The 53,291-nt window shown below is 41.5% G+C and overlaps 1 protein-coding gene across 1 annotated transcript; it reads left to right on the top strand.

The window, feature by feature from the left end:
* The first annotated feature begins 6,584 nt into the window (after positions 1–6,584).
* Positions 6,585–51,544, top strand: PACRGL (parkin coregulated like). The gene is made up of 8 exons (XM_078593225.1): positions 6,585–6,729; positions 14,863–15,018; positions 17,330–17,397; positions 18,267–18,357; positions 21,086–21,220; positions 28,959–29,066; positions 29,999–30,079; positions 51,048–51,544. Exons 2-8 carry the CDS (start codon positions 14,878–14,880, stop codon positions 51,102–51,104), a joined length of 681 nt encoding a protein of 226 aa, XP_078449351.1. The 5' UTR covers positions 6,585–6,729; positions 14,863–14,877; the 3' UTR covers positions 51,105–51,544.
* Positions 51,545–53,291: the final 1,747 nt, after the last annotated feature.

Here is a 53,291-nt window from a genome sequence, read left to right on the forward strand (position 1 = left end):
ACCTCAGCTGGCAGGAAGTAAACACCAGGAACGTAGCAGAAGAGTGGCATCCGTGTCGTGGGCAGCATCAGTGCCGCACGTGTCAGGCACCCTCTGACCTGCTTGCCCGACTTGTTGCCCTGCTCCTTTGTCTCTCCGAACTTCCTCCACGTTGGGTGTTGTTGCAGATGATGGTGGTGGTGGTCCTCGTGCGCCTTCCATTGTGCCAAAAAAGGCGATTAACCACGATTTTGCCCGAATGAAAAATGCTGGAAAACCGAGATTTCCAAGTTGTGGTCGATCAACATGCGCAGTTAGCCTCCCAGTGCCAACACATAGTCAGGTTGGTGTGTGATTGGGTGGAGGGCCAATTTGTGTTAGCTGGCTGTTGTAGATTACGAATTTGAATTCGGTGGTTTGCAGCAGCTGGTAAACATGGTCGGGACATCTTATTTTTTGGTGTCTTGTTTTGCCAGGGATGCGAATCTGCCCCAAATCATCTTTCTGCCTAGCACAGAGCTCGCTAGGCAGTAACACCAGCAACGATCTAGTATGCTCAGAAGAATGTGCACATCTTCATTTTAATGCGATACGTAGGCTTTCGCGACCAATGTGTCGTTCACGACACGTTTATACTTTCGCGATCTAACCCAAACCATAATTATGAATCTTCATTTCACGTAAAAAAAAAATCACCATTCGCTATTCCTGTCTACCCTTTTAAATTAGACATTGCATCTTAATTAAGACTCCTCTCTTTCTGACGTTCAATCGCTTAAAGTTGAATCCGCTTTCAAACAGCTTCTCTGTGATTACCAGGGTGCTAAGGCAGCCTTCAACTGGCATTTTAGCTGTCCCCAATATTCTCATCTTGAGTTACACCAGCTGCGAGGGAGTTTGTTCTCGGGCTGTATACATTACAATTAGCTACGTTTGCATTCATGTGTTGAAACGTGTGTACATTTCTGTGTAGTGTAATATATAAATGAATGAACCCATTATGGGCAATGTGCTTTGATGTATCAGAGCACTAGATGTTCGCCATTTGTTTGGAATTTACAGTTAGAAAGCGTTTATTGTGATTGTTGTACATTTTAGATTATGTAAAATAAACGCATTTGTCATTTCTGATTTTATGATTGTGCTTGTTTTTGCTTCGTATTTTAATCTCCCCAGTATTTTCTCTTGAACAAAAAAAAAGCTTTGGCTTAACGAGCTCCTGGTTAAAAACCTTTATGTGTGTAAGAAGGAACACAATGTTGTAATATATAAGATACATTGTCTAATGCTAAAGATATATACATGTAAATTGGTATCCTTCGAAAATGTATTGCTAGATGTATAGAGTATTGCTGCATGTGTATTGGCTGACCTTTAGTCGTGTATCATAACAAGTGAAAACGAGAATGAGCATAATTTTTTGTTAGGAACTTGCTTTTGTTATTAGAACATAATTAACTTCCTGTATAAGCAACATGGGCCATGTGGATTAAGTTTGACTTCAAGGTGGAATGCACTCAAATCTCATTTAGAAAAGAGAGGAGGATGAAACTGAATAGTTCTAATTCTAGATTTGAAGCTTTCGTGACTGCAAGGATTCATATTCTTAGGTTTTTTCGGTAAAGTCACGTAGGTAAAACATTAAAATTAATGAAAGTAAACTAAAATAAAAATCACGACGTTTCGGAGGCAACACAAGTCTCCGTCATCAGGTGGGACCGTCACAGCCAGATTTGCTGCATCAAGTGAGGCAATGATTCAAGATGTAATCCCTTAAAAGCAAGTTGAGGGGGGAGGAGAGGGGGGCGGAGCTCATCAGAATGTGGTAGCCAATGAATGGAACGTATCGGGAGGGAGGGGGGCGGGGCTCAAAGACGGCACGACGTGTCACGTAGAACGCCTCGGGAGGGGGAGCGGGCCAAAAGAATGCACGACGTGGTACACGTCGACGGCGTGGACGTGGTTGTGCGCAAGCAACTACTGCTGCACACGCCAACGCATTGGACAGAGAGGGGGGAGGGGAGGCCAAACGAGAGTGTGGTGCAAGTGTACGTGGACATGTGTGTGTACAAGCACCTGTTGAATAGTCTACTCCGATGGTTTGGACATATTTCATGCACATTGAATTCTTTAGTGTCAGCCCAGCTGTCAATAGACATTGGATAGATTAGCTAATGCCATCATGAAAGTATACATTTTTTTCTATTAGATTTATCTCAGGTCAGGTACACGTAAATAAATAACGAATACAATTGACAGCCCTTGTCAGTCCACTGCTGGATAATACATTATATATTCTGTGTCAATTATAGGGCTTGTTTGATCATATTTCACCACATTGGTCAGAGCGGGTGGATAGGTATTCGACTCGGCTCACCGGGTTTCTAGACCAATGCGCGAACCACTGCAATACCTCTTCCCCATTGCATGTATATAGGCCAGAAAAAAATTGGTAGTTTATTTCGAGTGATTTTATGAAAATTGTTTAACCCATCATTATTTTAAATGTACCACTTGAGAACCCTTTGCTCTGCAACAGAAAACAACAGCAAGCTGCCATTTTCATGCTCATCTCACAATCCTGTACTGGGAGCACTACAAGTAATCTGCTTTTTTCATGAAGTAGAATGCCACGATAATATTCTCTGGGATTTAAATAATTTTTCTGGGTGAAACAAAAACATAAATGGGAGACAAATTCAACAGTTAGAGCAATTTTATATTAACCGTGTCAGTGTTTTGTATTTGTTACTTCCACCTCTTTGGAGTCGAAATCTATTGTCTCCCGAATGTCTTCCGCCGGTCCAAGTTAATGTTGAATGGTTATGCAGAAATGTTGCGGTTCATCCAGTTACCAAGGTACTTTTGGTGGCAACCGCCTGCATACACTAACAAAAGACTTATTGTTGGGGTGGTGAGCAGCCCATCCAGCTGCCAGTCAGGAAACTTGAGGCATATATAATTTTTTATAGTATTGTTTTAAGCACAGAAATACAACATTCGGACAATTAGCTTTCCATTGTAATTTTACAAGCATCTAACAAGGCTGTCACAGAATATGGGGAGGGTGGCATGGCCAGGATTACGTACGTCACAACCATTTACGGCCTTCGGCCAGGAAAGTCACAAAAAATTGCACACGAACGACGCATTCACAAGCACCCTATGCTCCGTTTTGAAGTTTAAAAATTAAACATCTTTGAATTGTATTATGTTGTGAATTAGATAATTTTATTTCCAGATATTGTATCGAATTCAAATTTATTTCAACCCCAGCGAATGAAAGCAGAAGAAAATAAAGTATCAGAGCAGTGATTTAGAACTAATTGAAGGTGAGTTAAATAGTGCTACAGTTACATGAAGTGAGGTGTTTTATAACATAGTTTTGTGCAAGATTCACTGCCATTAAATTTACACAAGATACAATAATACTCTGGTCAATTTTTCGTTACTTGAATGGTTATGTTTGGTCTTTTTTAATTTGAAATCTTCTGACAGTATCAGCAGTCTACTTTTATTCACTCTTCCCTATCAATCGTCCATCGGGGAAGAAACATTTGTGATTTCAAAGCTTCAGGTGAGTTCAAAGCAGTGCTAAAGTTACGTGAAGTGTTTATTCAAATTATTTTGAGACAGATATTGTTTGCCTTTTAAAATTGCACAAGATACACAAGAGTCCGTGCTCAAATTATTACAGCTATGACTCCATCGTGTCGGAAGATCCTGCGGACCCATTGAATTACCCTCCAGAATTTCTTCACGATCAAACGCCTTCAGGAATGCCACCACACACATTGGAAATCTGAACCCGAAGAACGGTCTTTGCAATGGAATGCGTTTGATGGTCAAATCATTACAAAATAACTTCATCACCGCAGATATTGTATCGGAATGCAACCGAGGCAAGATCGTTTTCATCCCGAAAATCGACCTCGCTGCAAGTGACGTCACTCTTCCTTTCATACTGAAACGACGACAAATTCCGATAATTCCTGCGTATGCGATGACGATCAACAAGTGCGAGGGTCAGATTTTTGAAAATATGGGTATTTATCTCAATGGACACGTAATTTCCCATGGACAGTTGTACGTGGCTCTGTCTAGATCAAAAAATCCTCAGCGGATCAAAGTGTTCATTAAGGATAGTCAACTGCAGGGACACATTTTGAACAGTGATAAGAGATTAACACAAAATACCGATAAATCTTCTAAAATCCTTAATTAAATGTTTTAAGTTCAGAAAAATGTATGTGCAACAATTCCTAAAAAAAGTTACAATCACGCAAGAACACGTAAATGTACATCTTTAATATTGCATCTTCCATCCTAGGACGGGCAAAAGGCTAGTGTAACAATATTGTTGTGGTTTATGAAGATCATTATCCAACATTTGAATGCACTACAGTAGTTTAATTTGTTTCCCTGTTTGGCATGAAACTAAATTATTAACCGTGTCCATTTTTATTGTATCTCAATTGTCCTATATGTATGCATGCATGCAAAAGATTAGCTTATTCCCGTAGATTTTATAATGGAGCAGATCTGGTAATTTCTGCCATATAGTGCCATATCTTGTGCTGACAGTTGCAGAATTTTATCAGAGATATTTCAACTGAAGATTACGAGATTGACAATGAGTCGTAAATGAAAATGTAAATTCCACCTTCATGGTGTCATACTGCATTGTAACGTAACTGCATTGGACTCTGTATTGATCAGTAGATAAAAGTGATATATTGCTGTGAGCTGTCTTTTATGAAATTCGAGACGTGATTGACTTTGGACTGTATTGCCCCCCCTGCCCCTGCATTGAAAATGCTAATTAATTACAGAGAACAGTAAAACATGTATTATATCAAGAGGTCATAATGGGTAGTGACATATTTATCACTTTTGAGTGACCCAAAAATACAATAGCTCTATTACTTTTTGTGCTGACCTGACATATTGACGTTGTGACGTTAACATGAGGTGTGCGCATTCTCATACGGTACTCTATTAAACACTGGCCTGATTGAGACTATCCAGTTCTTATATAAGATGGCTTTTGCCGTGGGGGGCTTTCATGAAATATTAGGGTCAATTATTTATGTAATTTCGATTTAAAGCTTTCGTGACTGCAGGGATTCATCTTCTTGGTTCTTTCGGTAAAGTCACGTAGAAGGGAAGTAATAAAATAATAAAAAATTATTATTTTATTACTTCCCTTCTACGTGACTTTACCGAAAGAACCAAGAAGATATTTATGTAATTTATATATTTGGTAGCGATTGTCACCTGCTGAAAAGCGAATGCCAACAGTCTATAATTTCTTGGCCAGGGCCTGACCAACATTACTATGGCATGTTTATTTTTTAAAATTAATATAAAGGTTGAAATATTTTAGGAAACTGTCGGGAACACGACAATATTTTTTCTTTCAAATGTTGCATCAACTGTATGTCTTAAAATATTTGATTGTTATACTCTGAAAATGTATGTTTTTATTCAGCGATATTTTTCACGATAAAACTTTTAATAACTATTCAAGACCAAAGTACAATTACCTGTACACAACTGCAAACGCAGCGAATGTATAATAAATGTAATTAATTCAGTGAGCAACTTTTATTATCTTGGTTCTTACAAAAATGTAAGTTCTTTATAAATCACGAGGACAGTATGTGCAGTCAAGTTTGTCAAATAAAAAAAATACTTTTGCAGCTGAATACACAGTACGTTTATGTTCTATATTGACTTAATGCAGGGGTAGGCAACAAAAATAACAATAAAAGCCGTTTTTTCAAATTCAGTAAAAACGCAACGTTTAATAGCTGTAATACATGTAAATACGAGACGGTTCTAAATAAATAACGTCACGAAACCATCCTTAAAAAGCCGCATGCTGCTGCAGAGACGAATGTTGCCGACTCCTGCTTATGGTAAACTTGACTCCCATGGTAACCCGGACTCCATATGGTAAACTGAACTCCCATGGTAAAATGGAATCCCATGGGAAACCGGACTCCATATGGTAAACTGGACTCCCATGGAAAACTGGACTCCCATGGCAAAATGGAATCCCATCGTAAACCGAACTCCCATGGTAAACTGGACTCCCATTGTAAACTGGACTCCCATGGTCAGCGGTTGGCAAAGAAAATAACAAGAAGAGACATTTTTTTGGTTCGAATTCGGTAAACACAAACACAACTCCCCCTCCTCCTCTCTCCCCCTTCAATATTTCAAGAACCGCAAGTTGCTGAACCATCTGTGAGAGAGAACCCCCCCCCCCCCCCAAAAGCCACTTTACAGCTCATCGGATTACTCCAGTTGAGTTGAGTTTAGAATTTCAGAATCCAGATTCGGAAAACCCGGCGAGTTTGTAGAATTATAAAAAAATAAAAATAATAGAAATAATAATTATTAAAATAATAGAAATAATAATAATTATTACTATTATAATAATTATTACTATTATTTTTATTTTGTATTTTTATTTATACCTACGTGACTTTACCGAAAAAATCTAAGAGTATATGAATCCTTGCAGTCACGAAAGCTTCAAATCTAGAATTGTACCGAGTCCCTTTACGGCGCCCGTTGCCCAGCAACCGGTGGGGGTCAGAGAGGGGGAGGGGGTCAACAAACCCCGCCACCGACAACAACGTTAAGGCCTCCTCCTCCTCCTCACACTCGCATCGTTTATTTTCTCTCTCCCTCTCCACCACCCTACCGCATTCAATTAATTTTCAAGTCTAATGACACACGGTGAGTTTGTGTGCTTGTGGATTGTGTCAGCTTGTGTAGAGTGTTTTAGAATTAAATGCGTGCGGGTGTTGGGGGGGGGTGGAATGGGTCAGCGCGCCGCGTTACGAGCCCGGGCTACGTCCGAGTTGGATTCTCGCTCGCGGCCACCCAAACATCGGACATCGGTGACGGATCATCTGAACCGGTCCCTGGGCCTCCCCCTAGGTCGACTCAGCATCAAAGCGAGTAGCTGGGCGCCGTGTGTAGTAAACATTGCCGCTGGGGAGACAAAGGCGGTCGGGCGTGGTGGTGGCGGCCACACCACCCTCTCTCGTGCGCTGTGCCGGCCTTCATAGACTCTCTCACAGCGCCTGACCCCACAGTCTTGTTAAGGGGCCGTCCATAAATGACGTCACGCACCTAGGGGGGGGGGGGTCAGATATTTGTGACGATGTGTGACGAGGGGGTGTGAGAAATGTGACGTCACATCAAAATGCGCAACTTTAAATATAGACAACACGTTCTACTTAATTAAATAGACTTTTTTAATAAATGTTTTCTCCTACAACATCAGAGTGCAGCGCCACATTAAATACGCACGACAATGACAATATTTTAAAACGATTTGAAGCAAGTTTTATTTTGGGGGGGGGGGGGGCAGAGCATTGTGACGTCATATTTGAGGGGGGGGGGGGTCTGACTTTGTGACGCCGTGTGACGGGGTAAAAAAATCGTCCAAAATCGAGTGACGTCATTTATGGACGGCCCCTAAGGCTACATGGGGGGGGGGATATTTGTCTTTGTGGTGTTGTTTGCACTCTCTCTGCACACTAGGCCTAAGCTTGTTTGCTACTTTTTGTTATCGTTGCATAATTCATGTTGTGTCGCAACAACAAAATAACCCCAACTAGGTTAATATGCAAATGTAGAGCAGCGTGATGTCACCACATGGTTCCCCCATGACTGTACGGTAGTCTGTGTACAGTGTTAAAGGTGATGCCGGAAAAATGTTACCTTTTTAGCAGTATCAAAGAATGAAAAAATAACAATGGGTTTTTACCCTTTCTGCCAATAAAACAAGAAGTGTTGAGATGTTCAAACACCAAAATAGAAACCTTCCGCAAGGAATCAAGTGCTGCATTAACCACGCGTACAAACTGCACTGTGGAAGACATTTTTTGTTTGTTCCTGGGTAGTGTTATTTCCTAATTGCTTATGCAATTAGGAAATAAGTACAGAAAATGGCTATTGTTCTCCACAAACTTTGCTTTTGTGATCAGGACAGTGCTATTTTGAAATGTACCTATTTTCAATGAGAAAGCGTGTGCATTTGTGTCTTTCGTTCACATTAAGTCTTGAGTTTGTGGGGAATAATAGCCATATTATATATTTTTAGGCATAAGCAATAAAAAAATAACATTTAGTACCCAGGGACAAAAATTGTGTCCCATAGCGTAATGTATGGCATTGTATTTTAAACTGATTGCCCTACACCAGAGACAGCAGCCTTCTTTAGGGCCTCGTCTCACCAGTGTCGGCAGCTTTCAGCGCTCTGAGAACGATCGTTCAAGGGCACTTTTTAAATTTAAATGATTATAATCATTGACGTGTTGTAGCGGCCGCCACAACCGAGGTTGCGTAGCCAACGTAACGCCCGGCCAGGAAACTGAATTTGTAATCCGCATTTGTTTGAATTAAGATCATCACCACCATCATCACCATGACGATACATGCAGCAGATAAGCCCCTAAGGTGTCCATTGCACATTGCGTCATTTATTTCCACTTTTTCCCCTGTCTTGTAGTGTCAATATGCTCAAGTAGTGGCCACATCTTTCTGGCACAGATCTATTGTGATGTCGTCGTCAATACATTCTCTTTTAGGTCTTCCTCACTGTCCCCTTCCATTTGACCGAAAAACGCACTTTAATGTTTTTGTTGTCCATCCTACATGTGCCAAAATACTGTAGTGCCAGTTTCCTTCTCACCACGGCCTGCATCAGGTATTCTTCAATGTGCAACCTTTTTCTTATTTCTCGGATTATAATATGCTAACGAGAGGGTCCTTGCCTATAAGCGTCTCGTAGTTCACCAGCGTTGATTCAAGCAAATATGGCTTTGCAGATGCAGATACTGTGTCAAAACCGGTCCAGAGTTAACTTCTCTTGATTCATTGCTGCTAAAATGATGCACCCCACCAGAAGGCCATATGCTGCGGTTGATGGGTTGTGTTAAATGATATTTGTACTCATGTGGAGATGGATATTTTAAGGAGATATCTGCTAATTTGTTATTTATATTCTCCATGACGACGCCAATGATTATGTAGAGTCAAGTACAGTTTTCATTTTGAGTGCTGGGCAGAGCATTCCTTCCTAAAGGCCTTGTCTTTTGCAAAAAAAAGAATCAGCTCATATCCTGGCTGATGTGGGGATGAACATTAGATCATATTGCTGTAAAAACTTATTTTTAAGGCAGTGTTATTGACGAGTATGTAGAGTTATTTTCTCCTAGCTGCGATGTTATTTGCAAATTTACTCCCTTTATCTGTGAAAATTAATCAAGTAAAATAAAAGTCATGTTTCCCAGTCATCAATACATAAAGTGAAAAAAGGGCCGGCCCACACTCTTTGGATCACAAACAGTTAATAGAATTAGTTGGTACCACGACTCCTTTTTTCTGCAAACGAATAATGGGAAGCCCTTCCGCAATGCGGGATGAGGAAAACGAGGATAATTGTGGCTAATGGGAATAATAGGGGCACAGATAATGAGTTTTTTTGCAGACCCGATAGATACCGCAGATAGTAGTAATCGTGGGTAACAGAGTCACAGAAAAGAGTACTTCTGTACAATGCAATTGCAGAATACAATGTATTGTATAGGTCAATAACACTGCCTTATCAGAATCAGAATATTTATACTGGAGGAATACGTTGAGTTATAAAGCTCTTTTTCACAGATGTCCAGTTGGGACAGGTCAATAGACATGATAGGAGTGCAAAGTATAGGAAAGGTATACAAATCACTTTAAAACAGTATATAATAACTAGCGGGAAGTACCCGGCGTTGCCTGGGGGAAAAAGACAGACACATACATCGACTTACACACACATATGGACTCACATACACAGATATCGACTTTAGATACACACACATGGAGTTACACACACATATCGACGTACAACAACAACCGCCATTCACCACTAAGTGGCGGTGACGTCACCACGACGCTTGTGCCAGGCCATGTGCACCTTGAGGCCACGTGAAGTGTCGAACGCCCGCTGGCAGGAGGTCACGGGGCAGACCCAGATGCCACAGATCGACTGACTGAGACAACTGGCTGATGCACCACCTGTGCCCCCTAATGTGCCAACTTGCTGTGCTTTAGCCACCCGGCGCTCCGCTCGTTTTGAGCGTCGCTCCTCCGCTCTCCATTGTTGTTGGAGGGTGACTGCCTCCAACTGCCCAGTAGCGTCTTTCACGAGCCTCCTCCAAAGAGGCCGGTCTTGACACCTCTGGTACCATTCATCGGCAAGTCCACTCCATCTCTTCTGGAGCCCGTGCTGCGCCCGTTTAGCCCCCTCGATCCGGCCAAACAAAAGCAGTTTAGGCATGCGGTGGCTGGGCATGCGTGCTACATGACCCAGCCAACGCAGCCTTGCTTGCCGGAGGCGCTCACCGATGGGACTTTGTCCACATCTTTCAAGGATTTGTGAGCTCATCACACAATCCAGCCTGGTTAAACCCAGGATGGATCGTAGGCAGGCCAGCCTAAATGTTTATAACCGGCGAAGATGTTCCATTACGGGGGTTCACGTTTCGCAAGCGTAGAGAAGGGAGGGAATGACTGTGGCCGAGAAGACCTGAAGCTTCGTACGGAGTGATAGACCAGGTAGCTTCCACACAGCGTTACGCAACCGATGAAAAGATAATGCCGCTCGACTGATTCGGAGTGAGACCTCTGCTGTTAAACCGGAGCCGGTCATGAGCACACTGCCAAGGTATTGGAAATTATCCACTATCTCCACATCTGCCCTATCACCAATTGCGAGTTGTGGGGGTGCAGTGTCCGATGGTACAAAATACCCAGGCAGGTGCTTAGTTTTGGTGGGGCTGACGGTAAGGCCTTACCTCTTGGTGGCAAGCTCCAGGTTCAGCAGCAGCGCCTCCAACTCCTCCTCTGAGTGAGCAGCAATTACCAGATCATCGGCATACATAACGTGGTTGAGCGATAGGGAGCCATCCCTTGACTGCATCGATCAGCCTCCCATTATATCTGTACCAAATGAAAATTCTTACGGTACAGATATTGAAGGCTTCACGAGCTACGTGGTCAAAATAGATGTTAAATAATGTGGGAGCCAGAGGACATCCCTGTCGCACCCCAAGGTGTACAGGATATGGCTCTGACTCCCAGCCACGCAGTTTTACCCGGGCCCGCTCACCATCATGAAGGTCCTTAATGAGCGTGAGCAGATGGTCAGGGACTCCGAAAGCACGAAGAACAACCCAGAGCCCAGGCCTACTGATGGTATTATAGGCCTTGACCAGGTTAATAAAGCAGAGATGTCGGTCTTGTTGGAATTCCCTACACCTCTGCTGTAGCAGACAGACAAAAAATATGGCATCTGTGCAGGACCGCCCTTTCCTGAAACCGCATTGGGGCTCTGCAAGCCTCTCCTCAGTGTGCCTAGCAAGGCGATGTTGAATAATCCTTGCCAGGACCTTTTCCGGCACACTGAGGAGTGAGATGCCCCTGTAGTTACAGTCTGTGCGGTCCCCCTTCTTAAACCCGTCCAGTGGTCCAGACTGTTGTTATGATGTCATGTAGGGCAGTCTGCGCACAAACGCCACCCTCCCTCAGCATTTCGCTTGGGAGATCATCTCTGCCCGGTGCCTTTCCTGGTCTCATACTCTGGATCGCCTTCAGTACTTCTTCAACAGATGGCACCTCAGCCAGCCACTCACAGGGGGTGACTTTCTCCTCCAATATTTGAGGCACCGCAGCCTCAGCAACGTCATCCCCACTATGTCCCATGATGTTTTCCAGGCTGAGATATTTCCCCTCTCCCAGGACCTCACAGAAATGCTTAGAAAATCTGCAAACCTGTTCCTGAGGGTCGGAGATTGGATCACCGTTCTTTAATGATGGTAATAGGTGTGGCGCTGCAGGTTACTTTTTGGATGGAGTTAAATAGGGATTTGTGATCGACTTACAGACACACGGACACACACACATCGATTTACACACATACATCGACCCAGACATACACATCGACTTGGACACACAGCGACTCACTTCCACACCGACTTGAGATAGACACACATATGGACTCACACACAAACACATGGACTTACACACACACATACATCGACCCACACACACATCGACTTGCACACACACACGCACACACAGCGACTCACACACACACATCACACATAGACCCACACACACACATAGACTTGCACACACACAAACACACATGGACGTTCACACACATCGACTCACACACACACATCGACTCGCACACACATTGATTCACACACACAGACACATCAACTTAAACACACACACATCGAGCAAACACGCACATCGACTCACACGCACACATGGACTTAGACACACACTATTATTTTAAAATGTACTAACTTAATTTTAAAATTTAGTTGTCTACACACACACACCACGCACACACATTGACTAACACACACATCGACTGACACACACATTTCGACTTACAAACACACATCGACCTCACACACACACACATCGACTCACACACGAAAAAAAGATCCCCCGTCTGGCCTTGACAAACTGTAGGGGCAAGTGCTTTTAGCGAGCACCTATGAAGGCCGAACGGTACACGAGGGGGTGGGTGGCCAGGACCATGCTCGACCGCCTTTGTATCCCCAGTGGCGATGTTTGCACACTGCACCAGATACTCATTTGAGGCTGAGTCGACCTATGGGAGGCCCAGGACCGGTTCAGATAATCGTCACTGGTGTTGGCCGTGAGCGGGAATCGAACCCGGATCACCGGGTTCATAGCGCAGCACGCTAACCGCTACACTCTCGCTCCCCATGACTCACACACACACACATCGATACATAGCGACTCTCGCACACATACACATCGCCTCTCACACACACACATCGACTCAGACATGCAGACAAATCGACTTACACACACGCATCGACGCAGACACGCACATGGACTCACATGCACACATGGACTTAGAGACACAATAATATTTGAATATTTAGCAACCGCATTTAGAAATATCAGTTGTCTCCACACAAACAATATTAATTTAATATTTGCAAACTTTTTTTTTGCACACACACACATATGGACTTATGCACACACACGGATGTACACACACACTCACATCGTCGCAGACACGCACATGGACTCACACGCACACATGCACACAAGGACTTAGACACAATAATAATTAGATTAATATTCAGCAAGTAAATTTAGAAATATTAGTTGTCAACACACAAACAAAAATATTGTAATATTTCCAAGGTAATTATTAAAATAATAGGTTTCTATGTACATGAGTTTATCAAAAGAAGCAAGGAATAGAAATGAGTTGTCAGCACACAAAATTATTAATGTATTATTTGCAAGGTATTTATTTAAATAAAAAGTTTCTATCAACGTGAGTTTAGCGAAAGAAGCAAGAAAATTGTACTTAACATTGCCGTGGTGAGGCCTAGTCCCGTGCAGAGTCCCCGGCTTCGCCTAGATTGCCCAGCCGGCCGAAGTGGCACCTTGGCAGGCTGGAGGCTGGGCCGTCACCTCCCCACCATCCCCCCACCCGCGCTACAATAATACTATCGAAGTGCTATAATATTAATATGTACGGACTCTATAGTAGTAACTGCATACATCGGGATGAGGGGGGAGAGGACATCACACTGTGAATAATTTACCTCAGTGTTTTTTTAATAGAATTTTTTACGCAAAATAAAATTTCCCCCTCACCCCCACCGAACGCGTGCGACTTGGCAGGGGCCGTCCCCCCACTGAAGGCGTGTGAGTTGGTATGGGCGAGCGCGTGAAATAAATAATGACATAAAAAAAATCTCACTAAATCGCTCATTTTACTAATTAAAAGTTTAGGGACGTGAAAATCGATTAGCGCTTGCCCACCGCGGGGCTTACGGCGTGATACCTGGAATTAAAAAAATATATATTTTGCAAGTGTATGAACACATACACAGATGGACGGACAGACAGACAAAAAATGCCTTTTATAGGTAAGATTTCTGGCAATGTCCCAAACACAAAGCAGCTCTTCCTCTAGCATCTCTTTGTGCTGTGGGGAAGGGTCATTGCCTAAAACGTCATTGCTTATAATATTACGTTAGTGTTATTGACTCATGTGTTGAGTTTTGTTATTGTTATGTGTGCCTGTGCACCACTGTCAGCTCAGCATCACCACATTTGTTCAACTTATTGCCATTAGTTTGGACATCTAGTACACTCTGAGAATATATTTGTGGTATATGTGTGACCTAACATGAACATTTCGTGAAATACATATATTTTAAATGAAACTTGCATGATAATAAGTACTTGCCACTATTTAATTGCTATCCAGTGCTCATTGCCATTTTATGATTGGTGTAAAATAGTAATTGTTTTCAAAAAATTGTAAATCCCCCTAAAAAACATGTTAATGCTGTGACAAGCAATTTGAAACTGAAGAGCATGCATAGAGAATGCATTGTTTGCTTTTAAATGTATCCAATGCAATGTGAATGCTAGCACACCAGTAAAGGTCTACCAGGTTCGATTACCATTAGATAGCTGATGCTTTCAACATCATCGATGATCAATCCACTTGCTGGATGAAACTCCTGAGTGCTTTGGAAATATTTACTTTATTCACCCCTTGCTTCTACCTAGGAGTAAAATATATTTACAATCCATGAGGTCGATAGGTGATTTACCAAAGGTGGTCAGAAGCGTGGTTGCCTTCACCTCTTCCAACCCATTTGGCCAGGGTGAAGATCAAGGAAGCAAATGCTTCTTAAGGGAGGGATCCTCTTCCTTGCAGTTGCATGTTTTTTTTTACATATCTCACTATTTGTACTTTTATTTGAGTCGTTTTGGTAATTTTACTTTGATTTATGTCAGCTGTCGAGCTGTAGAATGACATCAGCAGCCGCGAGCAAATCCAAGGTGGTGTCGACCAAAAGGAAGCCGGATACCACAGGATCTGCTGGAGCGCAAGGCAGGGTGGTGTTAAAACCCAGGCCCAGTGCTCGGCTGAATCCTAAAACCATTGATCCGGTGAGTGTTTGCCACTTTCATTACCTTTAATATCCTGTACCTGCTGTGTCTTCCAGCATAAAGTAGTTATTCAGTTACCCAGCCAACCTCTTTTTATACTCTTAAATAAGATTAAAATATGCAGTATATGACACGGATGGGACTATGCTCATGTACACCATACTTCAATCAATCAAAGCCCTGCTTTTAATGACTTTACTCATTCTGACATATTCTCTTATACAGTAACTGAGCGTTTGGCCTTTTTGACCAGCATGTACATTTTTAGGTTAAAAATAATTTTTGGCATTAAAACTCCTCCCTCCACCACCTTGTTCAGTCTGTTGTGCGTTTAATATTCAAACACTCCATTCAGATGTAAGGCCACAATGTTTGGCAGCACAGACACAGTATCGCTTGTGTTAGTTGAACAAGTGAAATGTTTATCTCGTGTAATGTTGACTGACTTAATAAAAATGGTTGAGCTACAAAATATGCTTATATTGTAGAATGCAAACCACACCACTGCAAAATGTATGATATATTTTATTGCATTTAGCATTGTTTCATACATTTGTCTTTATAACTTTGTAGACTTGTATTCTTTGGTTCTTTCGGTAAAGTCACGTAGATAGAAAATAATAGATCACGACGTTTCGATCGCAACACAAGCAACCGTCATCAGGTGAAACAAACACAGCAGGAGAACTGCAGTTCTCACCTGATGACGGTTGCTTGTGTTGCAATCAAAACGTCGTGATCATTTTATTTTCTATCTACGTGACTTAACCTAAAGAACCAAAGAGTATGGATTCCTACAGTCACGAAAGCTCAAATCAAGTTTGCAGATTTGGTTAATACTGAAATCTGCCTTCAGCCACAAGCAAATGAAAGGTGGGCATGGTGATGTATTAGATTGCCAAGCCTGCTGGCCTGAGGTGGTGACAAGATGTTACCCATAATAGAGGTTTTTGGGTTAGATTGCGTAAATATAAATGTGTCGTGAAACCTGCCACCACCCGGCACAGACAATTAGTATGGTTTGTCACGTCAACAAAATATGCCAATTCGTTACTAGTTCAGCACACCGGTGTGTTGGAAAGTAAATGCACATTATTAACAATTCTAGTAAGACGTTTCGCCAGTAATTACAACAGTAATTACAACAGTAATTACAACTCTGACTGTCTGCCTGATGATGCTAGTTGTAATTACTGGCGAAACGTTGTACTCGTAAAACGTTATACTTGTAAAAGCCTACATGTTAAACTGACAAGATGTAATGAGACGAAATGGATTCCTGAATCAATCTGTGAGGAGCTTTGCTTGTTTTCCCCTCAAATGTGTGTTTTTCCCTGTTTTCAACAAAAAAAACTTTATTTTAATATACCTATTACTTTAAGCTGTGCATGTTTTTGTCTTAAATTTGCCCTGCATTCTTCCAACACAATAATTTTCCGAATAAAATAACGGTTTGTTTCATATCATAAGGTGCCAGAATATGAATACAACAAATGCATATAATCTGACTAAGTTCAGTACAAATTGTTATGCCCTTTTAAATACTTAAATGACATTTAGACACGTAACCATTTTCATTTCACGCGCTCTTCATGACTCCTCAATGCTCATGCATTTTTAAGATCCAAAGGGTATGATTAAGTAACTTCATCTGTTAGTTTTAACCATGAATACAACATATTTCTTATTCTATTCACGTATATTTTTAGCTAAAATATAATTAGAAAATGTTACTTTTAATGGTTCACGAAAGTTATGTTTAATTGTTTCTCATGTTGCCATGAATCTTCGTTTATGTTTGCTTATGGGTTTATTTTTTCCTCCGTCAGTGTTGTTGTTGTTTATGTTCCATCTTCTTTTAAATTTGAATTACAGTATTGTAATTTCCCTGGAACAAGATGCACCTTCAAAGGAACAAAAATATGCACTCTTTCCCTTCCATAAAACCGTATTCCCTCTGACTGGGTATTTTTACCCCAACTGCGTGGCACGTTTCTCAACACAACAATAAAATATTGCGTGTTTATATTGTCCAGTTTTGTTGAGTAACTCACTTGGTTTCATTGAATTTTGTTATTCAAAGGTGTTTCATCACCTGCTAGCAACTGGCTAATGGCAAGGCTAAATTTCGAGCGTAGAAGAAAAATACATAAATGCTAATGCTTCACATTCTCGGTAGTTAGGTTTAATTGTCTGTCATGTTTCCTTTACGATTTTTTTCGCCTTTTCAGTACTGTGTACATTTTAAACGTTACATCTTTTGCATTAATGTCACGTGATCATGCTGTTGTTTACATGTGTTATTTTACAGTTCAGTGATAGAACTAGACCGATTTCTGCATTTGCTACCATCTATGCCAAAGCTGGAATTCCATGCAGGTACTTGACCACGTGGGTTGTTTGCAATTATTGGGTCAACATAGAGTAATGATTTTTCCATGGAATTACGAAGTAGGAGGAAAAAGCCTCCCATACTATATAACCCACACGGCCACACATGAAGATGTAATGTCAGTGCAAGCTTGAGGTAGAAGTGTTACATTCCATTGCAATATAGAAACTTGTAGACTTGAGTTAGCACAGAGGTCACACTGGGATGGATAACATTGCCTCATTTCGTTTGCACGCTTTCCTGCAGGGCATGTCTTTGTGTTAGAAATTGCATCACACATAAACACACACCTAGTGCCAGTGCTATGTAGCCAGTGTATTTAAGAGTTTAAACAGTCAGCTTGCATTCATTTTAAAAAGATGAACTCAGAGTCCCTTTGGCTATTGTTCTTATCATTATATACAACAATCACTACACATTATGATGGTGAGAACTAGATGCACCTAAATGTCACTTGTAATGTTAATATTATACAAACATGTCGCTGTTTATTAAAATGTACGAATATAAATTATGTAAGACAATTACATAGTCTAATATTTATAAACATTTAGTGAAAATATGTTTTACATTTTAAGCATATGTGAAATATGTAGAGTATAGATGTAATGTTTGAATGCCTCAGCTTGTTAGCTTTAATGATCTTATTTTTATGAGTGAATTAATTGGCAGCTTCTTTAACTCATACATAATTTAATTCTAGATAAGTTTAACATGTAACGTTATTATCACAAACAAGAATATTACTCTTTATTTCAGGCATGTTTATTTAAAATTATGTCTCGTTTCCAAAATTGTTGAGCGCACAGCACTAGTTTTGCTTTCACTGTTGTGTGTTGTAATTGCTGTCTGATAGGTTGGTGCATGGCTCAGTAAAACATAAGCTGCATTGGGACACCCCACCAGAAGATATTCCATTTGATCCACTTCTCATAACCTTGGCAGAGGTGAGTAATTCGAATAAAACTTGAGTAAATACCGTGCACATTATATGCAACCATCGGAAGACAATAGCATTATAAACACTGGAATAGAATAGACTAAAAATGGGGCTTAATTAATACTCAGGCGAAAATGTACAAATTGGTAACTGAAGAATATATGAATGTTAATATACACAGTAAAGTTATTGTCGTTTTCTATATTTATTAAATTAGAACTAAAGCTTTGCAAGCAGAAAATTTAAAGTAAAAATGCACTCGCTTGTTTTAAAAATAATACGTATAAAATGTAAGAACATTTATTAGTTACTATGTTGCATAGGTAGCATATAGAGAGTTGGCTAAATTATAATATAAGATAAGGTTAACTTTTTATCTTAATGGATTCATTTGATTTTACTTATCATCTTTGAAAAACCTTGTGTTTCTTTTTGTTTTCTATATATAACTTGACAGTCTTAAATGAGTAACTGGGGAGACAAAGACGGTTGGCTGCCCTTGGTTCAGGCCACATCACCCCTCATGTGCCATGTTGGCCTTCATAGGTGATCACTAATAGCACTTGACCCAAGTGCTGAAGCAGGTACAGTGAGGGAAAAAAGTATTTGATCCCCTGCTGATTTTGTACGTTTGCCCACTGACGAAGAAATGATCAGTCTATAATTTTAATGGTAGGTTTATTTGAACAGTGAGAGACAGACTAACAACAAAAAAATCCATAAAAACGCATGTCAAAAATGTTATGAATTGATTTGCATTTTAATGAGGGAAATAAATATTTGACCCCATTGCAAAACATGACTTAGTAATTGGTGGCAAAACCCTTGTTGGCAATCACAGAGGTCAGACGTTTCTTGCAGTTGGCCAGCAGGTTTCACACATCTCAGTAGGGATTTTGTCCCACTCCTCTTTGCAGATCTTCTCCAAGTCATTAAGGTTTCGAGGCTGACGTTTGGCAACTCGAACCTTCAGCTCCCTCCACAGATTTTCTATGGTATTAAGGTCTGGAGACTGGCTAGGCCACTCCAGGACCTTAATGTTCTTCTTCTTGAGCCACTCCTTTGTTGCCTTGGCCGTGTGTTTTGGGTCATTGTCATGCTGGAACACCCATCCACGGCCCATTTTCAATGCCCTGGCTGAGGGAAGGAGGTTCTCACCAAAGATTTGACGGTACATGGCCCCGTCCATCGTCCCTTTGATGCGGTGAAGTTTTCCTGTCCCCTTAGCAGAAAAACACCCCCAAAGCATAATGTTTCCACCTCCATGTTTGATGGTGGGGATGGTGTTCTTGGGGTCATAGGCAGCATTCCTCCTCCAAACATGGTGAGTTGAGTTGATGCCAAAGAGCTCCATTTTGGTCTCATCTGACCACAACACTTTCACCCAGTTGTCCTCTGAATCATTCAGATGTTCATTGGCAAACTTCAGACGGGCATGTATATGTGCTTTCTTGAGCAGGGGGACCTTGCGGGCGCTGCAGGATTTCAGTCCTTCACGGCGTAGTGTGTTACCAACTGTTCTTCGTGACTATGGTCCCAGTTGCCTTGAGATCATTGACAAGATCCTCCCGTGTAGTTTTGGGCTGATTCCTCACCGTTCTCATGATCATTGCAACTCCACGAGGTGAGATCTTGCATGGAGCCCCATGCCGAGGGAGATTGACAGTTCTTTTGTGTTTCTTCCATTTGCGAATAATCGCACCAACTGTTGTCACCTTCTCACCAAGCTGCTTGGCGATGGTCTTGTAGCCCATTCCAGCCTTGTGTAGGTCTACAATATTGTCCCTGACATCCTTGGAGAGCTCTTTGGTCTTGGCCATGGTGGAGAGTTAGGAATCTGATTGATTGATTGTTTTTGTGAATAGGTGTCTTTTATACATGAGCTGAGATTAGGAGCACACTCTTAAAAGGAGTGCTCCTAATCTCAACTCGTTACCTGTATAAAAGACACCTGGGAGCCAGAAATCTTTCTGATTGAGAGGGGGTCAAATACTTATTTCCCTCATTAAAATGCAAATCAACTTATAACATTTTTGACATGCGTTTTTCTGGATTTTGTTGATGTTATTCTGTCTCTCACTGTTCAAATAAACCTACCATTATAATTATAGACTGATCATTTCTTTTTCAGTGGGCAAACATACAAAATCAGCAGGGAATAACATACTTTTTTCCCTCTCTGTAAGTCATGTTTAAAACAAATATGTATATACATTTAATATCAATAATGTAGCATGTGCAATACTACCCAATTGCCATTCTATTTTAACATGAAGCTTTGATATGACACTTTTATATGCTAATATATTCTGCATTTAAGTTAATGTGTCCACAAAAATGAGCTTATTAGCTCAGACAGCAATTTTAAATACATCTATGCCTCTTAGACACCTATGGGTTATTGCTCAACAATGCCATTATTTATGAAAATTCTCGCATCCGCTGTCATGCTTAAGAGTCTTTAATGGGAGCAGAGTAGCATGTTTTCAGCATCTAATGGGTTGTAAATATATGAATGTTTTATAGATTAATTACACTTAACATTTTTTTATAATAACCACAACTAATTGCTGGGATCCATATACAATAATATACTGTGTACAAATAAACACAGAGCTTTCATAAATAAACCAATATGTAATTCAATTAATATGTTGACTGTGATCAACAGTGGCATTTGGCGATATTGGTGAGTATGTCAGTAATTTTAACACTGTGGTTTTTTCTTGCCGCAGGGCTTGCGAGAGACATGTCACCCATACACATTCGTTTCCAGAGAGGGCTTTCGGGAGCTGCTGCAGACACAAGGGTCTGATGAGAAAGCCCTGCCATTACTGCCTCGGCTTGCCCCCATCCTCAAATCTGCACTGGTGAGACCTAAGCTCCCTCGTTGTTACAACCATGTCTTTGTAAAAATTATGCACATCAAATTTTTTGTGCAGTGAAAAGTAATTTAAGTAAAAAAACAATCCTTCGTTTTAAATAAATAATGGATGATCATTTTGAAGATAATCAAGAATATGAGATTAAACTATATCAGAGATAATTCCTAAAAAATAAACACATGTGAATATGGACTTAAAAGAATATTGCAGACTTTGGCTGGGCATGGTGGTGCACACCTGATAACATTTTTTAGAAGAGTTTGTGGGAAACACAGATTTGTGACCTTTCCAAATATGCTGAGCTGCACGGTGGCCAGAATATATTATTCTATCAAATGGCTTGAATTCATGTTTATTGTTCAATCATTTTATATGCACATTACATATGTTATTTCTTATAAGCAGTAGTGAGCCATAAGTCTGTACACAGAACATGCATCTTTGTTTAAACTAAATAATAATTCTACATTTGTCGGAAACCATTATACATATACATTCGCCCAGATGGAGTGATGAGATCAGCTTGTGCGCAAGAGCTATATGGATTGATGCAAAAAATAACATGAGAAATGACGATTGCTTCGGGATGATTTCATCCAGCAGTGGATAGATGATGGCAGATGATGACATAAAATGTCTATACCTCTACATTTATTTAGATTTATAAATATCTATATCTTCACTGAGTTAATCCCATAATATCAAATTTTTTGGATTTGTGAATGCCACTTGTTGTTATGTCCCCAATACAACTGGGGTCAATGATGTTCATATTGATTACTTGTTGAGGCAGACAGCGCAAAATGGGCCACCATCATGCCACACTGCTTCCCAGTGTTGACTTGTACACAATGCTTAACAATCATTTGGGTCATTGTGGAGAACATAAATAGTAAATAGATGAGCATACAAAATGCCTCCTGCACATATTTCCCTCGCCACAAAAAATAATAGTATTTTTAACACAACTCATCGGCCCCATGGTCTTATGGATGTGCACAATTCCAGCAGTATCGATTCAGCACGATAAAACTGGAACCGCGTCGAAAAACAGTCTCATCAGCAGTGTCAGGCCAATGCATCTTGTAACTATTTAGGGATAAATCAAGTAAGGAGAGGCTCAGGACTGGTTCAGTTACCACTTTCCCCTGCTGTTACCCGTGGTTGGGAATCAAGCCCATATTTGCCAGGATTGCAGTGCAGAGAGAAATCACTGCAACCAATGTCCCCTGTAAATAAACACACTGAGACACACTGTTGGGCATTTCCCCCCCCCCCCACTGCTTAGGGATACTGCATTATTTGAGCATATTCAAATTTGTTGGAGCTATTAATTCAAATGATTAATTTCAATATAACACTGTGTGCAATATTTAATGAAACATGTGGAAATATATTGTATTTAATTCATGATATGGTTGTCACCTCCTGTTCTTTGCCTCATTAAATCCCAAGCATTGCTATACCAGTTTAGTAAACCCTTAACCCTTCTTATCGGGTTTATGGTATTATTACGGTTTTTCACCTGTCGTTGTTTTTGCTGGTTAATTGGATATGACGGGAATGGGTAATGTAATGGTGCAATTGATTAAAAATCTCATTAATATTGCAAGTGTTGCCTATTAATCATACCACGTATAGCACTGATGCATTTCATTAGGGCATTTTATTGTTGGCATCATTGCCTATGGGTCACGCTGTTCGTGTACATGTTTCTCCTAATATAAAATGCATTTATAATGTGACACTATAGCATGCACTATCTGATATCATAGCTCACTTTGTTAATAAGTTCGATAAATTATTTTAAAATAATACAGCATTGTCTGCAATTATCCAGCTTTTAATCTTTTTTTTTTATTATGAACTCGTAGGTTTCATGTTATCCATACCATCTTAACAACTTCTCACACATTTTTTATAACTCAGTGGGGATGCTGTAGTTTTGTAATTTACTGGATAAACAATGTTATGCATCCTATAACATTACTTGTGATAAACCTAATCAAGGTTTAGTCTTGTTGAGAATTGCAGCAGAGTGTGATTACAAAAGTTGCGTTGAATTAAAAAACATTTCCAATGTTTTGATGTTGATACTTTACATTTGTAGTGACATCGCGGGATGTCATTGTGTAATGCCGGCCCGAGAGAGGCACGGCGTGCGGTGTATTGACATCGCGGACACCACTAGGATGTGGGTGCAGTACCGGCCCTAGAGGGGCTCGGTGAGCACTGATCGATAGCGCTGGATGGCACCACGCTTGGCGTGCAGTGCTGGCCCCTACAGGATAGGGTGTGGGAGTGCTGGCCATGGAAATGGGGTTACTAAGGGCCGTGGCACTCTGGTTGGGGGCTAGGGGTGGTCACGTGTCAGGGTCGAGATCCTGCTCGAGGATTCTGGAAGGTGGTCCTGGCCAAGGGCGGAGCCAGCCACGCCACAGAGGATATAAGCCGGGTCCCCCAGAGGGACTGACGCTGTTCATCCTGAAGAAACCTACGTTCTACGTTCTACGTCCTACAGAGTCTCCAACACGTGGACCTGGACCCAAGCTGGGGTCCGGTCCGTTGTAGCTAGTTACAGTGTAATTAGTTTAGTTAGCCTGATGGTCACCACCATAGGTTGTTATTCTCAGTTGAACTCACTACAACTTGTGTCGGAAGTGGCCAAACGTTCTTTTAGTAAGCTAGCTGAGTTAGGTCATGTTTACGCGAAGCAGACCACGTACCAGGACGTCGGACGATGAGGATGAAGACGTTTTCCCTCAAACAGCCCCGTGGATGGCGGTCCCGGAGAAAGGAAGTGAGGTACCGTCGGCGGAGCAGCGCGTTGACCATCCACGCGACAGCTCACCGTCGTCAGGGAAGGAGCGCCACACAGCACACTCCCACCTCGCAGAACTCCTCCAAGTCGCGGCGTCCATCGTCGCGGAGCTCTACCGCGATGAGCCAGCGGTGGAGGAGAGAGCAACGGAGCCGCGCAGAACTCAACATCCCACCGCTATTTTCCGCCAAGAGGGAACCTCCATGGCGCAGCCCGCGTGTGCGGCCACCATTTTGCTTGAGGAGCGGAGCGAGAAGCCCGCCAAAAGTGTGCCTGCGTCAAGTTCGCCTGTTGACTTTCCATCTCTTCGGCGACGACTACCATTTGTTACAGAATTTACTTCTGCCAGAGGCGACTGGGTGGCCTTCAAGCGCAGATTTTTGAGGAATGGTGACTTGGTGGGGTGGACGGAGTCGGAGATGCTGAGAGCGCTGCCCGCCGCGCTTGACGACGACGCCTTGGTGGCATTTCTCACCATTCCGCCATCGCAGAGGGCCACGCTGCATCAAGCATTTGCTCAAATAATGGCGATCTACAAACCAGTGTCAAATGTGCACCATAAGTTTGCTGCGCGGAGGAGGGGGGAGGCCGAGACGCCCCTCGCCTTCCGTAGCACGCTATTGGCGCTAGCAAAGAATGCCTTTCCCAAGATGGACCACGATGGAATCGACTCGCTGGTCCTCGAGAGATTGTTGGTGTTTGCAAAAGACCTCCATATCGTCCTGCCGGCCGTCGGTGAAGACGACTTGTCTTCCCTCAAGGTTGCAAGATGCATCCAGGCGCATCTGCTCTTGCAACGACATAAGGGGTTGGCGGCATGTTCCGCGCCTCGCGAGGTGCGTGATACACCTGAAGACGTGCAGCCTGTCCAAGCCTGCGCATCGACCCTAGACGGTTTGGCGAGGGGATGGCATGGCGTGATGGGATGAATAACAACGATGGCGGAAGACTTCTCCTCGTCCTGGGAGCGGGCTCGTCGTGTGCTACAACTGCGGCCTACCGGGACATGTTTCATCGGGCTGTTGCGTACCACGACGACGCCTCCCCGGACTACCGCCGTCGTCCGCCCGACCGTCCTCCACTCCACTATACATCGCACACTTGGCCCCTGAATCCACCTCACTCATCGCGATCGGTCGGCTTTCATTCACGTCGTGCGTCGGTGCGTGAGGGTTCGCAAATTGATCGGGCTGACCGGTCGCTCCAACGTCGAGTATTTCTCACGTTGGCCGATGGCCTGGCCGCTCCCCAACCAGTTGGCGGTGGTCATCACCGAGGCATTTTCTCGATGGCTATGTGATGGACAAGGGTGCCCCTGAGCGTCTTTTGACCGATCAGGGCAAACATTTTTCTTCTAAATTACTGCGGGAGGTGTGCGACTTGTTGGGAACAACCACCCCCAGACGGATGGAATGGTGGAACGGCTGCACAGGACTCTGACCTCCATGTTGAGTCATCAGGTCAGCGAGTCCCAGCTTGACTGGGACTTGCATGTTCCCGGGGTCCTGGCTGCCTATAGAATGGCCCCTCACACGTCCACCAGCTACTCGCCATTTTTTTCAATGTACGGAAGGGAACACGACCCCCCGATTGATGTCCAATTACATGCTGCACCAAACAAAGCAAAATCTAAAACTTCCGACTCCATGCGCTTTACCCTTCAGAGGCTTTCAGAAGTGCGTGAGGCTTCCAGAGAATATTCCAATTCGCGCCAATTGGCAGATGAGCGGCTGAGGGGTCTCCGTTCTTCCGCACATGAGTGGGCTCCAGGTGACAAAGCCTCGCTGCCCTGCCCACAGATACCGGTGGGTACATCGCCCAAATTGTTTAAACCCTGAAGGGGACCGGTTGATGTGGTTGCAGGTGTTGTTGCACGGGGAGGGTGGGAGATGCTGGTGCTGGAGGGAGTTCCGGGCGTTCGCGTTTTACTAAAAAAAAATCTCTATCTCTCCCCCCTTGCTTTTGCTTATTGTTGTTCTGTACTTCCATCCCCTTTCCCATCCATTACTGTACATTTGTAGATATTGTATATATTGTATAGGTGGGTTGGGGTATTTATTTGTTGAGGTACACATTGGGGTTTTATTCACTTTATTCACTTTGTTCGTTGTTAAAGGGGGAGTTGACAGCCAGGATGGCTGAGTGCTACGAAGGGGGGGGGGGGGAGTGATGCAGTGACATCGCGGGATGTCACTGTGTAATGCCGGCCCGAGTGAGGCACGGCGTGCGGTGTATTTGACATCGCGGACACCACCAGGATGTGGGTGCAGTACCGGCCCTAGAGGGGCTCGGTGAGCGCTGATCGATAGCTCTGGATGGCACCACGTTTGGCGTGCAGTGCCGGCCCCTATAGGAGAGGGTGTGGGAGTGCCGGCCATGGAAATGGGGTTACTAAGGGCCGTGGCACTCTGGTTGACCCCAGAGGACACGTGACCGGTTAAGTCTACACAGGGGCCCCAAGTGGGGGCTAGTGGTGGTCACGTGTCAGGGTCAAAATCCTGCTCGAGGATTCTGGAAGGTGGTCGTGGCCAAGGGCGGCGCCAGCCACGCCGCGGAGGATATAAGCCGGGTCCCCCAGAGGGACCGGCGCTGTTGTTCATCCTGAAGAAACCTACGTTCTACGTCCTACAGAGTCTCCAACACCTGAACCTGGACCCAAGCTGGGGTCCGGTCCGTTGTAGCTAGTTACGGTGTAATTAGTTTAGTTAGCCTGGTGGTCACCACCATAGGTTGTTATTCTGTTAAGGGGCAGTTACCCCATGTGTTGGTGTTAATAAATGTGTTGCCTCCAAAGAGTAAGTCTGCGACTCAGTTGAACTCACTACACATTTATAATGAATAATCTGTTCTAATTAAGCTACATACAGTGTAAAAAAAATCATAACAAAAAATTAGGATGACATATGCAAATGTAATTGAGTGACTCAATGTCAAATGAAAATATAAACGTTCCAAGCAGATAGGGGGCATTCCTTTCGTATGTACGCAAAAATCTGTCAAAACTTGACCCCTCCCCCCCCCTCCCTGTACGCACACGTACTTTTTACACCCCCCCCCCCACCTGCGTAAGTACGCTTGACGCATCCCCCCCCCCCAATCCTATACAACGGCCGATATTTAATCCACGCAGAAACGATCAAGGATTAATAATATTAACGTGTTTAAGCAAACAGATAGTCCACCGCCGGACTATCTAACTCATTTGACGGCCAATGTAGACAAATTATTATCGAGGCTTCACCCCCCCCCCCCTTTCCTATGCGTAGAAACATTGTCACTAGACCCTCCATACGCAAGCGTACGCATTTGGGTTAACCCCCCCTCCCCCCTTCATGCGTACAGACTAAATGGATGGCCCCCTACCAGGTTATTTTTGGGACCTGTTAGATGTCTTGATAACAGTACTCATTGATGTGGCATGATACGTTGAGCTGTTTTAATAAAAATACATTTAAGCACTGATGTTTATTTTAAAGCTGTAATAGCGACACATTTTCTTCAGTAATAAAATCCACAATAATTTTCTGTTTGTAATGGTAAACAAGTGAATGTGAGTTTATTTCCATTATTTATATATTTTTCTTATTGTTTATTTTATAAATAAAGCAATTTGCAACTATAAAATGATCCATATTTGCCCACCATATTTTCAATCTTTTCAAAAATTGCATTCAAATATTTGTTGATGTACTACAGTCAGAACATTCCTCCGCTGTTTATTTTCATCACCATCCTTATGCCCATGTAACAACGGTAAACTATCAAGTCGCCTATGTACATTTCAAAATGCTTGGCGACAGTTGAATGTGAAAATGTTACCATTTCATTAGTCTTATTCGATGTGATTTGAGCAGTTGGCGTGTAATATTGTGTCAAAAATGATATATAGCCCCTGTCCTGCTTTATAATGACGTGGAACAATTTGATCAGGGCATCTGTGGTTTGACAGATATACCAATGAAAATAATTGACTTTGTCATGAAATCATAAGTTTGCCAACTCATACATTAAAATTATACATTGAGGACATTTTTCATGATTGTGATTTGTTCAAGCATAATGTGGATTTTAACTTGAACATAATGGTTTTCATTTGATTATATTTGAAATGTTCCTTTCAATGCAGCAAACCCTTGTCCATCGCGGGGGGTTATGTTCTTGAATATAGTCACAATCGGAAAATCTGTGATTCGCAAATTCAAAGGTAAATGGATTTGGTTCATGGTTCGTAATATGATACCCACCCCTTTTGTTTTTTATTACACTACATGAACCCAAACATTAAGCGGGAAGTATGTAAAATGATTACTATTTTCTAGTGTTAAATATAACCTATACAGTAATGCAGAGAATGAAAAAAAATGTAGTGTGCGGATACTGTAGATGGATGTGTACAGCGCTGTATACTACATTAATCGTGCAACTGAACCTTACTGCCTCCTCACCGGAGCTTGGAAACCCGTGCCCTGGGCCGCTTGGGAGACAAGATGGAGATAAGATGGCACGTGTGTCATTTTGTGGCAGCATCATCACAAGCAGTGCAGTTATAATGTGTACAGGAATCTCGCGTTCAACCGCGAATGGTCGAGCCACAGGAGCGCGATCGCCGAATTGTACCTCAATAAATTTGGTGCAAAACCACGATAACTAAACCCATGAGAGGTGAAGGGTTTGTGCTATACAGCGTTTATTCTAGACAACACTGAAATAGTTTGATAGGGTGGTTATTACAGGCAGCTGAATTTTTATAAAGTTATAGGATTGAATTTTAATACAAAGACAGGACAAGGTGTGGCCTAATTAACAAGTGAATTGAGGTTTGATTAACAATAGCATATCAAACCTCTTATACTGCAAGCAGTGTGTAAGATGTGGTCTATATAATATGTGCTCTTTTGGCAGTCTCACTCTGATCCAGAGGTGTTTCTCAGGGGTCTAAAGGCCCTTGAGCAGCTAAGTGCTGTCGTTGGACCAGCAATTAATGGTCATCTCAAGCTTCTGCTGACCAGCGTAAGTTGCCATTGCTGTTGACATGTGACTTTAACATACACTAGAATATGGTGATTATTGTTGAAAAAGGATTGTGGAAATTTCTTAAGCCATCTCCATTTGACACGTATTTGTTAATAATTGTTAAGGTATGTAATGAATGTACTCAAAATAATATGCTGTGTTTTTTATCATATGGCTGGGATAAAGCTAAAGGAAAACTGAATTCACATCCTGGTGAGCATTGCTTGATAGGAAGTCAAAAGTGGTTGTCCTGTTGAGATACTGGCCCTTGCCTTTAATAAATACTGATTCTCCTTCATCAGCTCAGAACTGTGAGTAAATAAATTTTGTTTGCTGCTTTAAAAGACATTACCAGATATTTTGGTCCCATTACTGAATCAGTATGTACGTGCAGATATATAAAGCTCGTATAAATGACATCGCAATGCATTTTATAATTCCTATGTATGGAATCTTATTCAAGTGTGAAACGCACATGTTGTAATGTTGCCGTAGGCAGAGTACACAGAACCAAAGCCAACATAAATTATTTAATTGCATTTTTTTCCAATTACCTGATGTACAGTGTACAGTTTTATTTAAAAGGATTATACAGTATTGTTGTTTCCCCCATAATGGTAAAGCACATGTCCATTTTATATTCGATTGGTTAATAATACTTTTAATCTCGCCATCTGGTTTGAACCCTTAACTCACAATTGGAAGGCTGCAAGTTTAAATCCTGGTAGAGATTCACTTTCAACCTCCGATGCCTCTGGGGCAGATACAATTAATATTACAAGTCAACAGTGATCATTATATGGGTATTTGGGATATTTACCACAGGCTCAATGATATCAATGGAGAATAGCATCACCATCCTGTTGCACATTTGAGTCTGACAGTGCTTTTATTTGAATTGAGTATAATTGAATTATTTATTTGTTCAGCTATACAAGAGAATGATGGACAAAAAGCTGCGGGAGCAGATTACAAGTGTACTGCAGAGACTGGAGGAGAATGGAGGAAAGGTAAGAAGATGAATGCCAAAGACCAGTATATCTTTTTTTTACGGTTTGCCAAGCACAATAGGTCCAAAGGCCCAAGACATCAATTGGCCAACAACAAATGGTTGTGGCACAACGTGCTGTGCAGCGTGTAATGTTTTATGAGCTGACAGACTTTTACAGCATATATCCAGAATCGCAGCTGGAATCAAGGGAATTCCATTAATCTTTTGTGGTTATTTATTAAGTATATGAATTATATGTATATTTTAATTAAAGGGAGATTATTTTGTATGTTACCATAGCAGATCCCTGTGAATTAATACCAGGAGCATTATTAATTGCATGGCTCACACCACGGAGGGAACTATTGTTGGAAGACAAGCCTAGGCCTACAAGCTAAAGGTTAAAATATGATGTGGGAGTATCGGAGTTTCACAGGCAATGTCCCTTGTGGTTTATATTTTGCACAATCGTGTCACAGAAAAGGCCATCCATAAAGCATGCTCTGAAAAGCTGTCATTTTTGCGGCACTCCTGCTGCTGACAATCCTGTGTACTAACATCAGCTAGGACCTGAAAATACATCGCAGCACTTAACTCTCCACTCATCTTTATTGTTTCTGTGTTATGAGAATATTCATATGCAGCTATGAATAGAATACCTGATAAAGGAATAGTTTTGTTTGAGTGAAAATTTACACCGTGATCACAGCTTACCGTGCTTTAGGTACATAATGTATTAAGGGTCGCAAAAGTGTTGAAAACATGATAGTTAAAGATACATTCAAGGTGGGAGAATTTACCCTAAATGGAAAGAGCAAACATAAATATATATTGGTTGATAATCAAGATTGAGCGTACCATTATATTGCATGAAGTGAGTTCAACAAAGAATTAACAAGAACATAGTGGGCAAAAAGATGAATTCCATATATACTTCATATGAGAATTGGTTTTTTACCCTTCTATCTGGCAACAAAACTGACACCTTTTTACAAGGAGTCATGTTTGCATAGACCGCAATACCTGCAGTCATAAATACAAACAAAAGACATAACTCTGATAATGTGCACTGTCCTTGAAGTTGATTGGTCCACACCCGAGACAGCTTTCCTTAGAGCCTAGTCTCACATGGGTTGGACCAGAAGACGCCGAAAGGCGCACAACTCAAAGACAATGCACCATCAGAGTATGAGAGCTCGGGGCAAGCATCTACACTATTGGAACCTCATTTGCCAGTAAAAATATGATAATTGGTTTTTTACCCTTCTATCTGGCAACAAAACTGACACCTTTTTACAAGGAGTCATGTTTGCATAGACCGCAATACCTGCAGTCATAAATACAAACAAAAGACATAACTCTGATAATGTGCACTGTCCTTGAAGTTGATTGGTCCACACCCGAGACAGCTTTCCTTAGAGCCTAGTCTCACATGGGTTGGACCAGAAGACGCCGAAAGGCGCACAACTCAAAGACAATGCACCATCAGAGTATGAGAGCTCGGGGCAAGCATCTACACTATTGGAACCTCATTTGCCAGTAAAAATATGATAATTGGTTTTTTACCCTTCTATCTGGCAACAAAACTGACACCTTTTTACAAGGAGTCATGTTTGCATAGACCGCAATACCTGCAGTCATAAATACAAACAAAAGACATAACTCTGATAATGTGCACTGTCCTTGAAGTTGATTGGTCCACACCCGAGACAGCTTTCCTTAGAGCCTAGTCTCACATGGGTTGGACCAGAAGACGCCGAAAGGCGCACAACTCAAAGACAATGCACCATCAGAGTATGAGAGCTCGGGGCAAGCATCTACACTATTGGAACCTCATTTGCCAGTAAAAATATGATAATTGGTTTTTTACCCTTCTATCTGGCAACAAAACTGACACCTTTTTACAAGGAGTCATGTTTGCATAGACCGCAATACCTGCAGTCATAAATACAAACAAAAGACATAACTCTGATAATGTGCACTGTCCTTGAAGTTGATTGGTCCACACCCGAGACAGCTTTCCTTAGAGCCTAGTCTCACATGGGTTGGACCAGAAGACGCCGAAAGGCGCACAACTCAAAGACAATGCACCATCAGAGTATGAGAGCTCGGGGCAAGCATCTACACTATTGGAACCTCATTTGCCAGTAAAAATATGATAATTGGTTTTTTACCCTTCTATCTGGCAACAAAACTGACACCTTTTTACAAGGAGTCATGTTTGCATAGACCGCAATACCTGCAGTCATAAATACAAACAAAAGACATAACTCTGATAATGTGCACTGTCCTTGAAGTTGATTGGTCCACACCCGAGACAGCTTTCCTTAGAGCCTAGTCTCACATGGGTTGGACCAGAAGACGCCGAAAGGCGCACAAAAAAAAAAAAACCAATTATCATATTTTTACTGGCAAATGAGGTTCCAATAGTGTAGATGCTTGCCCCGAGCTCTCATACTCTGATGGTGCATTGTCTTTGAGTTGTGCGCCTTTCGGCGTCTTCTGGTCCAACCCATGTGAGACTAGGCTCTAAGGAAAGCTGTCTCGGGTGTGGACCAATCAACTTCAAGGACAGTGCACATTATCAGAGTTATGTCTTTTGTTTGTATTTATGACTGCAGGTATTGCGGTCTATGCAAACATGACTCCTTGTAAAAAGGTGTCAGTTTTGTTGCCAGATAGAAGGGTAAAAAACCAATTATCATATTTTTACTGGCAAATGAGGTTCCAATAGTACTTCATATGATTTAATGATATTGGTTGTATGATTAGACTGGCCCCTGCTCAAATGAATGTTGAATTTTCACCACTGTTTTATGAGTATGGATTTTAAACTATATTATTGTATAGGCAGGTGTTAATCATTAAATAATTGTTACCGTTGTCTTATTGCCTTGGGGTATGTTATTTTTAGTGATAAATTAGATGACTTCTCATGTCCCAAAGCTCATAAATCTTGCCAGCAGGAAACAGTCAGAAGTTAGTCATATAATGCATGGAGTAATACAACCACAGAACACTCCAAAAGTTGCTTTTAGTCTTGGTGATTTAATAATCTTGAAATATCAACCAGTATTTCAGATTAGCATTCGGTATGATGCTTCTTACAACAATTCAACACGTACAGTGTACATGATATGTGCCAAGATACTGCATTGGTGTAAGCGGAGGGTGCAAGGCTCCAGTGAAATGGTTAGTAGAAAGATGGAATGTATGATTTGGTGATACAGGTAATGCAGAGACCTGCCAGCAAGGAAAGATCTCGCTCTCACTCAACACGTAAAAAACTTTGTTATCCAAGCAAGCTTTGCTTTAGTTTGCTACCATTCTCTCTTATCTGCTGCATGATGACCACAACTACCCAATAAGGCCGCAATTGACTGCTCTGGCCTTTCCTGTGCTGCTGGATGGCTGTTGCACGTCTCTCCAGCTCACAGTGCCTTTCAGTGTTGCTTCTGGTGTCATGCACAATGCTTCCTTGGTCACACTCGGTTAGACATCACGCATCCTTCACCCAGTGACAGGCCAGGGTCACCTTACTCCAAGCTGGTAAGTTCCTGACAAAATTCGTAGAGGTGTATGCACCTTAACAATGCACACTCTTTAGGCAACACACCAACTACTAAGCTGCTGTTGTTGCTCATTGCTTGGCATGAGAAAAAACTTCAATGACTTCAAGAGCAGTATATGAGTTCAGGAGCTATGCCTTATGGAATATCGTGGCAACGTTTATTTTTTTAACAGAACACTCAGAGCCTGCCTGATCCAACATCAAAGACTACACTTTTTCGAGGCAATGTATGCTCAGATTCTGTTTGGTGGTAACATACTTATTTTACAAGCAGAGAACTTGGAGCCTGCCTGATGCAAAAGCTGAGTTGTGTTCCGAGTAGAAGCTTTTAAGGTGCTCGAACGAGTGTTCTGCTACTACATATGCAACACCCAGAATATTCACGCACAACACGTGTAATGAACCAGACGGAGACAAGATTCTTGCTCAGGGCTGCTTGCCGTTTATTTACTCTCACGCACTACCCCCTTTACACTCTTTCCCCCTGACACTTCCACCCGCGGTGGGTGCGCACTAATCTCCGTCCTTCCCATGGACGTCCTACCCCTCACACACCGCCTGCTACAGCTACCCCTAGACCTCCACACTCGTCTTCTCCGGCGGGGGATCAACCAACACCGCCGGCGACGAGGTGAGACCTCCTCGACCTGTAGCTCCCTTGGCGGCGACCCAAAATGTCTTCCCGCAGGCTCTTCTCCTCCCCAACGACCCCCCTAATCCCTCTCGTGAGGTCCCTTTTATCCCCCCCGGCCGGCTCCTCCCTCCGGCTCCCCCTTTTCCCGTGTTCCCCCCTCATTGGGTACTCGGGGTACTCCTCTACATCACCCCCCCCCTGTGAAAAAAACCCTACTGTCCCGGCTGCCGACGTTACCACCTATACACAAAAGAAAATGTGGACGACCCCTACGACAAGCAGCCAAACATCAGAACATGAAGAATAATAACATGGAGCACAGGGAGAACAGGAACATCAGCACGGGAAGCAAGTGAAGAGCCAAGATGGCCCTCGCAGAAGGCCACATGATCCGCCGAGCCGAGCACACCGCCAGTGGCAAAATGCAAAGTCGAGCTGTTGGGTTCAGGAAGGGCGCTCAACGGAACAGCCCGTTCCTGGACCTTGTTCTTAAGGCTGGTCCGCCCCCGCGAGCCGGAGCCTGGCCGCACGGTGGCGTTACGGTCCTGCGAGACGGCTCTCCCCCTGACAGGCGCGCAGGCTGTTCCTCGGGAACTATGCACTGCGGGCAGAGAAGAAGAACCACCTTGACGCACCGCTTCCCAACACCGGCGGCCCGGTTAATCGGACACATCAGACACCCACCGCTCTCGGATTGGGGATGAATCGATGGAACAGGGCACATACCTCTTCAACCTAGAAGGGTGCACAATCCAACAGCGCTGGCCGAACCGGATGCGCATGCACTGCGGTCTTTGGACCTCAACAACCTCCACGGGACCCTGCCACGGGCGATGTAATTTATGGGATGTCCCCAGGGGCACGTGCGGGCAATGCAGCCAAGCTTTATCGCCGACTCCCCACGGAGTTTAAGAGCCCTGGTGCACCACCAATCGCTCGATCGCCGCTTGCCGTTTGGCCGAACTGCTCGCAGTGGCCTCGCCTGCTTCCCGCAACCTATCAAGCGTAACCCGCATGGGGGTAGGCACCGCAGATCCCTTCCCTGACGAGTCCAAGCCAAATTGGACATGGTTGGGGGGTTCTGGTTCCCTCCCGTACACCAAATAAGATGTGGAGAATCCCATTGAGGCATGAAGGGCTAACCAGTACACCGCAAGGGCCTCCGGGACATGCAAGTCCCAATCGAATTGGCCCGCGTTCACCTGGTGGCACAGCATGGACGTGAGGCTCTGATGCAACCGCTCTACCATCCCATCAGTTTGAGGGTGGTAGGGTTACGTCCTAAATTTCTTCATGCCCAGGAGGTGACAGACCTCCTTGAGCAGCCTAGAGGGAACATTTTGGCCCTGGTCAGTCAAGAGTTGCTCGGGGGCCCCCTTGTCCAACACATATCCGTGCACAAAGGTATTGGCTATGGACGCGACCGACTGATCCGGCAAGGGCCATGCCATAGGCCAGTTGGTGAGGTACTCCACTCTGACATGGAGGTATTTATGGCCCCTTTGCGAGACTGGAAACAGTCCCAGGATGTCGAGGGCCACTAGCTCATTAACCCGTTCAACCTGGATGGATTGCAGCAGGGGCCAGTCTTGCCGAGCCGGTGGTTTCCGGTGAGCACAATCCTGACAACCCTTGACAAATAATGCCACGTCGTCCTCCATACCCGGCCAATAGTAGTCACGTTTAATAGTGTTCAACGTTTTCCGAACACCGAAATGTATCACTTTCTCACGAACAACCCGGGTAAGCCTCCCTCAGGGGACCGTGGGCACCACAACACAATACGTCTGGAACTCAGCATCCCACCGCATGAGGAGGCCATGCTGAAGGGTCACCACTGGGGCGCTTGCAGGAGAGGCCGTTTGGTCAGCAAGTTCAACGCGGCGTCGCACCTTAAGCAGCGAGGCGTCCTCTATCTGCAGGCAGGACCATTCATGGGCCGTAAGGCCCAGCCCATAGTATGCTGGCAACGGCGCCCTGTCGAGGGGCGTTGCTTCGGCCACTGCCACCAAATGGGGCGCATTTATGGTAGTGGGCCTGCAGCGACTGGCGCCTGATGCGCATGCACATCCGTCACGCGGCGGCAACCGCGACAAGGCGTCTGTGTTACTGTGCTGCGCACCCTTCCTATGAACGACTTCGAATGACTATTCCTGCAACACTTCGAGCCAGCGGAACAGCTGACCCGAAGGTTGGTCTATCCGCAAGGAGTACTTTAAGGCAGCATGGTCTGTACGGACGACAAAAAAGTAAGGCCTATACAGCTGCATAAAATGGACGATGGACAGCAGCTCCCTACGCGTCACACAGTAATGCTGCTTTGCGGGGGACAACACGTGGCTGCCATAAGCCACAACCCTTTCGACTCTCTGGGACTTAACAGCTCCAATGCCCGTATCGCTGGCATCAGTGTCCAGAACAAAGGGCAAGCTAAAATTGAGGAACCCCAATGGGGGCGCGTTAGTGAGAGAGTCCCTGATTGCAACAAACGCTGCTTCTTCTTCAGCACCCCAGTGAAATTTTTGGCCCTTGGCAGTCAGCGCGTGAAGTGGCTTGGCAATAGTCGCGAAGTCGTGGACGAATCGGCGGTAGTAGGAGGCGAACCCGACAAAACTGCGAACTTCAGCCACCAACTTAGGGATCGGCCATGCACGCACGCAGTTTTCTCAGGGTGATTAGCCACCCCCCATGCGCTCACGACGTGACCCAAATACCTGACTGAGGATTGCAGCAAATGGCACTTCTGGGGCTTAAATTTGAGGTTAGTTGCACGCACCCTTATAAAAACTGACCGTAGCTATTGTAAGCAGCTCAGCGGGGTGCATCTCCGAGGTCCCTGCGTCGTGAGGACGATATCAACGGTGTCCTCATCGTCCGACTGCACCACAGGTACTTTCTTGCGCTTTGCCGCCACTTTTGACATAACGCCAGCGAAGGTTTGACGGTCACTTCTGAGACCAATGTAGTGAATCAGACAGAGACGAGATTCTTGCTCAGGGCTGCTTGCCATTTATTTACTCTCACGCACTACTCCCTTTACACTCTCTCCCACCTGAAACTTCCACCCGCGGCGGGTGCACACTAATCTCCGTCCATCCCACGGACTTCCCACCCCTGACACACCGCCTGCTACAGCTACCCCTAGGCATCCACACTCGTCTTCTCCGGCAGGGTATCATCCAACACTGCCGGCGACGAGGTGAGACCACCTCGACCTGTAGCTCCCTTGGCGGCGGCCCGGAACGTCTTCCTGCATGCTCTTCTCCTCCCCAACGACCCCCTAATCCCTCTCGCGAGGTCCCTTTTATCCCCCCAGCCGGCTCCTCCCTCCGGCTCTCCCTTTTCCCGCACCCCCCCCTCATTAGGTACTCACGGTACTCTACACATGTATTTAAGCCATTCACCATCACCTGAGCATTTACGTGTGATGTTTGACATCAGCAATGAATATGAACTCTCCATCACCGAAAGACCTCGAGCTGTTTGAATGTAATTAACTGTCCTGATCCATATGGTGATGGATGGAGAGGAAGGAGGCTCCTTGTGTGTGTTTTCACAGGATGCTGCCACAGTCTTTGATTGGTCATAGAGTGGTTGTAAAAGCAGTTGTCAATGGTCAGACCTTTACACCACGAATTAACAATCTTGGAGTTTTTTGTTTAATACAGGGGTGAACTCGTATATGTCTCATCTTAACATAGGTGTACTCAATCTATCACTTTTAAAAATACATGTATGGAAAGAGCACACATACAACACTATTCAGAATAGTAAAACTGAATATGGCTTCAAATCAGGTTTGAATATGGCCTTTTAGTCTGCCCTTTCACAAACTCAACACCGCCTCTGACAATGGAATATGATGCTGAATATAAGACGGATGTCTATGAGCTTTCACCTTTCCAACCCACAACTGTTTATGAAATCTAAGACCAGCTGCTATTGACCATTGCCTCAAACCTCCTTCATAACCAGTGCTGTGTTTGTCATAGCAACATGCCTGGTGAAATTATTATAACACTTTTTTTGGAGGGTACTGATTTGGGACGTTTGATCATTTTCTGTTTGATTAATGGTTTTGTATGTGTGCGGAAAGGACATTATCTGGAGAACACATTTGCACATTGAGGGGGTACTACTCTATAGTCTGTACTGATAGTCAGCATCCATATTGGTGCACTGCTGTCAATTAACTGCCTCGTATCCCTGATCCACAAACCCTACCTGTAAAGCGCAGGTTTAGCAATACATTCCATCACACCAGGGAAACGCTTAAACAATTGACAATATATATCTGGTGGTACCAGAACACGGGATTGAGATAGACATCGTGGAATGGAGTGTGTTTTTGTCAACGTTAATGTGGGGGAATGAGAATGTTCACGGTTGATTATGGCCTCTTAAGTGCATATATGACCCAATTCATTGGCAAGATAACAGTTCTTCATGCGCATATTCCCAAATGTTGCACATGCATATAGTCACTTCTGTCACGAAACGTTTGTGCTCATTGCATGGGTGACTTCTTTCAAATGGGCAATGGGCTGCACAAAATTGGTGAATAAATCAACTGTGCATGAGTTGATGGCAAACGTGATTCGAGATGCATTGTTCTATTTTATGGTTCCTTATCACAGCAGTTACAGAGAGGGGCGTAGATGTTTTCAAGCTGCAGATATTTTATTTAGGACACATCCATCCAATACGAATAGTTTTATCCCCTTTGTGCTATTTAAACAAAATATGACTCGTAACTTGCCCATCCAGCCAGCCAGCAAAACTTGTATTTTATATAGTTGCCCTGTCTGTCTCCACCTCTCTCTTTACTTCTTTGTACAGTAAGTCGTTTAACGCGTTGTTGCTATAACACGATTCTTCTGGGTCCATTATGTAGTGGAATGCGCCCGTTATAACGCGGTTTTTGAGTGGTTGACGATTAACTACTTTCTAGAGCTGTGCGGCTCAGCTGTACGAAACAGTACGCAAAATGATACAGTAACGTGGCAAGGTACACTCCGTTATTTGTCCTGCCATATTTGTGTGCGTAGTACATCGTATATCGCCAAACTTTATTGTTACATTATTTATGGGGAAATAGTTTTTGCTTAACGCAATTTGCATGGATATGTTTTTTTTGTATTTAGACACTAATTGTATTATTGTTAAGTGATATCGATGCTAATAATAATATGGAGATGTAACCAACAAAATGTAGCATCGTTATTAACATGTTTCATGCATTTGATAGTATATGAAGCTTTCGTATAAGCTATAAAGCCTTTTACACAAAACAATAGAAGTTATATGTATAACATGTTTAAATGTGACTGCTTACCAATCAATACGTGTGCTGTACATACTGTACATATTTTTTTGAAAAGTGTGCTAGCTTGAAGCAGTGCTGTTTGTGCAATCTTTAGGATTTTCTATGTTGAAGTAAATGAGGGTTTGGATATCCCCCAAATGTTTGAAACATGAAATTCAGATGAAAAACTGATTATGTATTTTAGCAAGTCAACTTCAAAAGATTTATTTTACTTTTTTATGCATTGCATGTTAAATCTTGCAAGCTAGTACCATATTAGTTACACGTAAATAATCAAATCAGAGCACAATATAATGTTTTATTTATAGTAATATTGTGTAAATATATAGTACTATATGAGAAACATATAAATAATAATAAAAAAGTACTGCATACAAATGCTAACATGGCCATATAATATGGTATAAGCCCAGTCACGTCATATTTCATGAGCCAAGCAGGGATGAGCCAGGAAACTGCTTGGATGAGTGACTGCTGTGCACGTCGGGTTGTTGTAGGCTGCTGCCTTGCATAGGGCCTTGCAGGAGAAACACTGTTGTAGTGTACTTCCTCTGCTGTCATATGCTCCCCTTCTTCACTAACCCGCATTGACTAGCGTGGTGAAGTATGATCAGATAATAATAATTAATAATTGACATTTATAGGCGCAATTCATCCAAGGATCTGAGTGCGCCATAAACACCCATAACTCAAATGTTATGGACAGGCCTTCATCCAGCAGTACATTGACAAATATGCTGTACATGTATACGAATTTGAGAGGAATATTAAAATGAGAAAATGTAATTTGAAATACAAATAATTGATTTAATAAGATTTGCAGATGCAGTTGTGCTGAATAGTATATACTATGAATTCTGACAGAAAGAAGCTACACATTTTGTATTATCTTTGATGAAATTTGCATTTAATGAGACACAATGTCATTTCATTTTAATGATGGGTATCTTAATTATAAATATAGTTTGTGTTAAGTTAATTGCATGCTATTTAATAAAAAAAACTGATTGTACAATCATCACTTGGATTACTTATATAAAATGGCATAATAAACGTAAAAAAACAACAGGTTTGCATTAGACACAGCCATACAGTTAGACTAGGGTCACGAGCAATCTGAGCCCAATAAATCAAGGTCAGGATATGTTTAGCCCTCGCTAGACATCATGATCACTAGATGTGCGTGCATTTAAAAATGCACTTCTCTCCTGCTCAGATACTTCTTATCTGCAACGTGGTTACCACAGTCTTAGGGAATCATTACCTGGGATTTGAAACACTCCACTGCTGCTACAAAATGTACTGCGTTAAGCAGCGTACAAATATTCCCACTATCCCCTGTTACTGATCACCTGGCAGGGTATTGTGTGTGAGATAAGCACACCACAGCGTAGGACAGATAGTTTTTGTCCATTATTTAACATAAACACACAAGCCACACAAGAACATAAACAAGCACCCTGTAAGAGATCCATAGAGCTAGAGATTAACCTTGCTCATAACACTGGTCAACACACTTTTTCTGGCATAAGGTATTCCAACGGGTTTAAGGTAAATTTGGGGTGCTGATTCCAAATCTGGCATCAGTTTTTGTCTATCACATCAGGTTTTTGAGATATCAAATATTGCATTTTCAATAAAAACTGCAGAAGAAAAATATTAAATAAATGTGGAAATCTACATAAAATTATATTATAAACACACTATCCTAAAAATACAGCACCATATTTTAACACTAAAGCAGTCACTGACTCGCAACAACTTGCAATCATAAGTGACAGAGTTAATTTCGAGTAAAATCAATGAAAATAGGGTATGCCGATAGCATAATAAGATGTGATAGAGCAAATCTGAGATCAGATTTGGAATCAGCACCCTGAAATTAGTCTAAAACAGCTGCAAAAGTCCAGGCCAAAAAACGTTTTTTTGTTGACCAGTGTAATGGATGTAAGACCAAGGTTTCCAGTTATGCATGTATTGAGGTCTTGCTACAGCGCAGGCATTTCATATTGCAAAAATAAAGCGACAATATGAAACCAATAGGTTCGTTCCCTCCAGTAGTGCTGCATCGTGAAAATGTCAGATTTGGGAATTTTATTCATGTCGTTGCTTAGAAACGGGCACTGTAGCCGGCACTGTATGTGCACAATTGGCCAATGGAGTGCATTGTTTCACAAATATATATTTCAAATAGTTGTAGCCGCATGGTCAACATCCATTTATGAACATTTGCAACATTTATGGTGTGTTGATTTTATCTGTGGATTGTTTATTGGGGGTTCTTTGTCATTGGTAGACGAATAGCAACAGAATGTGTATCAGTTCCTTAATTAGCTGCTGCTGAGCAAAATTGACTTGTTAATCTAAGAACATTACGCTTAAACTGGAGAGTAATGACATGGTATATTTAGATACATAATTTTCACAAACGTTTTAAAAATGTAACTCACAAAACATTCCTAGCATCAAAAATCACCAAAGTTTTAAATAATTTGGTAATTTAAATGCAGACTATGCCCAAATCACCCAAAATGCACCCGTTTTAATCAGATCTTGGTAGCGAAGCATGGTTAGGCTTTTGATTTGGATGTGCGACCACCAATCATAAAACAGGTGTTAGCTGTAGGGATATGTTTTGGGCAGCAAAGCATAGCGCAGAAAAATATATTGCATTATACTATGTTCCCATGTTTTTGCTGTCCGCCTTCACCAACCCGCACTGATCAACGTGGTAAAGTATGGATAAAACAACCCCCACACAACTCGCATGGAATGGAGGTGGGGGGCGGGCTTCATCCAGCAGTGGATTGAAAAATGCATCCAGTAATGCATCTAGCTCTTACGTGAAATAAAATCGAATACTCTCACTGGCAGGCTGGTTCCAGCCCTTGAATTGACCTCATCTAAAAAGCTTTGTGTTTATTACCACTAGCTGAGCCAAAGGCCAAGCTACATTGCCTATGAGATGGCGTGTTAAATTTGACAGCATGCTACATTCAACAGGAGTGTGTAGTAGCTGCTTGGCATCTGATTCATTAAGATCTCTACAGATGTAATATTTTCATTCTTCTATATATCGGTTTACTGCTTTCAATCTATTAGCCTTGTCCGATTGACGTCTTAGATAAATCTGAAGTCACATTTTTTTTTATAGATTGCAACAACCTGTTTGATGGGCAGTTGATAAACTGGATATACATTGTTATGTGTTTCTAGTCTAAACCTCTTTGAAGCAGATATTTGACTGTCCTTGTATGGAAATTAAACGTACTAAGAACTAATTGCACACAATACCACACCTTTGTAAATTCGTTTTTGAGGTCATGAATGCCCATTTTGTGTTGGTTATTCCGCAAAAAGCTTTACAATGGGATGTAGTCATCGAATCATCGTTTCTATAAACTGAAATTACTAGCGAGCTCACTTGCAACTTTGATAACCAGTAGTCTAATGATGACACAGCAAGACATGTCCTTTGCATGCTTGACATTTTGTCACTTGCCACTTTTTTTTTACATCCTATGCCACACTTCTCCCCATTCCGCTTTTCACATCAAAAACGACGGTGTGATTACCAATCAAGTGTGCGATGCCCAAATAGGTGGTAAGCGTTGCTCTTTAAATGAAAGGTCCTTTTCATTAGTGCATGTGCACAGGAGGCTAGCTTAAAATGGAGATTGCTTCCTTACCCCCGAGGAGCAAAGCTGTATTTATATAAAACATTAGCAGCAATGTTTTTTTTGGGACAGTACATGTATCCGTATGTCTTCAAAGTACCCAGAATATTTAACAAGTAGTATGCAAAATGTATTGACCAGTACAGTATATTCTTAATAATAGTAATAATGAAATAATATGAACAATGATACTTATTTTGGAAATCCACTACTGAATGAAGGCCTCCCCTTTACCTTGTTGGTCAAGTAGGCTGTTTGACCATACTGCACCATGTTAGTCAGTGTGGTTGGCTGTATGTGATCAGTTCAGATATCACTCACCACTGATGTCAGCCATGGGCAGCAATCAAACTGTCACTGGGTTCATAGTGCAGTGCAATAAGCGCTGCACCACTGCTCACCCATTTCTATTTTTATTATTACACGCTTTTATTTAACTCACTCTGTTGTATCCTCAAACAAAAATCTTGTAACTCAATGTTTACCCACTTCCCTATGTGCTATCGACTGCAACCTTGAAATACCTATGTCATACTGATGACAAGACTATATTCTATCATAAAAAATCCAAAACATATTTTTTTACATTTTACACGCTTTATTGAACTTACTCTGTTGTCGTATCCTCAAATCTTGTAACTCGATTTCAACCGTCTTCCCAATGCCGTATCGACTGCAAACTTGGTATAGGTATGTCATACTGATGACAATACTATATTCTATCATTAAAAAATAAAAAATATATTTTTAAACAATATTTTTTACGGCTCTAATTGTCCACGCTTAACTCACGTTGGCTGTAAATCACAACGGTCCCTTACGTTATGGCAAGCCTCGTGGAGCCACGCCGAGGGGCGGAGGATGTGGAAGGAGGGGAGGGGCGATGGGGGAAGGGGGCAGGGGGAGGGGCAGCTCGGACAGTACATTTCATTAAAGCGTGTTTAAAAAAAGTATTTTTAAATATTTTATTATTAGTGGTATCCTTACGTATAATTTTGGATTCATCACATGCTAATGCACGGATGTTGTGGTTCAAATGTTTATACTGTTTTAAAGTGCCATACAAAACTGCACGTGATGCACGATTCTTTTTTGCTTGTTTACAAATTTAACAATACACATGATAACATCTACACTATATTTGTTTTGCTAAAAATCAACCAAGGCATGACTGTGCCTTAGTGGTTAATATCACACAATGTATTATTGAACAACCTCATGCTTGACTTGATGGCTTGGTTATAAGATTACATTTGCCTTGGTAGGAATTCTACATAAAAATTGGTTGGACCAGTAGCACAGTAGTAAGTGCACTGTGTTGTGACCCTGACGACCTGAGTATGATATCCACAGCTGACATAAGTGTTCGGTGACATCTGAACTGTTCACAGTCCCCCCTTTCACAAATCAGCACTGACCAGTATGGTGAAGTATTGCCAAACACCCACATGGGGAGGCCTCAAACCCGTAGTGGATTCATATATGGATATAAACACATTTTATTGTCCTTTGATATTTGTATATATTAAAAAAACATTGACAATTTTCATGTACCTTACCAAAGACCATTATTCTCCTACTCTTGATGGACATCCATCGCACATCCTAGAATAAACAGAGTAATGTATTTGACAGTTTGTCAATATTGTGAGCATTTCAAGAATGTAAAAAAAAAAATCTAAATTAATGCTTTCTGTTGAACTGAACGCCTATAGGTGTAACTGCTGGGTAATTATATCCAATGTTGTTTGTTACGCTTAGTTTAAATACAAATGTGTTTCAGAACAAAGAGTTCAGAAACTATGTATGTATTTATAATTAGATGTTTTCAAATGTATGAGATTCTCATTGCTATGTGTCTTTTATATGCAGTTCCTGGTGTGTGTGTGCGTGCATGTGCTAATTTTAATAAATTATAAAAACATTTGAAGTGTAGTGTTCGGTTTAAATTGTAACATCAAATTTATGCAGTGCATTTCCTTATCTAAATTGCATTCCCTTAAATTGAGGCTGCAATCCTTATGGGAAGCAGAGTTTGTTTATTAAACCGGGCAAATAGCAAGTGTCTCCCAACATTATTAAAGCTTTGCCTTGCAGTTAAATATGTGAAAATTACGCTCGCCTATGAAATTGAACAGCATTTTGGGGGTTGTGATTTACTGCCTGATGCCCCCCTGATCTGTTGAAATGCACTTCAATTTCAAAGATTTATTGGCGCAATCGCTGGATGCGGATTGCAGAAAATGGATGCTTTCTGGAAATCTGAAATCATTTTTGAGATTCCCAAAGAGATTTGACTCTTTCCAAATCGCCACATTTATATATCAACAAGGGCTTTCAATTGCTGCACAATATTATGGAATGATGTGTAAAGTTTTTTATTCATGTAAAAAATCCATATGAAAACTCTGTCTTTTAAAGTTAAACATGCATTGAAATTATAATATAATTTACCGTAACATAACCTTCTTTTAAAAAAACAGAAACATACACTGGACATGCAATGATACTTAAAATTAAGTGTCTGTGGTAAAAGAGGTATTACGCTTCTGTATGCTTTCGCTTGGTTCTGAATCAAAGAAATCGGACTGCGTAGGGACTGCCTACACATTCAGAAATATTAAATGTGCATCAATTGTAGTTTAAGCCTACGCACACAACTTACATCAGCATAGCTGCAGCGGGGATTTATTTTAAGTGTGTGTATGACCTTTTGAAAATGGGTGGCTGTGTTTCTCTTAGGGCTAATGCCCATGTCAGGGTACTGAGACAGCACTTTCGTGATGCTGCCTTTTAGCCCTGAGGCAGGTGGAAAAAAAATGAGCGTCCTCTTCGCCTCGGAGGATTTTTTTTGCTTGCACAGTTTCAAAGAGGCCTCTATTAAGTAGCACACGATTGCACGAAAAAATCCTCTTAAAATGAGCTGCTGGTAAAATATTTAGCACTGGGAGCATCGAAAAACATCAATGGTTCCAGGCCACAGATTATTAACTGGTCCAGTGAACGGTGTTTTATTGTGGGTGAGGCCCATTGAGTAGGCATTGGGAGTGAACCCTTTGTGTGCTATCATCCTATTATCAGGGGATACTTGAAACTGTAACTGATGGTTCTCAGGTTTGAGAGATTCCACTGTCAAATTAACCGTTCTTTTATTTACATCAATGACAAATAATATATACCTTACAAAAATATATACCTGACAAAATATTTCAATGTTTTCAACAAATTACAAATGTATGTCTTAAGTTCTGTTCTCATTATTAAGTCTCAAAAAAGGTGATATGCCTTCAATTATCAAATGGGTATCAGGCAGTCATCTCCATGTGTAGCCTTGAACTAATAGAAATTTTACATTCCGAAAACTGTCGCATAATTTCCTGCCATTATAAAAGCAATGTACACTCTATATAATTAAATACCTTAATCTGTATGTCTCAAAAACCTCTAGGGTACTTCCCGACAAGGTAGAGGAGCTGAAATTTGGTACATAGGTAGCTTTTAGGGCACAAACAACAGGAAGTACTAGATTTTTTATTTCAATTTTAAGTGCCCCATAAACATGTTTGCGTGTGTCATTCATAAGCGATTAAAAATATAAGATTAGTTTGATAGAGCGTTGAATAGAAAATACAATTAAAGTGAGAACCATTGTTCTATCTTTTATTGTTTTTCAGCTATTTCGGATTAAAGTGGTTATGATTGAAAAAATACGCACTTTATGATGTTCAAATCTGAATAATTCGAAAACGGCAAAAGATAGGCGCTTCCCCTCATAGAATATTAAGTTCATAAATGTTTTGTTCTTTCTAATAAAATAATGGAATATTGATATTGAGTGGTTTCCAATGGGTACGTCTTTAAATAATAAAAGTTGAATAAATATTGTCAACAATTTTAGTTTTTTGCGGAAAAGTATTTTTTTTGGGAGTAGTTATTAGTGTCTGATCGTAGATAAATATTGTAAAAAATCATCAGGTAAATTATTATATTTATTGAAAACGTTTGCCTGGCGAAGAGAGGCTTCATGAACTAGTTTGTAATAAATTGTATTACTCAAATATGGACAGCAAGTACGACCAATACATTCCATGATCAATAAACATCAGTTATACATTTTTTACCTAAAATCTTACATTTTCAGTGTCAAAATATAGCATCTGTTTATCTTCTTAACATTTGCACAACATATCTACATGTATGAATTAAACCTCTGACCTAAGGGATCGTATTTATGCATGTATAAACGCTGAATCACCCATTTGAAAAATGATGGAGCTCACCCAACTGGGTACCAAGTGTAAATGTTATCAAATTCAAATGTTATTAAACATTGTTGTAATGTATGTGGATTGCATGACACAATGAATGAAAATAATAAAAAATATCGACAGTGTATGCTGCCTATTGGAGTGATGTCATCATAATGAATAATTTTTAAGGAATCATGCTGCTGTGTTAGTCAGTGGAGGAATTTCCCATGCCAATATTGGCATGCAGACTGTCATAATGAACTTTGTCAAACGGCCATTATTGTACGAACATTCACCACCAGTTTAGGCTTGCTATCCTAAATTAAATGCTTGTGCATCTGTTATACTGGCAGAATGGCTGCCACTAGAGCCCTATATATGCTATATTGTCAATTCAGACATTTAAGAAAAGGTTGGAGTGTGCACACTTTATCCCACCACACACAATTGACGAACATATGGATAGCTAGAAATCACTTCGGATAATGCACTTTTACTGCATAGTGAGCAAGGATGGGAAATGTTGCTTAAATCTCAGACTTTTATAATCAATCTGTGAAGAATACTTGTTTTCACATGGGTTATATTGAGCATATTACATTTAATATGAGCTGAAGGTATACAAATGAGTCGGTGGCATAAGCAGCAGCCAGATTTTCACAATAGCTTTTCCACCTGAATTGATTTAAATTGTGTCACGTGCTCGGATGAGCGTATTCCCTGAAAGGTCATTGTTTAAGAGGCCTCCGGGTCAATCATCTTCAGAGTTCACACATTATTATAGAAAAGCTGCTGCATAGTCACACAAGATATGTCTGCAGCTGTGTATGTTAACAAAAAAATGTTAATTCATCAAAAAAAACCCGAAGGTTAAAAACCAAAGGTCCTATTTCTGCTCTATTGGTTCACACACATATTACAACATAACTATTTGTGCATTAGCAGTTATGTTCCGATAACATGATTAATAATGTCCATTCTTAAATATAAATTGGTCCTTGCCATGAGAATGTTGAATTTTTACCACTGGCTCAGGGCCATCAAAAGAGCTTCATGTGAGTTAGACTAACCTATTTATACCGAAAATTCGCTATAAATTTGTTATATGCGGCTTTGCGGTGGGACAACATTGTCTGTACGGTGGGCTACTCATTCGGAAGCTGTCTCGTGCAGTGCATTGGGGGTTGGGTGAGTGCGCTGTATGCCCATTTTTGGAACGCATCGACTGCATAAAGCGAGGAAAACCTGTACTCTGCTTTGTGAGCAGGGAGATATTTTTCCTTTGAAGATGTATAAAATACATCATATGTAAAATGTACATTACTAATATTATAGCCCAGACATGTGTGTAACGTGCGTGACGTCACTCCACATGCCGCACCCCCCCCCCCCTCAATAATACAAATTATCTTGAGCGGGTGGATTTTTACACTTACGTGGAAGAAAGTCGAGCGGAAAGATATTTTTTTGTCGCAAAGTCGCTTCAAATATGACGTTTCTTTACAGAAAGCAGAAAGTAACGGTAAAAAATAAATACCCGCAGCACAGTGCTACATCCGTATGTGACGTCACTGCAAAAGAGGCCCCCCCACCTCATTAATAATCATGAGCAGGTGGATTTTTACACTCACGCAGAAGGTCGAGCGGAAATAATTTTTTTTCGCAAATTCGCTTTAAGTTTGACGTTTCTTCATTGATAGTGAATGAAAGAAATAATTATACGCAGCAACAAAGTGGATTTGGTGTCTTTATTTATTTCTTGAGCACTTGAGATAAAAGGTAAGTCTCATTGATGCGTCTACATTATGGTAAAATAGACATTTCTCGGTGATTTTCCACATATTGCATCGATTTACAATTTATTTCAACCCCAGCGACCGAAAGTAAAAGAGAATGAAGTATCAGAGCAGTGAATTTGAACAAATTGAAGGTCAGTTTATATACAGTGCTACAATGACATGAAGTGAGGTGTTTTATGACGTAGTTTTGTGCCAGATTCACTGCCATTAATACAGTGCTACAGTGAAATGCAGTGAAGTGTTATATGACATTATTTTGTGCAAGATTGACTGCCATTAAATTTGCATATCAAGAGAAATTTAGCAGCATCAAAGGGAGGGGATAGGGGTAGCTACCCCTATCCCCTCCCTTTGATGCTGCTAATCCTGCATAATGTACGGGCATAATATGACTTTGAAACCCCCCGCCCACCTCCTACGCATTTCACAAGTACAGTGATACCTCAGTTCACGAACTTAATTCGTGAACTGACTCTGGTCGCGAACCGAATTGGTCATGAACTGAGGCACATTTTCCCATAGGGTTCAATGTAAATCCGGTTAATCCGTTCTGACCTTTTTTTTTGGTTTTTGAAGCACAAAAATATGAAACAAATTACAATACACATTAGTACTGTACAGTATCGTAATGTATAAAGAGAGAACACTAACCTTGCTTGAGATGACTTCAGTAAGCACTCAAACGGGTGAACTGTACAATACAGTAAGTACAGTATTGTACAGTACAGTAGTACAGTACTGTATGTGCTAAAAAGCACACCAAAAAGCAACAAGTCACTGAAAGTGTCTTCACAGTACTCACAGTACTTCTTTCTGCGTCTCTTCTTCTCTCCACGATCTTCCTACAGGAAGTCACGACCATGTGACAGCCTGGAAATAGCATTAAAATGGCCGCGGCTCCTGTTCGTGAACCGAAGCGGAGTTCGTGAACCGGAGCATATTTTTTATGAACTTTTCTGTTCGTGAACTGAGTTGTTCGTGAACAGAAGCGTTCGTGAACCGAGGTATCACTGTAGTGACTAATCTCATATCTGCATTTCCCATAAATATGCTAAATTTCTCTTGATAGGCAAATTCTTTTGTCAAGGCGCTTTCCCCCCTCCAACCCAGCTTAAATATACGCTCCAAGCCTGGGGTGTTTCATTCAGACGCTGTCTTCCCGACAGACCTGTTCTTCACCTGCGTTGTGGCCGAAACGTCGTGAGAATTATTGTATTATGTTTTATTTTTATTATTTTATTATTTCCCTTCTACGTGACTTTACCGAAAGAACCAAGAAGATGAATCCCTGCAGTCACGAAAGCTTTAAATCGAAACTCTGCTTGATGTTTTCGTAAATATTACAGCTTCCATCTAGGTCGGGCAAAGAAGCTAGTTCCAAATAATGTTATTCACGTATTATTAAATATAAGCTATTAGCAGAAAATACAAGTGATGTGTAGTAATTTATCAGTAATAATAACGTGACTTACACCAACGGTTTTAGTTTTGTTCATGGTTATATTGCAGCAAGGGCGTAACAGTGAAGAGAAGTGTGATGGTAAATGTACATTGAATGTTTTATTGTTCTATAATAAATGTGTCCCTTGAATGATTCCCCTAGTGAGCAAATCATCAAATCTCATTGCAAAACGTTGACTAATCACAATTCTTTTGTTGCACCCCCATTAATAATAATATTATTCATTTGCAATGGTCATTAAAGCTGCTTTCTCATTTTTGCTTTTCAGGAAAGTCTCACGATGATAAAGCTGAAGATCCCAACATACTGCTCAATCTATTGCTAAGGAAGCAAGTTGTTAATTTCTTTTAGAAGATGCTCATGCCTATTAAAACTTGCTGTAAAGGTATATAGAGACAAAGTATTTTTTGATGACAACTTAATGCGAAAATTTTGGAATTTTAGCATGGTTAACTACATATCTACATTTCTCTGAATGTGTAAAATATAAATGTAGTGTGCACATTTTGACATTTAGTTAAAGCAATGCGTAGGTTTACATGCCCCACTTATAATTGCATTCTACTTTTTTTTCCAATGTTTATTATTTCTTCATTTTCACAGTAAAACATTGTCAGGTGCATTTAATGAAGCTTGAATATGTGTATGCATTATTTCAGCGAAAAGTAGAGGTGGGTTAATATTAAGTGTATAATTATATTATTTGTGACGTTTCTGTATCGCTATTGAACAAAGAAAGCTAATAAAACTGCATTGTCTGATGAATATTCTTGCCTGATTAGTTTTTGTACTTTTCCACAATCATGTTCTTCATAATAAAGTGTAATGTGCTTCAATAGGTTTATAATTTATAATCCTGTGTAAATTCAATTTAGACAAACACCCACAGGTTCCAATCAGTTTAATAACCTGCAGTGTTGCCACACTCATATATCATGACTACATTAACTTAAATATTTATAGTGTGTGTGCCTGTGTGTGTGGTTTACATTTTTTTACATTGCAGGCCCATGCATACATATGCTTAAAATGTAACTTTTATATATATGTTTAAAGGTATTCCCAACCCCAATTGGCAACAATGCCAAAGGATACTGTGCACTTCATTTTATGTAGCTGACATTTGATATATTGAGTGAATTCAATATCAAATGTTTTGAAAATGTCTCATTGAAAAAACATGGATATGTTAATATCAAGGCCCTTCTATACAATTTCCTATGGATTGTAAATGTCTAGAAAAGTTAAGCATGATGTGTTTACAACAAGATAATTGGTTTTTTACCCTTTTACCTGGCAACAAAATTGACACCTTTTTTTACAAGGAGTCATGTTTGCATTGACCACAATACCTGCGGTCGGAATGCAAACAAAAAACACAACTCTGATAATGTATGCAGTGTCCCTGAAATTGATTGGTCCACACCCGAGACAGCTTTTCTTAGAGCCTAGTCTCACATGGTGTTGGACCAGATGATGCCAAAAGGCACATTGGAACCTTCTTTGCTACTGGCAAAGAAGGCTCCAATGGTGTTACAACAACTTCATTTTATAAAGTACTACAGTGTTTATTTTTTGTACTTGCATGTATGGAGAAAGTGATATAGCTGTAGGGTATAATAGAAAATGACTTAAGTATGGCTAGATTGTTTGCAGTCTGATGGGTTTGTTCAAATATTACTGGATAACGTAGTGTGCCTGTGGCTAAACTTCAATGTACATTTCTTAAAGGACATGCGTTACTCCTCCAGCATGTGCAGCATGGCTTTCTGTGTTTATTACAATATATAGAGCATCTCATGCTTCGTTACTTAAAACCTTATTATATCAGTCAATAAAGCTTAAAGTGGTATTATATAAATGTCATTACAATTAATACACTTGTAAAAAATATCAAGCAAATCAACTGAAATATTTTTTTGCCATTTATTTTTATAAAATTCTTACTTGGACATGAGCATCAGGATATACAACCTCCACAGATACATATTTATTAATATTATAACAATCCAATATTACTGAAAGGGCAGCTAACAATTCCATATTTTTTTTTTCCTGAAAAGTGAAAATACATTCTTAAGTTGCTTAGACTGCACAGCTGAGTTGAGTGAATTCAAATTTGTCCAGATGTTGACAATTACTGGCTGGAGATCAGGCCAGTGAATGATTTATTTTAATAACTCACATGTTGCTACGGAATCCCAAAAAAGCAAAAATCGAAAAGAGGGCAATGTTACTCATATCACAAATCCCAACACCACACACAAATGTATGGTGCCATGCACACACACACGGCGGCATGCATTTCAATAATCAGGTGACAACACTGTGTGCTTCATCACTATGTGATATCACGGTTCACACTGCCCCGATATGCAGTCGTGTCTTTAGGTAATTGTATTCTCTGTGAGCTAAAGGACCCTAGAGGTGTAGACTCATAATCAGTAACGATCTTACAGTAAGAGTTTAACCATACACACGTTCCCACCCCCTTCGTATATCTTTAACTTAA

The sequence above is a fragment of the Lampetra planeri genome, chromosome 4 (genome assembly GCF_965212315.1).
Source record: "Lampetra planeri chromosome 4, kcLamPlan1.2.h2, whole genome shotgun sequence".
NCBI classification, from domain to species: Eukaryota; Metazoa; Chordata; class Hyperoartia; order Petromyzontiformes; family Petromyzontidae; genus Lampetra; species Lampetra planeri.

Bases quoted from the DNA above. Each gene is read 5' to 3' on its own strand.
- PACRGL (XM_078593225.1), top strand. From the start codon at position 14,878: ATGACATCAGCAGCCGCGAGCAAATCCAAGGTGGTGTCGACCAAAAGG. The intron at 15,019-17,329 runs GTGAGTGTTTGC...GTTATTTTACAG, and splicing joins ATCCTAAAACCATTGATCCG to TTCAGTGATAGAACTAGACC. The intron at 18,358-21,085 runs GTGAGTAATTCG...TTCTTGCCGCAG, and splicing joins TTCTCATAACCTTGGCAGAG to GGCTTGCGAGAGACATGTCA.